At 35.6% G+C, this 72,089-nt stretch overlaps 4 protein-coding genes across 8 annotated transcripts; 1 reads left to right on the top strand and 3 right to left on the bottom strand.

The window, feature by feature from the left end:
- Nucleotides 1–15,224: 15,224 nt before the first annotated feature.
- On the bottom strand, nt 15,225–19,045 carry LOC120633846. The gene is made up of 4 exons (XM_039904215.1): nt 18,699–19,045; nt 17,792–17,908; nt 17,068–17,172; nt 15,225–15,531 (listed from the first exon to the last, which is right to left on the bottom strand). The coding sequence occupies exons 1-4, from the start codon at nt 18,933–18,935 to the stop codon at nt 15,319–15,321; spliced, it is 672 nt and encodes a 223-aa protein (XP_039760149.1). The 5' UTR covers nt 18,936–19,045; the 3' UTR covers nt 15,225–15,318.
- Nucleotides 19,046–21,422: 2,377 nt separating this feature from the next.
- LOC120633809 (dynein regulatory complex subunit 4) lies at nt 21,423–31,984 on the top strand. The gene is made up of 9 exons (XM_039904166.1): nt 21,423–21,554; nt 22,199–22,552; nt 24,249–24,375; nt 26,677–26,888; nt 27,209–27,396; nt 28,255–28,373; nt 29,461–29,572; nt 30,764–30,906; nt 31,900–31,984. The coding sequence occupies exons 2-9, from the start codon at nt 22,231–22,233 to the stop codon at nt 31,982–31,984; spliced, it is 1,308 nt and encodes a 435-aa protein (XP_039760100.1). The 5' UTR covers nt 21,423–21,554; nt 22,199–22,230.
- A 9,022-nt stretch (nt 31,985–41,006) lies between these two features.
- Nucleotides 41,007–55,258, bottom strand: LOC120633691 (protein tipE). 5 transcript variants are annotated; one of them, XM_039904005.1, is made up of 4 exons: nt 55,062–55,258; nt 45,538–46,669; nt 43,747–43,794; nt 41,007–41,276 (listed from the first exon to the last, which is right to left on the bottom strand). In XM_039904005.1, the coding sequence occupies exons 2-3, from the start codon at nt 46,497–46,499 to the stop codon at nt 43,767–43,769; spliced, it is 990 nt and encodes a 329-aa protein (XP_039759939.1). In that variant the 5' UTR covers nt 46,500–46,669; nt 55,062–55,258; the 3' UTR covers nt 41,007–41,276; nt 43,747–43,766. The 5 variants fall into 5 exon arrangements, with proteins under 5 accessions (XP_039759939.1, XP_039759941.1, XP_039759940.1 ...); XM_039904007.1 differs by having other exon boundaries at nt 55,117–55,258; XM_039904006.1 differs by having other exon boundaries at nt 55,132–55,258.
- A 10,143-nt stretch (nt 55,259–65,401) lies between these two features.
- On the bottom strand, nt 65,402–68,309 carry LOC120633772. The gene is made up of 2 exons (XM_039904114.1): nt 68,294–68,309; nt 65,402–67,938 (listed from the first exon to the last, which is right to left on the bottom strand). The coding sequence occupies exon 2, from the start codon at nt 67,930–67,932 to the stop codon at nt 65,572–65,574; it is 2,361 nt and encodes a 786-aa protein (XP_039760048.1). The 5' UTR covers nt 67,933–67,938; nt 68,294–68,309; the 3' UTR covers nt 65,402–65,571.
- Between the last annotated feature and the right edge of the window lie 3,780 nt (nt 68,310–72,089).

Below are 72,089 nucleotides of genomic sequence, written 5' to 3'. Positions count from 1 at the left end.
ATAGAAGGGCTATCCCGAGCAATGGACTTTAACAGGCTGCGGATGGTGATTAACAATGGATTACGAGGTCTCGGAATCGATTGATATTTATTTATTTCATTAGATATACCAACGATACACCGTATTATCATTAATCATTTATATTATAGTTTATTGTCAGAGTACAGTTATCACTTACAGGTATATACAACATTGAAGTAAGTCCGGTTAAAAATAATTAAATTAAGTCAAAAGAAAGAATAGTAAGAATAAAAGAATTAATGTTAAACAAATGAAAATAATGATTCAAATTAAAATAAAAAAAAATTTAAAACAATTAAAAATTTATTACTCTAAGTTTAATTTCGCCTTAAAGCTACTTAAAGTGTCATGAAAAATGTCAATTTCAGGATTTTTTAAGTTGTTAAAAAGATTAGTCATTCGGTTAATAGGTGAGAATTGTCCTAGGTTAGTATTGGAAAATTTAGGAGCGAAGGTTTTTGACTTATTGATATCCTGGGTTTAGTGGAAAAAGTTGATTGTCGTAACATAGGGCCTGTTATGAAAATTAAGCTTAATTTGCTATACTTACTCCGCGAAAAGCAGGAGAATCGTTAGGTCGAAGCAACTTAACGATTATTCATTGTAAAGTCAACATCTCCTGAGGATGCTCCGGTTTGGGAGCGAAACGTGCGGGTACATTGCCGAAGATCTGTTTGGTGTGGAGTATAAGGATTGAAGAAATTAAATAAATTAATAAATATACTACGACAATACACACATCGCCATCTAGTCTCAAAGTAAGCGTAGCTTGTGTTATGGGTACTAAGATAAATGATGAATATTTTTTATGAATAATATACATAAATACTTATAATATATAGATAAAAACCCAGATACTGAAAAACATTTATGGTCTTCACACAAATATTGTCCAGTTGTGGGAATCGAACCCACGGCCTTGGAATCAGAAAGCCAAATTAAGCTTTATTTACATAATTTATAATGGAATTCCGCAAAGTAACGCCTGCTTCTATCCAATGACATAACTATTAGAAAAAAAAAATTAAGAATTCGGTTTTCTGTCAATAAATTCATTGCATCAGAGAGCATTAAGCCAACGGTTCTGATCTTATCTAAAGTAAAATTTGCGATAACGTAGAATTTTATTGGCTGAAAAAAAACGGTTAAAGTTACGTTAACGCGAATTTGCCGTAAGTTATGATATTAATCAGTAATCTATGTACTAAAGCTACAATCTTAGCAACAAGAAGAGTAAAAATGGAAAAGTGCACATCCATGTAGAATTTTAGGTCGCGTTTTACTTGCAAATATTGCGAAATCAAATCCGGTGATGTCACGATCTTAAGAGTATACATCTTTAATCTCTCTTTCTCACAAAAGACCAGCCCATCGTTGGGCTCTCAATAGGATAAAAATGATAATGTTGAAAACATGTTCCAAAACTTTCGTAACTTAATAATGGAATCACTTATTTTTTTATCAACGTGGGATTTGAAAATAACTATTTTTACGAAAAGTTAATAACAAATTTAACTATTGTAAGTAACACCAGTTAGGAAATCCCCTAACAATTAAAATCTTTTTTGCTAGCAAAAAACTCAAATCCTATTAAAGACTTAAAAAAATGGCCACAAATTATTAATATTTATAATCTAATATTAATAAACCTTTTCACGTGAACGTCGGTTCAAGGTGCGCGCACGTTCGACCGGGCGATTTATCAAAAGGCTAATTATTTGACACGTGTCATGAGTACGGTGGGTTTTTTACCTCGTCATCGCTTGTGGGAATCTTTTAATGAGATTTAAGTTATAATATTCTTTGTACGGTAATATTAAGGAAAATTGTAGAAAAACAATCGTTTAATACTTTATAAAAATATAAACTTACTACTTATTAATAGAAAAATAATTCAAATATTCAATTTAGACGGCCAATTGGCGCAGTAGACAGCGGCCCCGCTTTCTGAGTACAAGGCCGTGGGCTCGATTCCTGCAACTGGAAAATGCTTGTGTGATGAACATTACTGTTTTTCATGGTGTTTATATGTATATTATAAGTATTTATGTATATTATTCATAAAAAATATTCATCTGACATCTTAGTACCCATAACACAAGCTATGCTTAATTTGGGGCTAGATGTCGCGGTGTGTATTGTCGTAGTATATTTATTTATTTATAAAATTATTATATACAATGTAAATGGCCGTGTCATTTCTAAGTAACCATTTGTTATTTGTATTCCTTACTTATGTTATGAATGTAAAAGAGTTTTTGGTTACTGTCCTACGATCAATCAGCGAAAGTGCAACGCATCGAGAAGTTTGTTAGAGTAACATTGGCTTCATATAATAAAAAAAAAAATTGGTTGCCTGTAAAGTCGGTATACGGGCGAAAGTTTTACGTGACAACGACTTTGAGTGGTAAAATAATTTTAATGTGAATATTCATTCGTATAGTAGGAAGAAGGATGCAATAATAGTAACAATTTAAAACATTTATTTATACAAAGAATTATATTTAAAACATTAATTTATACAAAGAATCTCGCACTGAATTTCATATTAACAAAATTCTATTTTTACCTTTACACATACATACGTATTTATATACAAATATACATACAATAACTTGCAATACATTTGCGTACAATGAAACAGCGTTTACTACAAAGGGACGCGTGCCTTTCACTTTTTATGTCTGTCTCTCTCGCTCTTAGGCGGGCTAACCATGCCCGAGTGGAAGGGACGCGTGCCTCTCACTCGCTCTCATTGTGAGCGCATAACGTGAGCGGAGCGTAACGCAGTTTCTTGAAGTGTCACCCGGCAAACCAATTTATAAGACGTTGTCACGTCAAAATGTGTTGTGAAACTAGAGATTATCGCAGTATTCACTAATATTGTATTTTGGTTGGGTAGAAGAAATTATTTATAGGAAAATAAATACCAGCTCATTATAAAAAAGCTTCCCTATCGTACCCCTATCTATTACAAATCCAATCGGAACAAATAATGCACAAAAACTATACGTAATCATATCCTAATGACCATATTTAAGAATTTATTCCGAACCAACGCTTTTGATTTTTCACTACCGACACGTGGCTCGCACGCGCCGACCACTGAATACGCCATCTTGGAAAAGCGAACCAGAATAAAATGAGACATGTCCTTCTAAGTTTTTATATACCAATGCGTGTTAACGCAAATTTGTCAAATTAAAGGTCATTATTACAAACGTTTGAATTTCGAATTCAGTTGTATGTGTACTACAGCTTTAATAATGCAATTATTTCGGTTTAAAATGACATCTATGGCTATAGAGATAAGATTGGCGGCGAAGGAAAAACCGGGTTTTAAATAATTTGATTGTAAGGAAGAAAACAAGGATAGGTTTGTACTAAACAATGGTAGAATTTGTTTTAGAATGTGGTTAGGAATGATCGTAATTTCTCGTATTGTTAATGTTTGAAGGCGTGTATTAGGTATTTAAGGGTGTTGATGACAAAAGCTTCTATACTTGAACAAATAGAGGGTGCTCATCGAAGCTGTTATAATCCATAAATACCCTGCACTTAAGTAAAACATCCAAAACAATATTAAATGCATAATAGGTTTCAGTTTATTCGATTTTATTTAAGCACCACTGCAATCTATCCTGATGGCAAGTCATGATGCAGTGTAATATTTAGCATTTTCAAACATTACAGCAGTTTACGATAGTAAAGATGTACCTACTTGAAATGAAATTATATCTCTCAAATGAAAATGAAATTACACTTTATTACCACATACATAGAACCAATAGTCTACCAATCCGCACTTGGCCAGTGTGGTTGACTACGGTCAGTGGCTTGCACAGGGTATTCGACTAGGGTATGCATATAAAATAATTTGGGTAGGCAGTGCTTTTGTGCATGTATGAAGTGCACGCAACTGCAGTACATTGAAGGCCCGTGAGCAAATTTCGTTATCACTCAGCGTGTACCATAGGCACACTGGACTGCTAAACGGAACTGCGCATTTTTAATATATATTTCTGCACCGTACTTGTACACCACACATACACAACATTACAGCAGTCACAAATACTCGCCCCTTGGAAAAAAAAACATCCTATACATCGGAGACCCGTCATCAAATTTCAATTCTACCCACATTAATTTCGGTTTGCAAAAATCATAATCAACGTAACAGCAACCAGACATGTCAAAAAAATAAAAAAATATATGACAAGATGGACAAAGACTTGGCCAACGTCGCTTGACCTCTGGCTATAGAGCAATGTACCAAGTAAGGGATAAGTCACATTATGCGAGTTCAACTGGTCAGTAATCATTTGGTAATGTGGTACTAAATTATCTAATAATAAAACCAGAGAGTTTGTTCATCTTTTTTGGTTTGAATACTTTAATCTCGCTAATACTTTTTTTAAAGTTAAATTACTTCATTTTAAGAATTTACTTCAGTGGTGATAGCCCGGTGGTTAGAGCTCATAGGGAACTAAGTTCGATGCCCGAACCTTCACCGCACTTGGCCAGCTTGGTGGAATACCCTTCTCATTGCGGAAGAAGATCCCAGCTCTGTAGTGGGCCGTTAATGGGTTAATATAATATTGATGATGACTGATAAATCATCTTATTAAATATATAAATATACTACGACAATACACACATCGCCATCTAGCCCCAAAGTAGCGTAGCTTGTGTTATGGGTACTAAGATGACTGATGAACATTTTTAGGAATAATGTACATTATACATAAATACTAAATATAAAGACAAACACCCAGACATTAAAAAGCACACATATTTATCACACAAACATTTTCCAGTTGTGGGAATCGAACCCACGGCGATGGACTCAGAAAGCAGGGTCGCTACTCGCTGCGCCAGTCGGCCGTCGAATAATATTGCTGCAATACGCCGCTTGACTTTGAGCATAGTTGCGTTGTTTACATTATACCACTCAGGTTACTCACTCCAGTCTAGTGTGCAGCCACCTCAAGGGTACCCAGTTATAATGGTGGCTGATTAATGATCCGGGGGCGAGCGCAAAATTTAATCTTTCACACAAAAAGTATTGAATGGAACGGGACAAAAAGAGTCAGAGTGATAAATGGACGGATCGGGTCATCTTGGGTGCCTAGGTTCTTAATTCTTAGCAGACGCTCTTAGTTTTTTCTCTTATTCCTCAACAAGCCCTTGACCGTAATCCTACTCGATGGTAAGTGATGCAGTCTTTGATGGTAAAAGACCAGACCAGACCTAACCTGCCCTACCTGATCGTAAGTGAAGATGCTAGATGTATTAAAGTCATATTACTAACAAAAAAATTGTCACTAACACTAAAAAGAGCGATGGAGAGAGAGCGGAGTATCTCTAAGTGATCAAATCAGAAATGTGGAGATCCGTAGGAGAACCAGATTTACCGACATAGCTCAACGAGTCGCGAAGCTGAAGTGGCGGGCGGGGCACATAGTTAGGAGAAAGGATGGACGTTGGGGTCCCAAGATGCTGCCAGCCCCGCACTCGTAAGCGCAGCGTTGGTCGACCCCCCACGAGGTGGACAGACGATATTAAGCGCTTCGCAGGTAGACGCTGGATTCGAGCGGCACAAAACCGTGGAATTTGGAACTCCCTACAAAAGACCTATGTCCAGCAGTGGACATCTATCGGTTGATATCATGGTGATATTCCTAAACTGTTTCTATGCAACATCGCAACACTAAGTCGGTGGGGTGGTAACTAGCGTCGGCCATAGCAAGACCAGACAATTCAGATTATTTCCCACACTGTCCTTGCCACTGATATATTAATGGTGCAGCCAGTGCGCCGGGGAAATCATCAATAAAAAATCCAAACATATACAGGCTTAAATAAAAATACCAGAAAGCTCTCGGCGTTGTAGTTCCTGACATTAAAAGTAAAAACATTTGTTGTAAGACTTTTCATAATTCAGCGTTAATTTATTTCATACAAAAAAAAATCATAAATCATGTTATTTCTGTAAACTGACATTACACTGTGCAACCAAATATATGTTCCCGTTGCCAAACCGTGGCGAGCACGCAAGGCAGAGTCGTAGTTTGCGCGCCGTCGTCGCCGATGTTACATCACAGAGTAGTAACAAGTAGAGTATCTATGTAAAATATTTAATATTGAATATTTCACAAACTATCGATTTAAAAAAAAAGACGTGGAATAAAAGTTGTTAGATTTAATGAGAACAACTACAGGCCGAGAGCTTTCTGGATTTTTTGATTTAACCCTGTATAATAGCTATAAATTGACCGCAACTTTGTCCGCAGTTTTGTCTATGTCTATGCAAAATTTCGCCAAGATCAAATTAGGTAGGACGCCGTGCACAGGTAAGACAATGCTTTAGCCTTAATCCCTCGGGAATGTTGTTTTTATCCAGTAGTCATAAAGCAGGAACATTTTAATTTCAACTCGTCGCATATAAGTTAAATAATAAAATTTTAGGACAGGCAGTGCTTTTGTGCACGTATGAAGTGCCTGTGTAGGTGGCAAATCCGCATGCACAGACATGTAACAACTCCAAACCTAGTATAATAGAATTGATGAGGGATGATCTGTGCTAGGTATTTACTGTTCATTTTACAAAAGGTACAAAACTCCATAATGATAAACGATGAAGTTGTCAGTACAGTCTGGATTAAACCTAATGAGGTCTGTGAAGTGGAAACTCTTTGATATCAGCCTTCATTGATTAATAGCCTTCTAGGAAGGTGTACAAAATGGTTTCTGACGTGGAAAGTTTAGATTTCGATACACGCTTATGTGAAAAATCGAAGTTGCGTGGGCAGTTTAAGTTTTTCTGTCGTCATTTTTTTACGGTTAAAAAGCCCAAATCGCCCCTACACTTCTTGCATAGGCAGGAGTTATAAATTACATCCCCGGATTATAATAATCTCAGGGGATAAGACAAACGAGTCCACCTGCCAAAGCACGTAAACAGGGCATAGAAGTTTATTATCACACGCATTTAGTCGGCTGATTGGCGCAGAGGGCAGCGACCCTGCTCTCTGAGTCCAAGGCTATAGGTTTGATTCCCACAACTGGAAAATGTTTGTATGATGAATATGAATAAATGTGTTTTCTACGTTTTTTCCTTTTACGCCATTGGTTGCCTGGAAGAAATCGCTATGTAGCGATAAGGCCACCAAATTGTACTCTCTTGATTGTATTTATATCTTTGTAACTACTTTTTGTTTCTTTGGTGTACAATAAAAGTGTATTCATTCATTCATAAATGTGTTTGTGTATATTATACACAGCCTCTACTGGCTACCCGCTTTAGAAACCTTTTCCAACGCACCAAAAAAAAAGGGAATGAGCGCTGTGGTTTCAGGTGGGAAATCCCGGGTTTGCTTCCGGCTAGGGCAATGTGTGCGATCTGGTCTGGTAGGGGGCTTTGATCGTGGCTAGTTAATACCCTACTGACAAGGCGTGCCGCTAAGCAGTTTAGCATTTAAGCCCTACCTTGTTAGCCCGTTACCACTTGACTGCATCATAAGTATCACCAGGAGATTGCAGTCAAGGATCTTGTAGTAGAATAAAAGCGATTGATATTTTAATTCCTTAAATAATATAAGTAATTCATTGGCAGCAATTTTCGCTTCGCTTCCATCAATTTTATACCATCCCATCCGCGTTCCAAGCTATAATTTGAGCGAGAGACCAAACAAAAGACACGTGGCCAAAAAACTTGCGGTAAATAACCCTATACTGGCTGTAATTACAGTATAATACACTGCTCATGATGGATGGACGCACGCCTATCCGTTTTGTAAGGTAATCGCAGTTTAGGGTTAGCCCACCCTTTGGGAACTTCTTTGGCGATTTGATTTTGTGATAAAATACAAATGTATAGGAAGATCACTCATGTGTGACGGCTGCATTCAAGATTAAGAATGAAATAGATTCAGTTTTCATCACCTAAACGTTTGTATTTAAATTAAGTTTGATTATTTTTCAAAGAAGAGTTCATGTGCGATCAAATGTTGGAATTAAAAAAAATGTATACTACGACAATACACACATCGCCATCTAGCCCCAAAGTAAGCGTAGCTTGTGTCATGGGTACTAAGATAACTGATGAATATTTTTTATGAATATAATACACATAAATACTTATTATATACAGATAAACACCCAGACACTGAAAAACATTCATGTTCATCACACAAACATTTTCCAGTTGTGGGAATCGAACCCACAACCTTGGACTCAGAAAGCAGAGGCGCTGCCCACTGCGCCACTCGGCCGTCAAAATTGATTTATTAGTAGTGGAGCAGTAGGAAGCGGTGATACCCCAGTCGGTAGCAGCTCGACTTTAGTCCCGGGGTTCGTACCTTTAACTTTTCTAAGTTATGTGCGTTTCAAGTTATTAAAATATCACTTGCTTCAACGGTGAAGGAAAACATCGTGAGGAAACCTGCATGCCTGAGAGTTCTACATAATATTTATTCTCAAAGGTGTGTGGAAAGGTGTCGCTATAAGACTGATTTGAAAGGCATATACTCATTTTCGGCAGCGACGGTAGAAGAGCCGTAGCTTAATTGGTGAAAGCGCTCACGCCGCGATTGCCCGACAGTCGCAGATTCAAATCCTGTCGGTTTTATATGCATTTTAAATTTATAAAAAAGGTGTGTGGAGTCCACCAATCCGCACTGGGCCAGCGTGGTGGACTACAGCCTTAACCCCTTCTCCTTGTGGAAGGAGACCGGTGCCTTGTAATGGGCCGATAATGGGATATGACGATTATGATGATGAGTAGAGCTTTTTGCTCTTTTTATCAGCATTTTGTCAAAAAGCTTATTTCTGCCGCACAGCAGCATTGCTGTATTGCTCAGAACGATAAGGGTTCAGGCCATAGTCCACCACGCTGGCACAGTGCGGAATGGTGGACTCCACACGCCTTTGAGCACATAACGGACAACTCTTAGACATGCAGGTTTCCTTCATCGTTTAAGCAATGATATTTCAATTTCTTAAAACGCACATAACTTGTGAGGTGAATGGGATTCGAACTCGGCCCCCCGAAAGTGAAGTCGTGGTCCTACCCAGTGTTTCCTACTGCTCTACAACTAGCAAATAAATTGCACCATTTAATCGCACACGAAGAATAATCAAACTTCCTTTTAAACACAAACCTTTATATGATGAAAACTCGGCCCCCTGAAGGTTAAACCAAAGTCCTGGCCACTATGCTATCAACGCTTACAATGCTCAATGAAAGTAATTATTTATTAACAATTTACTCTGCATTAATAAACAGTAATAATTCCACGAGCCTTATTAGACACCCCGCGGTGGTAGACATCAAAGAGTCCACGACACCCAATAACCAAATCTTTATCCCTAAAATAGGTCTCTATAACAACATTTATTGCATTGAAAATAAGGTTGTTATTTCCTTGACATTACTTGATAGCAGGACTACTTAAATCGGTAGCGACGTGTGGTATTAGGTATATTAATATCTGTCGGATTTTCCCTACTTATGAGCGTTTGACGCTGGGAGTGTGGCAACGCCTTTGAAGATTAACTGCTAACTGTACCTACTTCGTGTTACGTTTCCTATAATCTCTGCCGAGTTAGCCGTATTTAACGACGTACCCTTCATACAATCAGAGTAGTACAACGTGACCTGCTGGCCATCTAAATAATTCTTAATGAAACTCCATTGATAAGTTTGATTATATATATCGATTCCATCGCCTCGTTAAATCACGTCAATAATGCATGAGGCGCCATTTTTAATGTTATGTTTTACTGTTAAGATAACCTTCTTCAGACAATGAATCGAACACACGAGGGCGAAGTTATTAAATTAAAAAATAAATATATTTTTGTTACTACACCTGGACTTTATAAGCACATCGTACTAAGCAATCTGAAGTTGTCGACCAATGCGGTTCAAGATGGCGGACTTTCAATTTTGTTCTTAATTCAAACGCACAGTAATTATAACATTGACGACTTCTCGGGCGTTTAGCGCTGTGGTTTTAAGTAGGTGGTTTCCAAGTTCGAGTGTACTCCGACAATAGGTCTATCGTATGTTATAGTTTATATTAGTTTATTATTATAAGTATTTTATGTGCGTAATCTTGATAAGTATTAGTGTGTTATTGTTCGTAAGTATGTATATAATAATAATCCACCAACCGATTTCCCTTGGGTTTTCCTAATCCTAAGGTTGCCTGGAAGTAGTGTTGCCCAAATGCAAGAACAAGACGAGACTTAGCCAGTCTTGGTCTTGGTCTTGCGCCAATAATCGGATACTCTGTCTCATGCGTCCTCCACCAATCTAAAATGTCTTCCGAGCTGGCAGTTCTTGGTTTTCTCAGGTACTCCTCCAACTCGTCTATCACTAAGCCTTGAAGACAAGATCCAGATGACGTCGAGGGACATTCATAGAGTTTATCAAAGTCTATTACGTCTTCATCTTCATCACATACTTTATTGTCTTTTTCTGGTAATTCCAGAGATTTGTTCAGTGAGTGTAGACTTTTATATTCTTCATAAAGTTCATTGAACTTGCGCAGACTTTCTGTTTTAAGTTGCTTCCCCCACATTGTCAGGTCAAAAGTCTGAGCCTTATGCCTTGGGTCTAAAATTAAAGAAGTACAATAAATCCAGTTGCTCTTCTTGTAATGTTTAAGCATTTTGTCTCGAGCTGCTTGGAAAGCTAGAATGAGCCTTTCATCCACTTCAGATCGATTAGGTTTCTCATCTAACTGTTTTACCATGGATTCAATTTTATCTAGCAAGAGATTAAATGATACAATGACTAGCGGTAACGTAACATATTTGTCTCCACCAAGTTTTGTACTTAAAAGTTTAAAGTTTATTAGAAATTTATGTAATTTTTCGAGTACCTGCCATTCATTAGCTGTGATTTGAAAATCATTCAATTCGGTGACAGAACTGCACAATATGTCAATGCCCGCTCTCACTTTTAAACCAAATCCAATCATATCATGTGTGGAATTCCATCTCGTTGGACAGTCAAGAATGGCATTTAGATTTGATGGCACGCCAGCTGCTTCACAAGCAGACTGAAACTTCTTCTTCACTATCTCACTTCTTTTTATTTTACTGGAAATACTGCGTAACTTTGTTACAGATGTACGCGAGTCAGCAATATTTGGTGCAGATTCTTCATCTTCCTCATCCTCAGTTTCGTCTGCATAGTCTTCGTACTGCTGATCTTGCGCGTTAGTGTCAGACTCACAGTGTAATGCTAAGGTCTTTAATAAATCTTGTACACCAAGGTTTAAAATGTGAGCAAAGCACCGGAAATGTTGATTGTCTGAATCAAAGTGTGGCGGCAGCTGTTTGCCCAGTTCATACATAAATTTGGTATTTGCAGTTGCGTTGTCGACCGTGATACCTTGTATTTTATCAATTATGCCATATTCCAATAAACATTCATGGAAAATCGTTGCAATATCTTCCCCAGTATGTCGACCGCGTGATGGTATAAAATCAAGAACTACAGATCGATACTTCCATTCGTTGTCTATATAATGAATAGTAACCCCGTAGTAACTCCTACCAGCAATTGACGTCCACCCATCAATGGTAAACGACATTTTAGATGATAATGGTTGAAGTCGTTCCTTGAGATTCAATTGGAGCTCTTCAAATCGCTCTTTGACTTTCCTTCTAAGTGTAGACCTTTTAGGAAACACCATATTAGGGCAAATACGTCGAAAATATACTTGTGTAGCTTCGTCATCGAAAAATGAGAAGGGAAGATATTTTTTCACCACCCAATCAACTGTAGCTGTCGTGATGTTGTCACTGCTGTTTTCCGACTGAAACAAAACAATAAATCTTGTGTTATTATTTAAAACATACTAGGTTTGAGCGTATAAGAGGAGGAGGTTTGTTGTTGTTAAATCGAGAAAATCGTTAAATTGATATTTGTTATATTAAGGTTGCACTGTACTGTAATTTACCAAAATAAAGTACTTAGTTGTTACTGGCCGATTAAATGAAAATATGGGTGTTTATAAAAAATATTTAAGACGATAATTACATACTTAATATGTCGCACCCCTAGATGAAAACACCACTAACTCAAAAATACTTACGTAAGTTAATGGCGTTTTTGAAAGTATCGCATGAATAGCTACGCGGAGTTAAAACTCTTTTAACTGTTAAAAAAATATTCTTACCTGTCCACTTCTTCCAGCGGTTACTAAAAAGCTTGTGATATCTCCACTTAATTTTGGTTTAACAGGAAGAAATATTTCTGATTCCTTTTTGTGGAAAGACATTAGATGTTTCCTTAAGCCTGAAGTGTTTCTGTTTTTCATTTTTATTTCAATCTTTTTATGTTGGCACAATTTACACAAGGCAGTTTGGGATGCATGAATTATTTCGAAAAACTCCTCAAATTTGCTTTTGGGTCTTTTAGATCTGTGACTCAAACTCTCGTTACTCGGACTAGAATAATTTGAATCTTCGTCACTCGTACGTACATCATTAAATTGTACACGTGATACGTTTTTAGAAAACAACGAGAATTAGTAAAAACAATTATTAAGTTAGAATCGAAGCACAGCTCAATTGGAAATGACTGGAATTAAAATAATTCCTTCATTTATAGTACGTTTCCTTGCTTTTTACCGCGCCGCCTCGCCACGTGCCGGCTCTATGAAAAGGATGCCGCCGCAAATCGAACGATGCCGCGTGCGGCGTACAAACACACACTAAATATTACCTACTTGTACAGACGCGACCCGTGAATAAAATATATGTAAAGAATTAGTGCCAATCACTATTCTTTACATATAAGTGAATGTTTTGGCGTGCATCTATACTAATATTATAAAGCTGAAGAGTTCGTTTGTATTTTTGATGACAGAAGTTTTAAAATAAATAAATAAATCCTGAACGTCACTATACCTCCAAAGTTACTATTCCTCGTGGACGAAGTCGCGGGCACAGCTAGTAAATACTTACTCTCATCATCTCTCTCAGAGATATTCGAACACTTTTTTGCTATTTTTTCTTGTAAAAACTTAAGAAATATAATGACTAAATGTACAATAATAGTACCTAAGTAATTAGTTTAAAACCATATAAGTAATCAATATTATAATTACTTACTAGAATGAATTATTATGACATCTACTACCTATCCTCACCATTTTATCCTAATCATAATACTACTTGCGTGATCAGTATAATGTATTTATTTTCATTCTAAGCACTCTGAAACTTATTTATTCTTTGGAACACCTGTAGGTACTCTTAAAATTCGAAATTATTTTGCATGAATAGTGTCAAATGTTATGATTTCGGCGCGGCGGCAACGATTGTTTTAGATTTCAAAAGAAGCCGCCGGCGCGTGTATCATAACCATGTACTTCCGAAAAGCGGCAAATTTCTTTGAGAAGTAAGTACAAAACCTTTGATGCCGCATTATCAAAGTGCCGATGGTTAAAACATAACTATGCATGCACTCAGTTTGATTTTAATAGATATTTTTTTATTCGCTATGTTTATGGTATTAGTCGTAATGCGCATAGGTCCAGTTTTTCATATTCTTTGATATAGTTTTTTGCGTCTCATATAATTCCTAAGCGTACCTACCTACCTATACACCGAACTGTTACACCTAACTACTCCGTGAAATAGCGCTAAGTCCTAGCTGCAAGACGCAAGAGTCTTGCAGGCTATGTCTTGTTCTTGCTCAAGTCTTGCACGGTCAGTCTTGGTCTTGGTCTTGCTAAAAATACGCGGTCTTGTTCTTGGTCTTGGTCTTGCAAAAACGCAAGAACAAGACCAAGACTGCAAGACCAAGACTGAATTTGGGCAACACTACCTGGAAGAGCTCGCTTAGTATTATGTAAGTTTATAATAGCATAAATATATATATCATAATTATCTATAATAGTATATATAAATTTATATCGGTATTTGTGTATTTAATATGTAAATGTAGTATGTATGTTCATGTAAGTTTATTTTATTTTTTTATAACATACTTTATGCACTTTCCACTTTTTTGTTGGCTTCGTACGCTCAGGTTGCCTTTAAAAGATCAGTTTTAGTGATAAGGCCGCCCTACCACTAAGTACTATTACTGTTTTCCTTTTATTTTTCCTATTGTGTTGAGTTGCAATAAAGTTTTTCTATTCTATCGCTACTAAGCGATAAGGCCGCCCTTTGTTTCCTACTTTTTAAGTTTTTTTTTTTGTGTCCATTGTTTTTTTTTCTATTTGTGGTGAACAAATAAAGTGTAATAATAAATAAATAAATAAGGCTTAAGGGTAGGAAGAAGCTATAAAATATGTTTTATTTTTAATTCAATAAATAAATAAATAAAAGAACTCCCGGAAAGATCAATTTGGAAATTCATAGTTTCTGAATTATCTCTGGTCTGGTAAGAATCTCAAGCCATGGCCAGTTACCAACCTACCGAAAACGATGTTTCGCCAAGCGATTATAAAATGGCCCCAAGTAAGGGATAATTACGTATTTTAAAAATTAATTTATGTCCATAAAAATATAACAGAATTTAAAAAGAAAATGGACTGTAACAATATAAATATTAGAAGCAAAAATAAACTCGTCGCGCAATTTACAGGCTACATAAATTTGATAATTCGTTCATGGGCAATTGTATATTATTTTATAATAAATTACCGAATGAAATCTTAAAAGTAAGTTTAAAGTTTATATAAAATTGTTGTGGGCTCTTCTTGGACCAGGGCGCGCTTGGAACCCTCGTAGCTTTAGGTTTAAGTTGGCGAACGCAGTTATCACCAATGACAATTATGTAAGCATATATGTATGAACGTTTCATAAGTTCCTGTGATAGGCCTACATGAATAAAGAAATTTTGAATTTGAATTTGATTCGGCGTACCAGTGCTATGTTGCGTAGGAACCGATTAGGGATATGAGTTTTATAAAACTGGCATGCTCACAGGTTGCCCGTTACCATAATCTGCATCATTACTCACAGTGGCGTGCACTTCATTTATGCTTAAAAGCACTGCTTACCCTAAAATTTATATATAACTCGTATAGGAGGAGGATTTTTGCCATTTTATGCATTTTTCCTACCTTTCGCATACCCTGGTAGGAAACTCAGTGCACGCCACAAATTACTCACCACCACGTGAAATTAAAATAAATGTTTTTTTTTTAACAGATTTATATTTTGAAGTCGGATAACAAACGAAACGAACTGTAGAGAACTCCAATGTTACTCAATACTGATCAAAGACAAATAAATTTTTGACACAATCAACAGGTTAATGGTACTTCATTCATCCAAATTAGAGCCTTCCTCGGTTGCATCCCATAAGACCCGATTCCTGGTGGAATTTGTTTCTTCGAATCTCTCATCTGCGAGTTCATCGGTTGTCGATACGAAATCGTCGTCGAGCAGTGACGTCAGTGAGATGAGGGCGGAGTCTGTGCAACTTGTGACGTCACCTGTGTCGCCGCTTTCTGGCTGATTTCTCGTACCTAATGCCTGTTAGGAAAATCGTAACTAAATGTCTTAATAATGGAATTATACACAATCACCTTCATCATCATACGCTTAAAGGAGTCATCATCATTATCATCACATAAACCTATTACCGCACTCGTCTCCTCCCACAATGATAAGGGGTTAAGGCCGTAGTCCATCACGCTGGCCCTGTGCGGATTGGTGGACTCCACAACCCTTTGAGAACATTATGAAGGGCTTTCAGGCATGCAGGCTTGTTCACAATATTTTCCGTCACCGATGCAGCAAGTGATATTTTAATTAGTTAAAACGCACATAACTCAGAAAAGTTAGAGGTGCGTGCTGGGATTCGAACTCGGTCTCCCGAAAGTGAAGTCGAGTGCCTACCCAATGCGCTATTAGCTCTATGCCACAGAATTACGAGCATACAGAATCCTCATTCAGCCATTATTGTATGCAGTGTCTTGTGTCCAAAAACAGTAAAAACGCCCAGCGCACGTCTCACTTCACACCCGCGGAATGTTGCTAGCTCACAAACTTTTTCCCATTTTATGGTAAACGTTTCGAAAATTAGACGTAAAATAATTCCCGTCAACTGGTAAATGGAATGAAGTATCTAACCGCCTGTTCGAGAAACACTACTAAAGTGGAGTGGTTTATAATGCTTAAATATTAAATTTCAGTATATTCAGTATATTGCACGCCTCATAAGCGAAGCGTTGAGGTTGTGCTCTACTCTCGATATTTCAAAAAAAGCAGTTTTCTCGAAACTGAAATTGATTTTTTGTTATTTATATTGCACTGCACACACAGGTTAATTTGAGTACACTAATATCAAGTCAAATAATTTGTCAGGCACATAAAATACATTTCAATAACAATTTTTTTGTTTAACATAGTAAATAATAACATTAAACATAATCTTTTCTGGACGTCCATGTATGGACGGGTGTATGTGGCATCAAAATTGGTCGAAAAAATGATCGTATCGGAATATTTTTTTTTTAATTATCTAAAGTAACACACGACATAATTTTTTAGTTAATATGAGCGTTCAATTCACTGTCTGTGCACTTTTGGATGCCTTTGGATTCCAAATTTTCTTAATTCTGTGCTCTATGCCAAAAATCAAGTCTATTGGTCTAAGCAATAATCAGTCCAAAAGTCCATCAACACTCAGATTAACGTCGAAACGAGCCGAGGTCCGAGTCCTCGCAGGAGGCACCCTCGGGTCGACGTCTCCCACTTCCCCCCCCGATGTCATCGAGCCCTGGGGCTCTTCTCATGGCGAGCTTTCGCGCTCAACCCACTCCCCCGGCGACGCGGTAGCAACCCCTCAGGTGGTTATCGGCAAATGTCCATCCGTAAATTGGTGTCTATTGGTTGCTTAGTTAGGGCGTAAGGTGAAGACAAACAAACAAACATATACACAGTATGGAAGTATGGATTCTTTTTAATACCATCTACCATAATGCCTATATCAATTGAACACCATGAGCACGAAACATGTTGAGGATGAAGATGACATTGCCAAAGTAATCCCGTCTTTATGCTCACGTCTATAATGGCCATGTGTAATATCGGAACCTCCAACTTGTAAGGCATAATCTGCTGGGGCTCCTCATCAAGGTACGAGTACTCTTCAGGTGACTGCATATTCATCTGCAACAGTCATAATTTTTATTTAGCATCTTTGTTTAGCAGGATGCGCCGTAGAAGCAACAGATTCTTGCAAACAGTTGCTAGGAAGCTAAATAACCGGTTCTGGAAGAGCTTGGTGGGTTTGCATATACACACACGGACTTTTCAAGTAAAGGTCAATGATAAGTGTTTCATTGTCATCATCATAATTTGAACCAATTGACGTCCACTGCTGGACATAGGTCCTACACGGTCCCGAGCCGCTTGCCTCCAGCAGCTCCCAGCGACTCGCCTGATGTCATCTGTCCACCTCGGTTTGGGGATAATGTTGTTAAATTCTAAAAACCTATATAAACTGACCTGATAAAATAAAAACCCTCGTAACTAGGCAAGCCACACTAGTTGTAAAAACAATGTTATTCGCCATTTTTTTGCGGCTGCCAGCTTGGACCGATTTTCATCAAATACAGCTCAGAACACTTCCGACAAAAAAACCAAAATCCGGCTATCCGCTCGGGAGCTACGATGCCACACACACACACCCATACACTTACTCACACACACGCACACACACATACACGCACACACACCACGATTTTTTCGTCGGGGTGTTAAAAAGTGGTTCAATTAAAGTTTTCACCCGTCTCAGGCGCCATTTGTCAAGAAACTCGTTGGTCTGCCGTAACGCCTCCCGACTCTCCTGCAGAAGGTCATCAATTTTGTCCTTGCAACGAATTTTCTTGTATTTGTTTAAGAACTAAAAGAAATATCACACATTACAATAAAAGTTGGAAGTCTAACTTTTATTGTATCCTATATAAATCCTTGCTAATCTAACTAATATTATAAAGGCGACAGTTTTATGTATTTGTTCTGTGTGTATGTTTGTATACTCTGTTGCGCCACAACTACTGTACCGATTTGATTAAAATTTGGAATAGAGATAGATAGTACACTGAATTCAAACATAGGAGTTAAGTTAGAAATTCTTGCTAAATCGCGGTTATGCGAAAATAGAAAATGGATAGTCACAAATTGTATAATGTCCATTTTCTATATTCAATCTATGCGTAATCTAAAGATTTATTAGATAGCAACGTTGCTATTGACAGAAACATCCATAAATTTTTTAACAAATACAGATTACAGATAGATTGAATATTGAAAACGCTCGTTGGTCGCGCTGTCAAGTCAGTAAAGTATTTTGCGCGCTGACTTGGTGCTCTTTTTACGTTTGAGCACCAATAAATTGTGCTGTTTTTTAGGTTCACTGACCCAGTCTATACGCAGTTATATAGTCAGTCTATATAGTAATAATAAATAAATATACTACTTCAATACACACTTCGCTACCTAGCCCCAAATTTAGCAAGCTTGTGTTATGGGTACTAAGATAACTGATGAATACTTCTTTTTATGAATAATATACATTATTAAAAATATACAGATAAACATTCCTGTTCATAACACAAACATTTTCCATTTGTGGGAATTGAGCCTTGGACTCAGAAAGCCAGTTGGCCGTCGTTATAACAAAATAAACTTACAGTTATTGTAAAACCGAGTAACGCTATTTCACAGACCAAAACCTTCAAGCTAATTGTAGCACCCTCCCCCATCTGATATAGCTTCTCTTCCTCTCTTAAGGATTTTCGTATGAAACATAGCATTTTACACAATATCCTTTGGAATAGCTCTACAAAACCGTTCCCCAGGAGGTAATCGATGGTAAACAGCGTCACAAAGGTAAAACTATACATAATGGAGCCAAAGATGTTACGCATTTTGAAACTTTGATAAAAGCTAGTTTCTCAGATGATAGAGTTGTACATTTTGCTTCATATCTTTTGCATTACAAGTTTTTCGAAATTCACAACGGAAATTTTAAAGTTGTATTGTGTATTAAATAATGACAACTGATAAAAATACGTAGACTTTAGAAGCTTTATGGTATGCATTCTTTAGATTCTTCATCGCTGACGTTTATGATATTGCATGAATAATAATTTATTAGATATTTGTAATTTTGATATCAGTCTTAAATTTTATTCTTATTTTAATAATTTTATTTAGGATAGTATTATTATAGTAAGTAGGAATTAGTGTACGAACATATATATTTTTTGCATGCCATCTAAAGTGGTTTGTTTGTCCCTATATTTTGTGTACGAGTACCTACCAACAATGTTAAACCAATCTGCAAATAAACGATTTGAATTTGAATTTGAATTTGAATTTGTAGTAAGCATGGTCAGTGATTCTTTATTCTCTTCTATTATTTACCTATATTTTAAAAAGGGGTTGAAAGCTTAGTGGTTACGGCTTCGGCTTCCCTTACGGGGGCACCTTCGACCCCTGGCACTCACGTCTTACTTTTCGGGGCTATGTAATTTGAGCAATTTAAAATATGAATTGCTTTAACGGTGAAGGAAAACAACACGAAGAAACCGGCGTGCCTGAGAGTTCCGAGTGTGGTGGACTATGTCCTAAAACCTCATCATTTTGAGAGGACATCCATGCCCTGGGCTAGCAATGGGTTGATCATGATAATAGGCAAAGAGTAGACAGACACTACGTTTTAAAAACCAAAGAGGAATACAACTTCAAGGCTGCTTTTCGACGAGAAGTGTGATTAGCTGTGTAGCAAAGGATGTCAATGGTAACATAAGGACCTTTTTATTTTTAATTATAAACTGATTCGACGAGGCTATGGTTTTCATATAGAGAGATGCCGTGCTTTAAATGGGAGCTATATATTGAAGCTAAGTGTGTGAGCACATGTCCTCGATATTACTAATTACCTGGCTTGCTTAGCTGCCCGCAACATCTCTGGTGAAATAGCTGTCAAAGCTCCTTATAAATAAAGGCTGCATAACGTAGCAATCGTAGTGTTTTTCCATGCTCTGACATTTAAAAGGATGGTCAGATGAAGTGAGTCAGAACACTACATAACTCTGATGTCATGCCATCTTTATTAATCGGGCCCTGAGATATATACAACCTTGAAGCGTGCCTAAGTATATTTCATAAGGAGTAATCCTGTAAAAATATTAAATCAAAATAAGCATATCTATTTTCCGCATACAAACTAATTCAAAATATTCTAAGTATTTACTTATGACAACCCTTTTAAAGATAAAAGACCGACACGTGCATAGTACCTACGCTATGCGACGCGTTCCCAATAAAGTGGCAGGAGTCCTTGATTTTACTTTTGCATGTGATGTTGGGACTATCTCATTTCTTGCAGTAAAATCTATGGCAATGGTTTAGTCCAAAACTATTTGCGTTTCGGTTTCACAGATAACTCTCAGAGACAGTTAATAATGTACACGTTGTACTCGTATATACCTTAAACTCTAGGTTAATTTTATAACGCAAAATGTTTGTATATCCTTCGATTAAAAACTTCATTTAAAATAGACATTTGTATGCTTCTTATCTATTGATTTTTTGCTGACTTTAATAACTCTGTAGGAGTGTCAATGAAGTTAAGTAAACAACAACAAAACCTCATCGCCATGGTGACGAAAAGTGAAGTACTGTTTTCCCTAGTAACGCTCTTTTATTTTGATAAAAAGTGGTCGTTTGGGCTGCAAGTGTATATTTTTTGTTTTAGAGATTTTTTTTATTGGTTTCCAAGCAAGAATCCAGGCAGTAGCGTAAGATGGTAAGATGCTGAACTTATAAAACGTATAATCATAATTTACGTTTAAGTTACCTTAGTTTACCTACACATTTATTATTTCCTTCGATTTATCTTTGTATACGAGATCATGTGTAAATTATTTCGTTATAATGTAGGTGTCTATCCATGGGTGATCTGGAATTACAGCCTTTATTATTACTACAAGCTGATAACCGCGAATTCATCCGTGTTTGTCAGATTAAAAAAAATCTGAAACTTTTAGTTTTCCCGGCATAAAAAGCATCCATCTTCTGGTTGCAAGCTGTACATTATGTCATAAAATCAAGATAAAATTATCTTAAACCTTTGTATATATAATATATATCATACAAAGGTTGAGCTAAACTAACAACAAAACTCTACCCCCAAAGTAGCGTAGCTTGTGTTATGGGTACTAAGATGACTGATGAATATTTTAATAAATATTGTGCAGATAAACACCCAGAAAACATTCATGTTCATCACACAAATGTGGTAATCAAACCCACGGCCTTGGACTCGGAAAGCAAGATGCACTGCGTCAATTATATAGATTTGCAGATATAGTATAAATTCCAAATGAAAACTATATTGTATGTAATACAAACAATAATATATGAAACACAGAATACAGTTAGAGAATATTGTAGTGTTAATGAAATTAATATAAAATAATAATGCTTGTTAACATTTCAGCCACCAAAGGGAGGAAAAGGTGGGGGAAAAAAAGCCGTTGGTAAGTTTTATGATTTTAATACATAACTCAGACAGAACTACAATAAAAAAAATTGAAAATTAAACTGACCTCAATCAGTGGCATGCACTTCATACATGCACAAAAGCACTGGCTACCCTAAAATTGTTTTTTTTTTGGAGGATTATTGCCATTTTATGCAATTTTACTGCTGTATGCATACCCTGGTAAGAAATGCAGGACATGCCACGCAATGACGCTATTTCATTCACCAGGATAGTGATTATCATTTTTATTTTTGAATCAGATGGCAAACCACACATAAAAAAAAACAATGTCTACTGTACATTAAGATCCTCAGCAAAAACAAATAAATAATTGTATTTGTATTGTGCGATATTCTGACTCACAATAAAAATCTGATTAAAATTATGGCACACAGAATCGCTATATTATAATTGTAACCCTAAATGTATTCTATGATCGCTAAACTATACTGACAAAAATACTACGACATATTATAAAACAAAATGCACAGAGGCGTCTAACGAAACATGGAAACTGTTAAAACGATTATCATACGCAGCAATGTGTTATAGACGTCATGTATGATAACAATTTAATTCATGTTTATGTAACTGATCATCTTTGGAAACAATTATTACAATACTATATCATCATTTTAGCGATCATCATAGATGGGGTGGATACATCAGAAATGACCCGCGAGAAACTAGAACAATTCACATTGAAAGTTAAAGAAGAATTGGACAAAGAGAGAGAAGAGAGAAACTACTTTCAGTTGGAAAGAGACAAAATACGTACATTCTGGGAAATTACTCGTCAACAATTAGAAGAAGCGAAAGCGGAATTGAGGAATAAAGAACGGGCTACCGAAGAAGCTCAGGAAGAGAATGAGGCGCTTCTGGAAACGGAGAAGCAAAAAATCAAGCATTTGAAGTATGAACAACAGGCTGCTTGCGCTGCCCTCAGAGCAGAAAACTTAGTTGCGTTAAAAGCAGCCAAGGAAGAACATACAGGTAATTAAAACAACATTGCACGCTTTTTAACAGACCTATGATAAACGACTAAGTCACCGGGAGGTATCTTTACATCGTTCGAGTCCATGTAGGACTGAAGTGTATCGCTTTTTGCTTTTTCGGAAGGACACTTGCCGATAACCACCTAAGGGGTTGCTACGGCGTCACCGGGGGAGTGGGGCGAGCGCGAAAGCTCGCCATGAGAAGAGCCCCAGGGCTCGACGACATCGGGGGGAGTATGGGAGACGTCGACCCGAGGGTGCCTCCTGCGAGGACTCGGACCTCGGCTCGGTTCGACGTTAATCTGACTGTTGGTGGACTTTTGGACTAATCATTGTTTAGTCCGAACGCCCCCGTGACCGTGGTAAGGATCCACGTCCGGATGACGTCAGAAATCGGGGCCTTCGTCTTCGCCGGCGAAGACGCTGTGTATGTTGCGTGTGTGTGTGTTGTTGGGACACATTGTCGGTAGTTATTTTGTCGTCAGGGTCGTCAAGGACATGCTTCGGACGTCGCCGCTTTGGTTCGACGTCGGGGACGGGGGTATAAGTGGACGCCTCGACCACTAGGGGGTTGGGGTCGGACTGCATTTTAAAATCAAAATCAAAATCAAAGTAGGATAGTGAAGTGTATCGAAAATGCAACCGTATTTATAACAAAATATCTACCCACCTACTCAACGTCATGAAGATTGGTTGTTAATCAAATTAATATTAATTGTTTCTTGGAAACTATTTATTAATTAAACAATAATTACTAGCGTAGTTGTAAGTTCAAATTCTAAATTCAAAAATGTTTTATTCATGTAGGCCTTATCACAGGCACTAATGAAGCGTTCATATATTTAAATGTTACATCAATGTTAGTGATGGTGATAACTGCATTCGTTAACTTAAAACTAAAGCTAGGAGGTTTCTAAACGCGCCCTGGTCCTGTTATCACCATCTTACAGTCAAGTTAATGTTGAGCTAAGAAGTTAGAGCAATTCATACCTAAGCTTTTTTATCATACATGTTATCCTTAATATTATAATAGGATTTCTCTATAAGCTTACGTTTTACATAAACTTTGAACTTATTGAGAGACATCTCTATAAGTTCAACATCTCAATAAGTTTAATACAAATGGGGTTTAACTAATTATCTTTTAATTAATGTGTCTGATAAATAAAGAGTCCTATTTACTTAAACTTATAACGTAAAACATTGTTTCACATTTAAAATTAATAATAATGTGTGCTGTGGAGCAGAATTTTAACTAGTATAAGAAAGTTATAAGAACAAACAATAAACATTTCGTTGTTTGTACCTACATCTTACTGAGTTTTTGAACATGCCGAGTTGTTTGTACACTTCGTCTCGAACTAGTTTTAGCTAGACTGTGAGATGGTGATAACAAAAAAAACCTGGCTAAGTTTGTTGTGGGGTCTTCTTAGATCAGGGCGCGTTTGGAACCCTAATAGCTTTTGTTTTAAGTTGACGAATGCAGTTATCACTATCATTAACATTAGTGTAACATGTCAAATGTATGAACGCTTCATAAGTGCCTGTAATTAGGTCTAAATGAATAAAATATTTTTGAATTTGAATTTGAATTTGGAGAAGTAAAATTATGACAATGACAATAATAGAATAATTTTAAAAAGAGGTTGCTTAAATTTAAAAATGATGTCTTTGAAGCTTATCTCATTTCACAGAACAAGAACTGGAACTTCTGAATGACAAAAGAGCTCTACGTCAGGACATGAGAGAGAAGATGTTGGCAGCTCAAGACGAGCTCAGGAGAGCCAAGTTAATTCATGCGGAGGAACTTTCCAAAACTAGGTCTATCATCTATTGTACTTTGAACCCTCGCAGTTCATTTTACTCTATCTTGTTTTTTACTTATGATGATCATTTATTTTACTTATTTATTTATTTATTAAGAGCACTAACAACATATGTATTACACTTTTTAAAATATAGTACACACAATAACATGCACTGATATGTACATCAATTCAAATTCAAATTCAAAACTGTTTCATTCATGTAGACCTTACAGGCACTTATGAAGCGTTCATACATATAACATGTTACCAATGTTAGGTAATAACTGCATTCGTTAACGTAAACTAAAGCTAGGAGTGTTCCAAACGCGCCCTGGTCTAAGAAGTGCCCACTACAAACTTAGCCAGGTGTTTTTTTTTGTTATCACCATCTCACAGTCTAGTTAATGTTCAGCTTTTCAGTTAGAGCAATTCAATTCATACCCAAGCTTTTTTATCATACAAGTGCATATAGCATTGAACAAAGCGTCATTCTTAATTTGACAAAAAAAATGTTTGAAATAACATAATATAATTCATTACAAGATGGTAGGTATAATATTATATGAGTGTATTTTGTCCGATAAGTGTCCAGTGAGTTTTTTTCCTAAAAGCTGTGGGTGAATCATGGAAGATATCGATGCCAGGTATATTTGGATAACTGGTTGTATTTGTCCCATATACGTACAATAGGCGCTTGTTTTCCTAGGTGGGTTTTTGTAAATGGGTTATAAAAGATTTAAGTGGAAGTGCAACTAATTGTGTATCGATGCGGGACAGTCAAAAAAATATATGTTTGAGAATGTTAGTACATTATCGTTGGCATTGCCTGGCTTTGCTCCTGATACGTTTATGATATTAGACGGCCGATCGGCGCAGTGGGCAGCGACCCTGCTTTCTGAGTCCAAGGCCGTGGGTTCGATTCCCACAATTGGAAAATGTTTGTGTGAAGAACATGAATGTTGTTCAGTGTCTGGGTGGAATATGTTATATTATAAGTATTTATGTATATTATTCATAAAAATATTCAACAGTTATCTTAGTTCCCATAACACAAGCTACGCTTACTTTGGGACTAGATGGCGGTGTGTGTATTGTCGTAGTATATTCATTTATTATTTATTTATTTAAACATTCGGTGGCTAAGTGCTAAGCATTTGCGAACACTGATCATACAGTCCTGGTTTAGCAGTAGTAGATTTTTATTACGACTGAGCTCGTCCGGGGTATTACTATCGCCATGCGCACATGCATTGTTGCAATGCTGTGTTCCGGTCTGAAGGGCGTGGTTGCCGGTGTAATTACATTCTCACGAGGCTTTACACCTACGCCTCAAATTGATGGACACAGGGCGGCATGTTCCAGGACATTATTTAGAATGACAAAATCATATAACAAGAACTTTAATAATATAGACATTTTTTTCTACGCCAATAGGCGCCTTTAAGAAGTTGGTCATAGATCGTTTAAAATAGTCTTAAAAATTAAATTTATATACTAGTATTCCGGGTGATAATCAATTACTGTTACAGACAAAGTTTTGCGATCACAAGACATTCATAAATAATTACAGATTTCCTTATCATTTATTCATAATCATTTATTTGCAAAAAAACATGTGAAATTATAGATGTGAAAAATATTATAAGGAACAATGTTTTAGCCCATTTAGAGGCATACAAATCTTAACCTAAAAATAATTAAAAACATTCATAATTAGATTACGTCAATTATAATATAAATTAATTGTTAGTTATAATATAAATAATTAAAACAATGTCAATTTTATGTCCGATGCTATATGATGACAATGAATTTAATTTAGGCCTTAAGTACCAGCAAAGTACTCATCTACTCCTTCTTATATATTTTTTTTTTTGTTTGTATTTTTGTAGAAATTGTTGCAACAATAATGTTTTATTAGCTTTTGAGTAAAACCCTAATAATAATTAACAAATATTTCTTGTAATATGTGGTTTACGCAGTTGACGCCGCAGTGAGTAATTATTTGTACTATGTATACCATTGTGTAATGTGATACTGTGCTGTTGTTTGGAACCCAAATAAATAAATAAATAAAAAGATATGCTACTTGCATGTCCTGTGAAGTGTTGCCCTATTTATGGGCAGTGGCGTGCATAGAGAGTATACACAGGGTATGCAGATGATATAAAATGAAGAAAATCTCCAGTACGAGTTATATGGTTATCGCCATCATCTCACTACCGTGTAATTCTCGTGTACGCATCAAAAGTGCCACCTATGGTCCTACTTGAATAAAGATATTTTTTTTTGACTATTGTTTAAACTATTACAGGTCTGTATTTGAGGAGAAAACACGACAGATCGAAGAGAAAGCTGATAAGAAACTACAAGAAACCAAAGTGGAGTTAACGGTTAAGCACAGGACAGAGATAGGTGAAGTTGAAGAAAGAAAGAACAAACAGTTATCTGAGTTGATCGCTCATCACGAAAGGGCTTTCTCGGATCTAAAAAATTATTATAACGACATCACCTTGAATAACTTGGGTATGTGTATTGAATTATATAAATAAAGTAATTCGCAGCGCAGCGGATGCTTTCTGAGTCCAAGGCCTTGCGTTCGATTCCCATAAATGGAAAATGTTGGTGCTGTTTATCAGTATATTATAAATTTTTATTTATATTATTCATAAAAATATTCAACAGTCATCTTAGCACCAATAACACAAGCTACGCTTAATGTCGTAGTATTTTTATGTTTATTTATTTATATTCCTTGTCCTATTTAATAATTTATGTTTATAGTCCTCAGCAGGATAACGTAAGTAAATGCCGCTTATTTAAACTTCATTTATATTATCGTTAAGGTCTTATAAGCAGCTTGAAACAGCAGATGGAAGATATGCAGAAAGTAAAAGAACGAGCCGAGAAGATAGCGCGAGATGCTGTGGCCGAGTCGAAGAGCTTAAGAGAACCTCTGGAGGCGGCGATTGTGGACAATAAGGAGTTGAAGAGGCAGATGTCAAACTATGATAGAGATAAGGCTGCGTTGGCTGTAAGTGAAAACTAATTGCGCAATCGGGTTCCATCCCCAATTTCTTTGATATATTAGTCTGATAGAAGGCATCAGTCGTGGCCCAAACCAAACGATTTATCGTTGTCACCTAGAAACTGTTTTTTTAATTTTTTTTATATTAATACCGGGCAAACGAGCAAGTGGGTCACCTGATGATACGCGATCACCGCTGTCCTTAAACATCTGCAGCACCAGAGGAGCCACCGATGCGTTGCCGGCTTTTAAGGAATTTATTTATCCGCCACTTGAATAACCCTAGCTTGTTTTTTGAGGAAACACATCAGATGGGAGATTGTTCCATAATTTGCAAGTGCGCGGTAGAAATGATCTGGTATTTCGAAAAGTGGAAGAATACCAGGCATCCAGATGATGATGGTGGAATTTATTTCTACGGCGTGAGGTGCGGTCAGAGAACAGGGAAGGAGGTATCAACGCAAACAACTCTTCAGATTACTCTCCATTATAGAGTCTTACTGTTTAGTGTCTTCCAAAAACCCGGGCTGGTAATGATCAGAAATTCGGAAACCTCACTATCTAGCAACATTGGACCCAATCTGGTAAATCGAATCCTAAAGTACTATGTGGTCTGATCCTATGGTAGGTTTAGACCGTGACTATTGCCATACCGATAAAGACGTGCTGCTAAGCTATTTAGCATACCGCGATGTCGCGTGGAAACCGATTAGGGGTAGTTTTTAATATAACTGTAATACCCCTAACAGGCTAGCCTGTAGCTTTCTTAGCAGCTGGTAAGATTCGATTGCACTTCGATGGGCTAACTTATATATATAAAAATACTGGGGTAAGACCATTGATACTGACCATGTTTTTTTTTAGGCGAAAACAAAGCAGCTGTCGCTCTTGGAACAGCAATTCGAAGTGCTCAAGTGGGAATATGAAGTGCTACAAGTGAGGTTCGATCGCGTGTTTAAAGAAAGGGACGAATTGAAATCAAGGTTACTATATCCTTTATTAATAAACCAACGAAAAATATATTTTTCTAGGGAAATAATAATTACAAACTAAATTTAATATTTACAATACCCTATTTGTCCACATGCATTTTTTTTTTGTAAGACATACTTTTGTATACAATTGTAAGCAATTTTGTGGGCAAATATCACTGGTCTATTTTATTTCATATAGAATTTCATTTCATTTAAATAAATAAAAGCCTGTAGATATAAATGTTCACTTATGGGCATGGTACCCAAAATGTGGCCCTATTGGCCCTTGAATTGCTAGACTTAGCCGTTCCAGCTTGGTCACCAGCGTTTGGTCACCAGACGTAAGGGCCAATTTTTAGGACACTATGTTAATAAAATTTTTCGTGTCCGAAGACAATGGGCCCAGAGTCTCAAACGCAAGCGCCGCAAAAACGTATTTATAACTCCGTCATTACAAATAACGGAGTATTTACGGCGCTTAGGCATTTAAGGTTACTGTGATATTTACAAACTAACTAGTATTGAATTGTGTTTATTTCAGACTACAAATGTCCATGTGTTAGTACAATCACAATAAACTTAATAACGTTACTAAATACCAAAGCTGACATCCAGTGTTCTTTGAAAACACTATCCTGCATGTCAGATAAAACAGCACGGCTAGCATGGCAATTACCTATGTCCCCGGGAAAACGATAAAAAAATATCATTTCCCATAGTTTTATCAACTCTCAGAGCACTGGCAAACAAGTAGAAATAATATTCAAATAAAATTATGAGTAACAATAATCATTTATTTTTTAACAATAATTCATTATACAAGTAATAAGAATCGCTATAATATTGTATGTATCTAAAGTATTGTAAAAACGTATTTTTATTTATTTTAGAAGTGAGATTGCTATTTATTTTCAATAAAGAAAACTGCAAAATCAAGCGATCCACCATGACAGGTAAAACGCTGAATTCAAAAAAACGACGTCACTTCTTTATAAACGTATTTTTGTATCGCTTTAGATACGAAAATATCAGCGTTTATTAAGTATTTTGTGATTTCAAACTACCAGTTGCTATTATATATTACATAATTTGGCAGGTTCTCAAGAGCTGTTCTTGAAGTGCAACAAAGAGCTTCCTTGAAAACTGCCCTTCTAGAAGCCAAGTTGAAAAACTTAGAAGGTCGCGACTTGAATCCAAGGGAAATACATGTAAGGCAAAAATTTACTTATACCATAACATCTCTCTTCTACTTAATTAAATAAAAACTTTTTATTTTTAAGATTATGTCATGATCGTGATATATTTTTAAGATGATATACGCTGACCTTGTACATGCCATTTCATATAACATAGTTTTACAAGCATTCGTTAACTGTTAAAGCTATTGAATTGTGGAAAGCACTCCCAATGAACGTAAGATAGGCTAAGTCGCTAGGCATTGTCATTAAGGCTCATTATCTCGCGAAATAAAGACTGACTGAAGAATGTTATAATTTTTTTACCCTTCCTTATATTTCAGTATATATGCTTATGCAGTATACAAAGTGTAAATGAATACCGAAATAATACTTCACAGGAGAAGTACATTATGTAGTGTCTCTAAGATTTATCTGTGAACTCGAAACGCTCATATTTTTAAGTAAACTACTGCCATAGTTTTTACTGAAATAAATAAAATAAAGCCCTAACTAACATCATATCCAAAATTAAAATCGATTTACTAGTTGTTATTAGGTACGTGTCGCGTAGCGTAGGTTCTATGCGCGTGTCGGCACTTTGTCATCAATAGTGTTGTCATAAGTGAACACTTAGAATGTTAAAAATTTGTTTTTATGGAAAATTAAATATAATTCATTTGATAAAATATTTTTACAGATTGATTCCTTATAGTATTTCGGAATTCGGTTACACGTTGTATATTAGTTTATTTATTTTTATATTTACTAGTAGTATTGTTTTATGTCTGTAGTCTGGTTTATGTATGTATGTTTTAATAGGGAGCGCCCACCTTTTTTTTTCTTTTTAGTTTTCCTGATCCTAAGGTTGCCTAACAGTTATCTCTACTGAGCGATAGTCTGATTTTTTTATTTTCTTAATACATATAATGTAGAGTACATAAAAAAAGTATAAATAAATAAATATAAGGTAGGTAACTAGAAGCAGTGGCGTGCACAGGGTCTTCGGCCAGGGTATGCATTAAGCAGATATATAGCACAAAATAGAAATATTCCCCTCCAATACGAGCTATATAAAATAAATAAATAAATAAATTTGGGTATGCAGTGCTTTTGTGCATGTGTGAAGTGCACGCCACTGCCTAGCAGGCACTACAGTCTGTACCTTACATCTAATGAATTCATTTTAAATATTAATTCATACAACTTTCTATCGTTCGTCAGGAATTATTAAAAATGAAAGACAACCAAGTGGAGGATCTACGTTACGAAGCTGCACGTCTGAGAAAAGCTCATGATGATCTCCTTGCCACTTACGAAGCCAAGTTGACAAAATTGGGAGTTCCGCTTGAAGAATTGGGGTTCAAGTAAGAACTCTTTATAACAGCGCCACCTATTAGCCATACCTCAAAGCTCTTTATACTTGTTTAAAACAACGCCATCTATTTGTTACGTTCTGGACTACGACGCGTTATTGTGTTGAGCGACATCTATGAGCAAAGCGTTAAGTATGACATTATGAATAACGTGGTAGTTCATAAGAAGTACATCAGAGGTCGTTATATGAAAAGCTAGTCAAGAACGGAAGATTTTCTTGTCATCACTCTACGAAGTATAACTCTATGGTGTGGTTAAACTATTTTTATTCAAATTTGTACGAAATTGACAGTCTAGTTAATAGACAAAGAATCGCCACCAAGCGGATAAAAAAAATAGTGCTAACCATTTCTACGGGAAACATTGTGAATGGGACAGAATTACTTTCAGACATAGGTACCGATTTTGTAAAGAGATTTTTGTAACTACAGCAGAATTGGCACTAATCAAATAAATAGCCCCAAAGTAAACGTAGCTTGTGTTATGGGTACTTAGATAACTGATGAATATTTTTATGAATAATATAGATAAATAATTTAATTAGAATAAACATAAAAACACCCAGACATTGAAAAACATTCATGCTCATCATCCAAACATATTCCAGTTGTGGGAATCGAACCCACGGCCTTGGACTGTTGCTGTTGCAGGGTCGCAGCAAACTGCGCCAATCCACCGTCAAACTAATTATGTCGAGGCTGTTTATATTTTGGTAATTACCTACCTAAACGGATGTACGGGAGCTATGGTGATACGCTTGACCCTATCAATTGGAAGATCTTCCTCCGAGCGTGTGATCGTGCTCGAGGATCGAGGTCCTAATATTCATTTTTGGAAGTTTTATTTATAGGCACTCTTCGTGAACACTTCGCTAGCGCGATGCAGGATTTTTGTAGCGCCATCTAGTTTTGGAATGTGGAGACCGCTACACGGACATAGCTTCAGCTACAACATTAAGCTAAATCTTACCATACTTTTTCCAGGCCACTGAAAGCCGTAGCGGTGGCAGGAGTCTCCCCTGTGATTGGTCAGTGCCCGGCAGGGTTGGTGGCGAAGGAGCAGATTTAGAAAAAATGAACAGGTGCTTTTACGCGAAGGAAACTATGTCCATCTCTAGGATGCACGCTGTATATGTGATAAATGTCGTCCAAATCGTTGCAGCAGTTGCGCTGGACATGAGTAACAAATAACATACTTTCACATTTATCAAATTGTATTTGTGTGGTTTTAAAAATAAACCGATAATATTATACAGTGGTGCATTTGTTACATTGATAATGTTTATTATGTAGGTTAGTAAAATATAGTTATTATGTATGTTGATAGGTGCATCAGTATCTACGCTAGTGCATTAGGAAATTTCCTGTAATACGCGTCGTAAGTTGAAAAGTAAATAAATAAAATTAGTTGACGATTGTATAGCTGTGACAAAATTGAAAAAAACTGTTGCCGTCGCGCTAAACCTGAACTCCTCATGTATTACCGTAGAGTGCGATAGGGACAGCTTCTTCTTCCTCTTCTTCTGTTCCTGGACCGTTTCGGCACTTGATCTACGTAAGAGGGAGACCTTTTTTCCCACTACAATTTAGCCCTTAACTGCAACCTCACCCAAGGTGGAATAGACTAGTATAGAATGTAATTTTATTGCTCACTGTTTATGCAAAGAGGCAGTTGATAAGGCCTAGAAATTCAGTTAAATAGTTGGCTTGGACTTGGTTGACTGGTCTGGAACCGTCCATTTTACGTATGGCCACTGATGCGGCCCCCCGCTGGGTCACTCTAGCCAGCCGAGCTCACTCCAGAAGCTTAGCAGGCCGTCCAGGTCGCCGAGTGCTTCTGCAGTGCCCTGTTATCATACCAACAATAAGTGGCGTGCACTTCATACAGGCACAAAAGGACTGCCGTAAAATTTATCTTATTTTAATATTTTGCTGTTTTATGCTATTTTCCTGCTGTATGCATACCCTGTTCAAAAACCCTGTGCACGCCACTGTGGCAGAGGCAATTTTGAGACTTTATAGTTACTGAATTTTCTCTGGTCTAGTCAGCTTTGGCCGTGGCTAGTTATTACAGTGTTCCGGTTCGATGTCGCGTAGAAACTGATTAGAGGCTACCGTACCATACCCTACTATGACTACCATAATCCCTAACAGGTTAACCTGCTACTATCTTAGACTGCATCATCACTTACCACCAGGTGAGATTGCGGTTAAAGGCTAACTCAACTCGCTAGTGAAATAAAGAAAGAATTACCATGGAAACTTCAAAAAGGTTATGGGACCAAGATAATATTAAAACAATAATTATTCACACACGTTCATATGCGCACACACACATTATTTTGACCTAAATGTGATTCCAGCTCATGATATTAAGGGTTGTAATTTTGTATAACTTTTTGTTTATTTTATTTGAAAATTAAATACAAGGAATTGTTCCCACTGAAGTATTTTTAAAGCGGTTATAGCGCAGTGGGTAGGAGCTCGACTTCACTTTCGAGGAGCTCAGTTCGATGCCCCCCACTTCTAACTTTTCCAAGTTATGTTTGTTTTAAGTAATTAAAATATCACTTGCTTTGACGGTAAAGGAAAACATCGTGAGGAAACCTGCATGCCAGAGAGTTCTGCATAATGTTCTCAAAGGTGTGTGGCGTCCACCAATCCGCACTGGGCCAGCGTGGTGGACTACGGCGTTAACCCCTTCACATTGTGGGAGGAGACCCGTGCCCTGTAGTGGGCCGGTAATGGGTCGATATGATGAAAGCCTTTTTTTGTGTTTATTATTTTTTACCAATTAATAGAAAGCAAAATTAGACATATTAACTGGGTGACTGTAGTTAGCCGAAAAAAAATTATTATGTAAACTTAATATTTCTAAACTTGTGTTGTAAATAATCTTTTCGCGACCTTTTAGTCTATAGTAAGTTTGAAAAATGAAAAAAAAAAACAAGTGCGATAAAATTAATAAAAACTAACAAAATAAAAAAGGGATTGTCTTTCAGTACTTACATTTGTTTAATTTTTTTTTAATCATTTGAAAATAAACATTTCAATAAAAAGCAACAAAATGATTGTTTACCTACATTATAAGGTATACAGGTAAGTAAAAATCGACTTTAGGCGTATTTAGCTTCGTCGATTTTATTTGGATGGTAAGTAATAAAGATTTCGAACCAAATCGGCCTTCATTCCAGATTTAGGCGGCAAGCGCATGAAAAGGTCATCCATTAATAAATGAAACACATTTTCGAAGCCAATAAATGTAATGTTTACTACTAACTTTCATTTATACTTTTATATACAAAACGGTCATAAGGCAACAGTTAGTACCAAATGAATGAAAATGTAACATTACGATGAATAATAATTATAATATATAAAAGACGCGTAACAGCGAAAAAATGTACATAACACACGTGCGTAGTTCTTTTTTTTATTGATGAATACAATAAATTTTCGCAAAATTACAATAATATTAATTTAAATATGAAATAGTTATGGCATCCTCCGCAAGATTTATTCGGGTCAGTCAACGAAAGATCTATTGGGCCTTGGTCTGTCAATTATTACTTTTACTTAAAAGTACTATAAAATAATAATTGTTAGTACTTAAAAAAAAAAAAAAGGCACGCAGTGATGCCGATTTTTGTTGAGCACGAATCTCTAAGCTAAACTAATTCAAGAAATCTAAAATGAGTGCTGTTCTTTTCAAAGTGTGTGAATAGAATGTAATGACCATTTTTATATCCATAAAAATATAACAAAATTTAAAAAGAAAATGGACTGTAACAATATTCAGGTTAGAAGCAAAAATAAACTCGTCGTGCAGTTTACTAGGCTACACAAAATAGCAAATTAATTTATGGGCAATAGTATATTATTTTTAAATAACAAATTACCAAATGAAATCTTTGAGATGTCTCTCGATAAGTTTAAAGTTTGTATATAACTTAAGCTTACAGAAAAATCCGTGTTAATTGCTACTCTAGCTTCATAACTTAATATAAATTTACTGTGAGATGGTGATAACAAAAAAACTTTACCCGGCTTAGTTTGTTGGGGGCTCTTCTTAGACCAGGGCGCGTATGAAACCCTCGTAGCTTTAGGTCTAAGTTGGCGAACGAAGTTAGCACCATCCCCTTAACATTATGTTAACATATATAAATAAATAAATAAATATACTACGACAATACACACATCGCCACCTAGCCCCAAAGTAAGCGTAGCTTGTGTTATGGGTACTAAGATGACTGATGAATATTTTTATGAATTATATATACATAAATACTTAGAAAATACATATAAACACAAACATTTTACAGTTGTGGGAATCGAACCCACGGCCTTGGACTCAGAAAGCAGGGTCGCTGTCCACTGCGCCAATCGGCCGTCAACTGAAGCGTTCATACATATAATATGTATGAACTCTTCAGAAGTGCATGTGATAGGCCTACATGAATAAAGAAATTTTGAATTTGAATTTGAATTAATTTCTTGATTTTTTATATAGATTAGAGATTTGTGTTCAACAGAATTGGCAAAAATATCGACTCAATTTATGTGACCGGTCAAATGGTCGTGTGCCTGCCACTAGGAAGTAAACTCTCCGTAAGAATTGTGAACAGTTTACTTTTTGTCACTAGGTATATAATGATTGAAGACAATTTTAAGCTATAATGTGTGTGGTGAAAGACGCGTGGCCAGTGGCGTGCACTTCATACATGCACAAAAGCACTGCCTTACCTAAAATTGAAATATAACTCGTACAGGAGGAGAATTTTTGCCGTTTAATGCAATTTTCCTGCTGTATGCATATCCTGGTAAGAAACCCAGTGCACGCCACTGCGAATGCTCGATGTATTGTTAACGCGCTTACACGTATAGTAGTAACTGGCACAAACATTTAAATGCTTTAACTTGAGTCGAATCGGTGTCGAGTTAGTCTTGTGTGCCAATGCTTTTTTTCATATATTTAAGTCGGGTGTTTTATCTTTCTCGCTATTAATATAATTCACTCACAAAACCTTACAAAGTATAATGTAGTGAATAATTAAACAACAAAATATCATATTAGTTATAAAATGTTAAATAAAATAAATTCTAAAACGTTGTAAATTAGAAATTATCCATTATTTTATAATTATAAATAAAACTTTATTTTACTTTCGACAGGTACATTTCTATTTGTATTAAAAAGCATCTGTTTTTGCATCAAATTTAGTAACGCCAATATTTTTTATTATTTGTCAATTCTATTGTATGATCAAATTAAAAAAAACCCCGCACGTGTGTAAGCGTAATGTTGTTTTATTTATTTTTAATTAGATACATATTATGTTTTAAACACAATATCATATTTATAATAGCTATTTATAAATATCTCATTAGCAAAAAATAACAATATTTAATTTTAAAGAGACCTTAGATAATTAAACAACTTATTATATTTAATAAATAATTGAATAAAAATTATTTTTGACAAAATATGCATTCAATGGAATTAATTTAGAAGACACACATTAATTTAATGCATTAATGTTCATTTGACGTCAAATCAAAATGACATGCTTCTTTAAAAATCAAATTGTTTTAGTGGAAAATAAATAAAAATTGTTAAAAACAACAATATGCTGAATTAAAAATTGACTGTTTCTGCTTACTAAATAAGTGGTTCACGGACACATAGTAAACATTGGAACATAGAAATTAAAGTACCTCGGAATCATGTAATTCCCAAAATATTTTGTGCCCTTTACCTTTTATTTACAATACTTTAATTTATCCGCCGAATTGTTGTTATAATAAGCTTTAAAAACAATAATATAAAAACTTAACAATAATAACTTTAAAAAAGCTTTAAAAATAGAAAGTATCATAAGGAAACCAGGTTACGATTCTCATATCTTAATAATTAAAAGTCAAATATTTTTTGAAATAATATACATTTATGTATTATATAATTATTAGAAAATATTATATATTCTTCTATTAATTTGACTGCATGAAAATAAAATACCTATGAAATAATAATGTTATAGAAATAATTGATAATGAATTATATAAATCTTATGTCGACCTCAATAAGTCTAACTCATAGTCTTGCAATAAGCGTATTTTTGTAGATGCAGGTGTAAAGCGGACAGGTTACATTTATAAGAAATATGGATGTTTAGCTTATGGTTAATAAAGTAAGAGATGTGATTATAGACAATCACTGGACAGGTTTTTGAGAAAAAAATGTGTAAAGAGTGAATAGTGACCACAATTTTTGGCAGTGATGTGTCTCTAATATAAAATTTCAAATGAACATGGTTTGTATACAAAGATGAAGCAGCTTTACATACGAGTAAATATAAATATAATAAATACTGTCTTATATTGTTTCTGTAAATTGTATTTTTTGCTTCCACAATTAAACAAATATGCACTCACATAAACTGCAACAAAAAATTATTATCTCAGAAAAAATATAAGTAAAATATGAAAATGTAAATAGAAGTTTTTTAAATTATAAATAAATAGAAAAATTAAAATTAATTAATTAAAACAGTTCTTTTGTTGTTCAATTAAATATTTACTTAATAATTATAAAGTCAGACAATGTAGTCGTATTTGTAAGTTAAGCATCTTAGAGTGTGTGATTTTAAAGCCGCCTATTTACTCTTTCACTCTATACATTTTATCACATCCCAGCAGCAGTTACGCAAATATTAAAAACATATAAAATAGAAAATAATTTAAAGTATTATAATAATTTTATATACATTTTTACTGACAACATGTATATGATATAAATATGTTTTTTAATTAAGAAACCCATTTTAGTTTTATATTTTTTTCAATTCAATTTATTGAAAATATAAACGTTTTATACAGAAAACATTTTACATCATTTTTAAAATCAATGCTCACGCTTACAAGCAAAAACTGAAACACCCAAAGTATTTAAGTTTAAGATATTAATTTGACTTAATTTCAATGAATGATATACATAAATTGCTTTTCGATTACTAATTCTATTTGAAGCAATAACCCAATTTACAGTTACAACGTTTCAAAGTATTTCTGAGCCATTTTTACTAAATGTGCAAACTTGAGACTGCTCGAAAATTAAGGCCTTTACTCAGATTCTCTGGGTAGAATTCTCATATACGTAATTACCCCTTTTGATAAATGGTTGCCGAACAATATCACTATATGTTTGTCTTAAGAAAATAAAAGTTTAGGTAGCCATTATTTTTATTATCAGCAGGCAATGTCAGCCAGTTTCAATATTATATATACCAATAATCTATATAAAAAGACAATGATGGCTACACTGCATTTTAAAGTTTATTTTCTTTATGGATTAATATTTTTTGGGTGCCAATAAATCGTCGGTAGCATCAGTCCAGAGAATCTTCGCGAAGTCGAGAATGACTGAGTCAGTATTACAGACACTTAGTACTTGGCTTGTAACATATCAACAGGTATGATTATGAATTAAATTGTATAAAAAGTTTTATTACAATATTTTGCACGTTCCTTTCTTCAGTATATTTTCTCTGTTAGGTACTTTGTTGAAATAAGCTTTTCATTGTGTAAATGATATAAAATAAGTGTAGGGTGTGTAAAAATACTTTGTTAATTCTTTAGCTATAACACTTGAAGGTGAATGAAGATAGTTATTTACAGATTTTATTTACGTTTGTGACCTGATGCTCATTTTAAATAAATTATATAAAGAAATTGTAAAAATAATATTCTTATAGTAAAATAACTATCTATATTTTATGGAATCTAATGTTTCAATTAATGTTTTGCTACATGAAATTTACGCTCTTATAATATTTTTTTTACTACTTTAATGTGTGCGTGGGTATTTTTGCAATTATCTAACTAATCTTAATATTTTTCCACAGTCTAAGCTTCTTTTTTATTATTAATTATAATTTACTTTACTCTCAAAAACATCCGAACTTTTATGTAAAGATTTGAAGCTAAAAAAACCCCAAATTGTCTAACATAATTCTTAAATCAAATTTGTTTTATACAATGACAGCATTCACGTAGGTAGGTTTAATCTTAAAATTAATAATATTAGGTTTGTTAAGTAAATAGGAATATTAATAAAAACTTTCCTTTAAAAATAACAACATATTACTTAAAAGCATAGTAGCAAAGCTTTAGAAGTGTCACAAGAAAATAAAATGTATATCGCAATACCCTTAACTCTATTATATGCAATATTCACAAGCCTTTTTAATTTACATAACACATTCATATAATATAACAGAAATATATTTCTGTGTTCAAATACAATCAATTTATTTAGCGATTGTGAACATTTAAAACGCATTGTCAGAAGCTAAGCTTTTTTTTATCTTCCTCGTTATTTGATAAAATCTGAAAGAAAAAATACTAATGTGATGATCTAAACCAATCTATAAGTGAATTAAAACAGGTATTGACATCTTGGAAACAATTATTATAAAAAACATATATATGTACTTTATAAATAATCGGTATGTCTTTTTAAAACACGTTTACATGTTTTTTTTATAAGGTTGAGCTGTTATCGATTTATCTTTAATATTTCCTATAAAATCGATTCACAACAATGAAACAATCGTGATTGGTATAACTATAAAATAATTACCAAGGTAATTTTGAAAATTCATTTCTCTATTTTGGTCTTCAATAAAGGTGACGGTCGGATGGCTATGGACATCGTGTATCGATGAATTTTTAAAAAGTTTAGGCACGGGACGGAAGAATCGATACTGTCTACTGTATTACGGCAGGGACGATAATTGTTCGAATTCCAATTTTAACCTTAACATTTCTATTTTAATTAACATCTGGAGGCAGTCGATACTAAATAATACTCATCAATCCAATAATATAATCCATTTTATATTTATTATATTCTATCAATATGTTAAATGTTTGTAAAAAAAAAATAAGATTGAAATCATTAGATTATTTTTCAGAAATTAAATTGGACTAATGACCCATTATTGTACCAAACTGTTCTTGTAAAATAATTTTTGGATTTTTTTTCTTGTGTTCTGTTGGGTTACGTTACAGTAACGTGTTTTCTAACTTGAAAATACTATCATATAATACGTATTTTAATAATAAAATATTGTTATTAATTCATACCATATTGAAAAAAAAATGCCTACCTGAATAATATAAAGTAAAGCATTATGAATGTGGAATTAACTTCTAATCTTATATTTTTCCTTTAACTAAAATGATATTATATTGACTTGTGCCGATGACAAAACTAAAACTAACCTAATCGTTTTTTTTTAATTAAATATTTAGTAGTTATTTTTTTCCTCCAATATAAGATTCAACACATTTTTTGAATTTAAAATCATAACTACAGCAGCTCGCCTTAATGCTTAAAAATATATTTTAACAGATTTAAAAATAAATATTTCACTTTAGAGACGCGTGCATATACAATAATCGGCATGCGAGCGTTAAGAGTCTTATGTTTACAATTATAGGAGATAAAAATCTTTATTTTTTATATCTAATAATAATATAAGGAGATTTTCGTGACAACTTTATTTTTTATGCAAATATTTTAATGTTTGAGCAATAGGTACTTTACCAAAGGAATAATAACAGCTCCATTGAAACATATGAATAACATTAATTATATTAGAATCTTATTTCAATCCCAATAAATGCAATTTTGCATAATAAATATCAGTTACAAGAATGGACGAATTCAATTTAGAATTTTCAAGGTAACAATTTTTCACACTTCTCATAAATATTTATTCATAATTTTAATGAATAAATAAATGAAGAATACATTTTCACTTAAAGATCTTTTATTATTGAATAATATTATAATAAAAAAGAGGATCAAGAGGAATAAAAAGATAAGAGACACAAAGAGTTATCCAAATTATATTTAAATTTTATAAACGTCGTCATCAAATTTATTGCATGTTTTATTAACAGGTATACGCACAAATCAAGGCGAAATGTGTTTTATATATTAATAAACAGTACATATGCAATATAAGTAATTAATAAGCATAATATTAGAAAAGTTAAGACACATATTTTATAGCAATAAATTTCATTCATCACCCAAAACATTAATACAATAATAAATATTCGAATGCTTGTTGTCACGAAAATTCGTTTAATATCATTTTTTTCACAACGCTTTATAAAAATCTTTCATTTTCGCAATTATCAATTCTAAGTTTTATTTTTTCACGACCATTTTTAAAGCAAAAAGCTTCTGTGACATAGCGAAAACTTCTCAGAGTGAAAGTTCATTCGTACATTTCGTTCACCTCATTTCGTGGTGCACTTTGTAACCAAAGCCTCTCCAGGAGCCCTGTCATCTGAAATTAAATTTTAAATTATTAATCACCAATTCAACTGATGTTGTCTTTTGATTATTCTCACTTGTTATATATAATGTACCTAAACAGTATTTTTGTTGCTTTTAGTGCAAATGTTATTTTCAAATTCTGAAGAAAATAAGTAAAACATACATACATAAAGAAAAACTTGTTTTTTTTTTCAGCAAGCCCCCTTATGTATTAAAGCGAAGCCTTGCGTTACGGGCGCCGGAATAAATCTCAAGCAAAAGAGGGATTTTAGAGTAACTCGCGAGCGTAGCGAGGCACCTAGAATCATAAGTGCAGCGAGGGTTTTAGGGGTGCCCGAAACGAAGGCAGCTTTAAGCCTGAGTTGGACCTACTTTTCACACCACGCGAGGCAATTAAATCGAGTTTTGAAAGGATTTTTTTTTACAATCAATACTCTGTGGCTCGCGCTTCAGAGTCTGATAAGCCAAAGGGAAGCCATCAGACGTCAGAGCGTGGTTAATAATATAAGAATGAACAGATTTTACTCAGGTGAGCGATGTTCCTTATTGAAATCATTAAAGGACTCCAGTACAATAGCCCCTAGGATGTATTGACGTATTTGACCTTTAATTACTAGCGAGTGGTGTGAAAAGATTATAAGAAGAGTAAAAAAAAATAGTGTACACTAATTATTGCTTATGAAAAATAATTAAAATCACTACTAATTTGCTTAACACTTTGCTTAACAAAAAACCCTTATTTACGTTGTGCAGTCATGTAGATTTATAATTGGAATTAAAATTCAATGTTTTATAAGAATTTGAAGTAAATGACAATGTAGTGTAAGACGTTTCCGATGCCTTATAAACAAATAAATAGAATTTAAACGTTTACAACATTTTTTTAAATAAATCGTTATTGATTTTTCTCCTAATTTATTACATAAAAATGAAATAAGTAATGATCATTGGATTTTATTTCAACATAAAATGTATACCAACTATGGACGGCATAATATAAACACGGCAACTTTTTTATCGTCTTAAATCGGTAAAAAGGACGCCCGTAAAAAGTAACCGATCTTATTCGATAACTTCGGCAGATTGAATTTAGTCATTTTATTTTTTTTTCTATTCTACCCTGTAGTGTGTATGGATATGTATGGATTAGCGTATAATGTATATGGATTAGCACTACTCAATTCAATCTGACATCTGAAGATTTGGATTGAATTTCATATTCATCATAAATCATTTACATATATTTTCTAAGTTGTGGAAACTTGATATAAAAAATACGGCATTACTTTAATGTGGAATACTGGTGTATGTTTCCCTTGAAAAGATAATAAATAAATAAATTTTAAATCCATACAATAACTTTAAACTGGCAGAATTTGAACCCGCAAGTGTGGTCAGCCTGCCGTCTCTCTATGCCGCCGCATTTAATACCATTAAAATAGTTAATTTATGTTCACTTGACATATTGTGTAGTAGTTACCTTTTATTTCCAAAAAATTGTGAAATAAAATGTGTTTTTAATATTTTTTAAATTTGTTTTATGATTATTAAAAAGATACATTTGCTAGGTCATTTTTCCTGGAAAGTACTGCTTGGAAACTTTTACTTTATACTACTGCTTCGTTGGTGTAGTAGTCAGCTTGTTTTAGTACGGACTACGAGTTCCTGGGTTCGAATCACGGGTCGAGTCTACAATTGCAAGGTTAATAAGCTGAGGGACTTTATACAAAAAAGGTACGATAAGATAGCTTACATTAACATTTCCTAATTTTACTAGTGGCGTATGTATTTTTACTAGAACAAGCAGCTAGAATGTTAAAATTATTCATTGTAATAATTGTAGTTTAACAATAATTATTCATTGTAAAGTCAACATCTCCAGAGGATGCTCCGGTTTCGGAGCGTAACATGCGTAGAAGGTACATTGCCGAAGATCTGTTTGGTGTGGAGTACATGGATTGAAGAAATTATAAATAACACCATACAGATTCTCCTTCTTTTCGCGGAGTATAGAAAATTAAGCGTAATTTTCATAAAAGGTACTACGTATTTTATCACTTATGAATATTGGTTGCCTTTGTAAAACTTAAAAAAGTTATCGTGTATAAAAATGTGCATTTAACTCTTTATAAAGAGCATTCAAAAATGTATTTCTATTTAATATTTAGAAATCAAAATCACAATAATTATTTTTATACAAAAGAAAGCATGCCACTAACTACTAAAATAAAATAATTAACAAAGCTACCAATATATATCTAAACTATATTAATATTATAAAAATATTTTATATTTTCTTTTTAATATTTTATATAATATATAATAATATTATAATACATTTTAGGAAGCTTGTTGCAGTTATTTTGTATTGTATTTACAATGAGGATTTTAGGGTGCATAGTTATTGAGCGTGTAAAATCCTTGCTTTGGAATAATGAACTCTATGTTCATGTATATAAAGCCACATATGACACACGTACCTCTGTGTGTGACTGTTTCATTAGGCGTTCACGAAAGATGACTTGGTCCTGTAGAGTGGGAAAATTCTTAATTTAAAATCTACTAATATTGTTATAATTATGTTTTATTAAATCTATGGTCGTGCGTACTTTTCTTAAATAAAATGACTGAAAAAATGAATAGTAGATCTAGGTACCGTAGAACCATGTTATACTGAGTATCTACGTAGCAAATGATCGAAAAACTCTTCTGCACTTTGAAGGTTGGTTTGGGAATAATATTTTGTCTTATTTTATGAAATATCTTATCATTTCAAAACCTCTTTGATGACATATTTTTGAAATTCTTGATAGGTTACGTTAGGTTAAATACTTGTAGCCTATACGAAGTTTGACAGACAAGAGCGGAATTTCAATTTCGTTAAAGTTCCAGTGAGTGACCTTGTGATAAATACGCACTCGACATGCAAAGTCACACTAATGGACCTATATGTATGAAAATACATTACTAAGATTAGAAATCGAGATTGACAACAAAGTAAATTAAATAACATTAAGGTACTAGAAGTAAAATTACCAATCAGAATAATAATTATTTAACTGAAAATACCATTCAAACTTTGATATCTAAATAGTTTTATAACACTTATTAAATATAAGATTTTAAGACTTTATCTATCGTATGCCCGTTTTTACTAACGACGAGCAAGTCTGCCAGTAAGTAACGCCTAATCAAAGAAGATTCCTAGGCATTTACCTTTCACCAATCGATTTTCCTATGGGCCTCATAAAAAGGCACACAGTCACTCAGCGCGCGATGGAAAGAGCTATGTCAGGAGTCTCTACGTGATCAAATCAGAAATGAGGAAATCCGTGGAAGAACTAGGGTTGCCGACATAGCTCAACGAGTCGCGAAGATGAAGGGGCAATGGGCGGGGCACATAGCTCGGAGAACCGATAGACGTTGGGGTTCCAAGGTGGTTCCAAAGCGTTGATAGACCCCCAACCAGGTGGACAGACGACATCAAACGAATCGCGGGGAGCCGCTGGATATACAAGCGGCAAAGAATCGTGGAGTTTGGAACGCCCTTCAAAAGACCTATGTCCAGCAGTGGACGTCAATCGGTTGATTTCATGAATCGATTTTCACTAGGCAACTCATATGACCTAACTTGTCTATGATTCTCGCGACAATGAGGTATTTTGTGTTTGTATTCTCATGTTTTTAATTTTTCGTACGGATTTAAGGTTATTAAATAATGAAAAACCGAATTTGTATTATTTTTATTTGTCGAGTTCTCTAAACATTGCGCACCGCCGAATTGGTATCGTAACTTTAGAGGGCGCCTAACGTCGTTAGTCATTAGCGCTTTTTTTTTTAAATATTAAATAAATAAATATACTACCATAATACACACATCGTCATCTAGCCCCTAGTTTGCGTTTTGGTACTAAGATGCCTGATGAATATTTTTATGAATAATATTGTATAAATACTTATACTATGCATATAAACACCCAGACACTGAAAAACATTCATGTTCATCACATAAACATTTTCCAGATGTGGGAATCGAACCCACGGCCTTGGACTCGGAAAGCATGGTCGCTGCCGACTGCGCCAATCGACCGTCTAGCTAAGAGTAATTGGTGAAAGGTTTCTTTTTCGCTACGCAACACTCAAATTATTAGGTATCAGATTTAAGCGTTTCCTGAAAACGGTTTAGTGAAAACGGGCATAAGAGTTTAGGTGTCTAATTGAAAAACTATCAAACCACGCAAGAGTATGATGTAGAAAGAAAAAAGCCTTACCCAGATAATGAGGCAGAATTTGAAATTGCAGGGCTATTTGATTCGAAGCCTTCTTTAGGCTTCTCGTTGGCCAGTTGCATTTTCAGCTGATGACCAAAACAAGCCAGGTCTTCCCTGAAGGTGTCCGACCCAGGCGTTGTCGGTTTCCCATCGTCCCCGGTCGCCATGGCTTCAGCGTCGCTTTGCAGCGGAGCCTGTTCAGACTCTTCCTCTGTATTGTAAATCTTAAAATATGCAAACGTCAAATATATTACCGAAATTATAAACGATGGTATCGGAATCGCCATCGCGTAAACCAAATTCAAGGTGTTCTGCCACATGTCTAATTCTGTTATAACTAAGCCTGGGTCCACTCGGCTGTAATAGCAGCTGTAATTGGTGCCGAGTGGCCTGTACTTGCCGTAGAAAATTGTACAGTTAAGTATCGGTGGATACCCACAGCCTTTAACGTTGGGAAATAATCTAGCACCTGTGAAGTACCACTCGGAATCATTCCCCTGCAGCCCTGTGGGAATAGGCTCAGGCAGTTCTTGTTCCTCCATTTCTGGATAGTTCTTTTCTATTGGAGATTCGTAGTTCTCGTAATCGTAGTTCCTCAACGACCTCTCTGCTCGGATGAGAGCTTCGTATTCCGTAGCTGTTATGTTCGCAGCGTATCCTAGTTTGTAGTTGACTCTTATTTGGGTGCATTCGAACAGGTCCTTGGTGCAGCCTTCCCTGCAGGAAGCCCAAGAGCAGTTACTGGCGCCGACGAGATGTTTGACTTGCGCGGTGACACATAACGCTGGTACAGGATCAAATTGCATGAATATTGTGGTAAACGCGGGCTCTATGACGAAGGGTACTAAAAAGAGAAATGCGAACAAGCTGAAGATCGCGAGAAGAACGAAGGTAGCTGTAGTGTAGAAGAGTACTTTCTCGAGAAATGTTGGGGGTATCGGCAGTTTTTCCTCGTCGGCCATGTTGGCGTGAGCTCGTTATAAGCGACCATAGCGCTTGTTTCAACTCGGCTGGGTCATTTCAAGCAGCGTCAGTCTTTTGCACTAAACGTTTTGTATTAGCATCGATTTTTTTTATTGTAGCTACTTATTTACATTTCTGAATGGCTGCGGTTGCTTCGTAGAGGCTGGCTCTGCGAGTGTGTATCGATTTTAATGGACATTGCATTAGTCGAATACCTATGAAATTAAGCGCTATTTATAAATAACATCGGGTTCGTAAGCAACGTAACTAAAGCTTCAAAATTCCGTGAGCAATTTTACCTTGGGAATGAACATACTATGGTTTATAAAAAACGAATTCCGTTTTTTATCAAAACTGTCTCTTATCAAACATATATTATTATGTTAATAAATCTATGTATGATACTTCACACAGCGATCTGAAACGCACGTATCTCTCTTCTGAAGGTCATCCTCCACTACGCCGTATACCATGTTGTGACGTCAGTAAAAATTCATTGATATTGAATTGCTTAAACAGTAATGATTTGCTTTGTATAATTCGTTATAAATTTAGTTATAATTGCGACACTTTGGCGCAGTTGGCAGCAACCCTGCTTTCTGAGTCCAAAGTCGAAGTCAAATATTTCTTTATTCAAACAGGCACATAGATGGTACTTTTGATGCGTACATTACATGTTAAATATGACATAGAAGTGTGTTGATGGCGATAACTAAATTTGTCAACTTAAAACTAAAGCTTCGAGGGTTCCAAACGCGCCCTGGTATAAGAAGGAGGCTTTGGGCTCGACAGCGACAGCTGGAAAATGTTTGTTTGATGAACATGAATTCAGTGCACGTTTTTGTGTACTTTTTTCAGTGTACGTAATAAACCAATTAATAAATAAGCAACTTTTAATCTCGAGAAAAACAAACAAACGGTTCCCACGGAATTTGTATAAAGACGTAGTAAACTTGTAGACAGCTTGTTTATAGTAGTATTGTTACAGAGTCAGATTAGTTATAATTTAAAATAAATGTTGCAGTTTGGCACCTGTCAAAATGACTTCCGGTAAGAACACATAGCCCATAAACGAATTGTTGTACCCATTACGTAAAGATTCACGATTCAGTAGCAGCAACTCGCCAGAATACCTTGCCAGAACTCTGACGCCGTTTTGTCTGCGAGAAAGTTTACCGAAGTATATCATAAATTTTAGAACATTTCAAGTGGTTTTCAATTAATGCCGCTGTATTAAATCACTGATTTTAAAGTTATAGGTACGTCATATAAATCTGCGAGCTAATAATGACAGCTTGTTACACGTTCCTGCTAATCGCTCAATGGCGTATGGCAATTCTTTTACGATAAAGGTGGTTAACCTATGGAATGAGCTGCCGAGGGAAATAAACAGTCCAAATCATTAAATATCTTTAAATCGCGGTTAAAAGACTATTTCCTGTCTAGTATGTAGTAAAAGATCTATGTAATTTTACGTGTGTGCTTAAATCGAAATATGTATTTGAGTTTATATATTGATATTTATATTATTGGATGTTTATACACATTTCTATAAATATATATAAAAAATTAATATACTAGGAAAATACACACATCGCCATCTAGCCCCAAAGTAAACGTAGTGTACTAAGATGACTGATAATATTATACATAAATACAATACAATATACAGATAAACACCCAGACACTGAAAAACATTCATGCTCATCACAAAAACATTTTCCAGTAGTAGGAATCGAACCCACGGCCTAGGACTCAGAAAGCAGGGTCGCTACACCCTGCGCCAATTGGCCGTCTATATATGTCTTAACTATACATATATGTGTAGTATGAGTATGTATTGTATTAATGTATATAATTAGCAAATTTGGATATTGCACTATCCCGTTTAATGTAATATGTTTCTTAAACCAATGGTTGTCTGGAGGAGATCGCTTCAAGCGATAAGGCCGCCTTTGTGCATATGTTTTGTATTATCGTTTATTTTGTTAACCTGGCTTTCTATTTGTACGTGCAATAAACACTTCTTCTTCTTCTACAAAATAGTTCATATGTTATATTTATTTATAAAGCTGAGGAGTTTATTTGATTATTTGTTTGTTTACATCGTGAGGAATCCTACACGCCTGAGAGTTCTACATAATGTTTTCAAAGATGTGTGGAGTCCACCAATCCACACTGGGCCAGCGTGGTGGACTACGGCCTTAACCCCTTTCTCATTGTAGCAGGAGACCCGTGCTCTGTAGTGGGCGGGTTAATGGGTTGATGTGATGATTCGTAAATTATTCATCAGTTATCTTAATACCCATAACACAAGCTATGCTTACTTTGGGACTAGATGGCAAATAATTTTAACTGTTTCTTGAAAACTATCTATTAATTATGAATTTTTAGGGTATTTGTAAAATCCTAATCAATTTAATAAAATAACTGGCAATTATGAAATTATAGTTACCAAAACGTTGGATATTTACACACTTTATAAAATTACTGTAACAACAGTTTCGCATTCATAATTTGGAAGCGATTCAGCATAACAGCTACCGCAATACCTTGCCAGAATTCCGACGCCGGTCTGTCTGGAGAGGAATTCAAGCTATCGATTCTCTAGCATCGCTCGGTATGTGATGGACCTACAGTGTCATAGACTCGCTTGTTGCCCGTCTTACAGCAGACTGTTGTTCTCTATGCCATTAATAATAATAATAAATATACTACGACAATACACACATCGCCACCTAGCCCCAAAGTAAGCGTAGCTTGTGTTATGGGTACTAAGATACCTGATGAATATTTTTATGAATTATAAAATAAACACCCAGACACTGAAAAACATTCATGCTCACTACACAAACATTTTCCAGTAGTGGGAATCAAACCCACGGCCTCGGGTTCAGAAAGCAGGGTCGCTGCAAACTGCGCCAATCGGCCGTCAATATTGTGTGTGTGCTATATTTAAATAGGTTTAATATGCATGTTGTTAGTGCTCTTAATACATAAATAAATAAATAATATCCAAAGGAATCCCTGCAACTGAGGCCCACTATCAACTATTAGAGTACTGTTTGATTTTTTTCTTTACGTAAACCTACAGTGTTATATACTACGTTCGGAATTATTTGTTGCCCATAAATACAAATATATAAATATACTGGCTTCTGCCCGACGTCAGCGTTGACTTCAGAATTGGTCCTAAAGCTTCGCTCCTTAACAATTTCTAATTCCACGAGAACTATTTGAGAAATCGGTATATAAAGTACATGTACTTTTCCATAGCATAGGTGACAGGCATTCCAAATTTCAGAGCTCTCTGCCCGCGGCTTAGCTCGTAAATTCCATTTTCCCTCGGGAACTGCTTAAGGAATCGGGATAAAAGGTAGTTTATGTTCTTTTCTATGTCAAAGGCTACATGCATGATAAATTTCATCCAAATCCGTTTCGCCGTTTTTGCCTGATTGAATAACAAACATCCACACTTTCACATTTATAATAGTAAGTAGGATTATCACAATATACACTTCGCCATCTAGCCCTAACGTAAGCGTAGCTTGTGTTATGGGTACTAAGATAGCTGTTGAATATTTTATGAACATAATACAAATACTTATAATATACACATAAACCTTCACATACTTTAAAACATTCACATTCATCACACAAACATTTTCCAGTTGTGGGAATCGAGCCCACAGCCTTGGACTCAGAAAGCCCATTTTACTATACCAACTTTAAAATAAAAAATAAATATACTACGACAATAGACACATCACCATCTAGCCCCAAAGTAAGCGTAGCTTGTGTTATGGATACTCAAAGACTGATAAATATTTTTTATGAATAATACACATAAATACTAACAGTAGGTACTCGTATATAGTTAAACACCTAAACACTGTTAAACATTATCCAGGTGTAGAAATCGAACCCAAAGCGTTGGACTCAGAAAGCAGGGTCGCTGTCAACACCGCCAATTGGATGTGCCTAATCAGACTATTATAATTCCCTAAGGAAACCCTGTCTGTGTAGTGTTCTACTAAACAAGCCTTTTCATTTGTCATCTTTGACCGATTTTAACACACACACAAACACACACACACACCCACACTCACACATACACACACAAACACACACACACAAATATACAAGCGTCAAACTTGTAACACCTCGTCGTTTTTGCGTCGGAGGTTAATAACTAGCATCAACAAAATAATTATTGCACAGAACGCTATTCCAAAATTCCGGGAAGTATCCGTTTACGAACACAATGGGCAGCCGCGGTAAAAATTAGACGATTCGTAATACCCACCAGTTCTCCGGATAAGCCGGTAATTTACTTATTAGCCTAATGAGCGTCAAGTGGTATGAACACAGAACAGTAACCATGAAAACGTACAATGCCCGATACTTTATCGGCTTAGATAATTATTAACAAAGCGTACACAATCTTGACATATATTTTGAACTTTTGTTCTTCTACGACTCTTCTAAGGGCTCTTCTATGACCAGGTCGCGTTGGAACCCAGGTCTAGCTTTTATGAATGAATTAATGAATTATTGGTAGGTAGTGTAATAGGTTTTACTGTAAAATGGTGAAACCAAAAAAAAAATTACCCGGCTAAGTTTGTTGTGGACTCTTCTTAGACCAGGGCGGACAAAAATTACCCGGCTATAGGTTTAAGTTGACGAACAAAGTTATCACCATCCCCTTCCAATTATGTAAACATATATGTATGAACGCTTCATAAGTGCCTGTGGTAGGCCTACATGAATAAAGAAAATTTTGAATTTGATTTTGGTAACCTTTTGTTGTATATCACACACAGAAAATTTACAAAGTACATAATATATAATATAATGAGCGTTAAGGTAGGAGGTACAATTTGGCGGCCTATACAGCGATCTCTTTCTCGCAACCAAAGGCGTAGAAGACAATACTATGGAAGCTTGGTAGGTTGTATAACATATATATATATATTTACTAGCTGACCCCAGCGCCATCTGTCGGGCTGATTTGTGAATCTAAACCATCCAGGGTGTCACCCAAACGCAAACCGAAAAAATCATTTAAATCGGTCCAGCCGCCTAGAAGGAGTTCAGTACCCAAGAAATATATACGAGTATATAAAGATGTATGAAACGTTGTCGCTTACTATGGGCCACATAAGAAGACTCTGAGTTACTTAGCGGGCGATGGAGAGAGCTATGTTAGCAGTATCTCTCGGTGATCAAATGAAATGGGGAGATCCGATGGATGTTGGGGTCCCAAAGTGTTGGAATGCCGATCACGCATTTATATACCCAGCGTAGGTCGGCCACCAAACGAGATCGACAGATGACGTCAAAAGAGTCGCTGGGAGCCGCTGGAAGCAAGATTGACCGTGGATTTTGGACCTACAAGACCTATGTCCAGCAGTGGACCTCAACCGCTTGAAGCGATGATAATAATGATATTATACAATTGATGAATTTCATAATGACAAGGTTGCTTGGAAGCATCCGGCTCCGCTTTCATCTCTCACAAGATAGAAAAATGAATGTTAAAATGTAAATTTTTGATGTTGGAAAAGAGCAACTGTTGAGTTTCTTCCCGGCTTCTTCTCGGTAGAATCTGCCTTCCAAACCGGTGGTAGAGTCACTACAAACAGACAGACTTGACGTTTCAAAAGTGCTAATGTTAGGCCTACTTGAAATAAATGAATTTTGAATTTGAATTTGAATATATTATATACCTACTTATCTACTTCTATTTATACTTCTTTGCTATTTTTTGCACTACGAGTTGGAGATGTACTGTCTAAGATAACAGCGGACTAACCAGTTATATCAATTAACCTATATATACCCCTTATCGGTTTCTGCACCGCATATAGTAACCCTAATCAATAATTGAAGTTTGTTACACCAGTGATAAAAAAATACAACCATAATTTTTGCATTTCGGAATTGAGAAGCGGTTGATCAAACAACCACAATGATACTGCAGCCGCACCGCGCCGCTTACACTCGATATAGGATGCTTCGTACACACCAAAGTATAAATGTAATTTTCTTATTTTTTTCAAGGTTACTACTTTTTATCAATACCAGTGGAACATTGTAAAGATTAACTGGGTCACTGTTGTACGACAAATCACCAACAATGTAACGTATAAAACGTATAAATAAAAAAAACTAAAAACATCCCGCTAGGAGCGCTGGCTGGAAAGTGTAAAGGAATTTGAACTTTAATGACTATTATTATGTGTTCCATTTTACTCTGAGGTTACAGTCTTCTGATAGGTATAAGAAAACTTCTCCAAGACTGCGAGCACTTAAGACAAAAGTTATATCCCCCGATTATATCCCCTTTTTTTTTTTTTTTTTTTTTAATACAGAGAAAATGCCTGACGCATACCACTCCGTTGGGGGAAACGGAGTAGTTATGTGGGACTTGCACCCACTAAAAACTCTGTGTGTCCCTAGATAGACCTATAAGTGAGAGCACGGGGTTCACTTGCGTATTCACCGCACTCACCGGGTTTTCACCCCCCAGTGCATGGCGGGTCCTATCATCAATGGCCTGATCGCTGCCAAATCCTCCAGAGAGGCGTGCGCTACACGGCACGCCATAGTCTTAGGCCTGTCATTAGTTGGTTTTCAAACTTCCGATTTTTCAGGGGATATAATGAATATGAAATACGAGAAGTTTTCCTCCGTTTATTTTTACACATATAGGTATTATTTGGATATTATTTCCACTTGTGCGCCAATGCTCTGAGAGTTGATAAAGCTGTGTAGGAAATTAAATTATTATACTTTCTCCGAGGAGATAATTATCTGGCCATGCTAGCCGTGCTGCAGGGCTAGCACAGGCGGGAGACAAAAATTATATCCCCCGATTATATCCCTTGACAGGGGATATAATTAACGCGTCCACTTTCTAAAGCACGGGAATATGGAATAAGAGACGTTTACCCCCGTTTATTATTACACATTATTTTATTTGGATATCATTTCCACTTGTCCGCCGCGCCAGTGCTCTGAGAGTTGATAAAGCTGTGGGAGAAGTTAAATTTCATCTTTTTCCCAGGGAGACAATTGTCCCCTATGCTGATGAAAGCCTCTTGCCCTGTGTCCAACAACCTGAGGCGTAGGTTTTAAGCCTCATATGCCACAACGGCAACCACTCGCTTTAGATTGGAACACCGCATTACAAAAGCATCGCGGTAGTGCTTTCCAGGATGAGCTCTGTCCCAAAAAGCACTACTACTACTTAAGAGCTAACACTGTTTTACAGCGTAAACCCACCAAGCTGCTCCAATGCTTTTGGGTTTAAATGTAATAATCACGTCATGTAACGGAACCGACAACTTAACGGGCTCTGCCGGCCACGGGAGCCGCCAAATGCCAAACTATAGACCGAGTTCTAAGAGAAAACCCAAATATACTCTAATAATATATAGTGATTTTTTGGAACAAACCGAGAACTAAACAAACCTGAACCGAGCAGCGCTCTCTGTGCTACTACTACGATCTACTGCGACCACCCACCCATGTGCCCAGCTTGGTGACTATGGGAAACTCTACCACCATCCTATTAGAGGCCTGTGCTGATGATGATGATGATGAGGAAGGCTTAGACGCAACATCACACTGAAATGCTAAATAGAATGATAATACGCTTAGAAGAATAGTTACTACCTGGCTGATGAACTATCAACAATAACAGTTACAAAGGAAAGTCCTCTAAAAACAATGTCCAAGTTGTCATAAATCTCTCATAAGCATGCACCATATTAATGTCTTATCTGTCATATTATATTGACAGTGACACCTAAACGTCATCGTTTGACAACCCCGTATTCAAACGGTGCAACGTAGAAACTTGAAATATTTTCCTAAAATGTTAAAAGTTACATTTTGAACTGAAAATGTTCACTCCATTCATATTATAAAAGAAAGTAATTAAAGAAGGTAGTTTAAGAAACATTCCGTAACTCATTAATAAAAGTCATTAGCTTTCACACGGCTCGCTCGAATTTAAAACTTAAACAACCCTTTGAAATATTATTTCTATGTAAAAAGCCTTTGCGACAGAAACCTTAGGTTGTTTGGCGTGCAACTTAGAAGCTCACATATTAAAACATTACATAACCTAACCTTACCGTGACAGAAACTAAATCTACTGACGTCACGGAAACCTGACACTCTTATCCTTGTGTTATATCAAGTTTATGTCCAAAGCTTTGAAAAGAATAATTCCATATAGTTACCGAAAATATCATGTACACAGTTTATTTCATTATAACTATTGTAGGTATGTTATAATTATTTGGTAACTATACTATACGTAATAATATGGTGTAATTCTTCAGTATTAAATAATAGAATACAAGCAAAAGCGACGCAAAAACAATATAATCGACGCCTCACGCAATTCGACATAATGCAGTCATGACTTAACAGTATTTCCCGATCTTGTCCAATTATTTACTATGCAGAAGTGTAGTGTACGTAAAACAAAGATTTGAAGTGACATAAGTTGAGTAAAAATGGAACATAGGCACAAATGTGTTGTAGACCTAAAATAGCTCGCTGAAACCAGCCTTTACAAAGCAATCCACGTTAAAACAATACTTTCTACAAACGAACACGCTGTAAGAAAATAGAATTCTTTGTTTGAACACTATATTTTAAACACTAGACCATTGTGTCCTTTGAAAATCGTATCAATTGTCCCCGTTACGGACGTCTATTTTTGATCAGACGTCAGCGCGTAACCGCTGCACGGTAACAACTGGGCGCAGGCTGTATGGCCCTAGTATTGGCACTTTAAATTTTTTATTGAAAATAACATCAGCTCATAAGCTGTTAATCATTAATTAATTCAAATGCATAAATAATTAATATTTAAAAATATTATTGAATGGAATTTGAAATTAAAAATGTAATTGTAAACTCGTGTTCGAATTTTAAATTGGGCATCGCTTCATGTGTTATAGGAACGCTTGGCTTGAGATTCGGAATTCTAATTTTGAAATTCTTAGAATTTTTCTACATGATACTTTCTTTTAATGTTATTTATTGGGAAATTCTTATAAAAACATTCTCGGATTTGAATGCGCGCGTCGCCTCGCCGGGTCGATAGAGCCATGTCATGTACACCGCTATGTGGCGGCAGACAGTCTTTCTTGTTTTACAATTCTAAGACTAAAGTTTTGTTGGATTAGTTATCTACGCATGTTTTACTTAATTATTGCACGAGACGTAAAATTTCTCATATAAAAATATCAAGTTCCAATAGAAAACAAACGACAAAAATACAATTCCAATTTCGAATTTAAAATGATTGATCATCGGCATGCCATTAAAACGAGTATTTATGTCAACAAGGACATTTAGAATTATCGTAGTAGTAGTTAAATGTTTCATTTTCACACATCTAAAACTGTAAGCTTAATTAAAAAGCAAAAAAATATATTTCTTCAAGTAGGCCCATAGGTGGCACTTTTGATGCGTAAGTACATTACATGTGAATTACACGGTAGTAAGATGATGGCGATAACCATATTCGTAAACTTGAAACTAAAGCTACGAGGGTTCCAAACGCGTCCTGGTCTAAGAAGAAGCCCACAACAAACTCAGCCAGGGTTTTTTTTGCTATCACCATCTCATATTGTAATTTAAAATGATTAGAAGAGCAATCTGGTTAGAGCAATCATTCACACCCCAGCTTTTTTATCAATTACGTAAATAAAAACTCGTGTAAGTTCATCTTATTAAAAAAAAAAAAATATTTTTTCATTAAGCCTAATATCGAAATTTCAAGTTTCAATTAAAGAGTTATTTTAACGATAACTTACATAAATCGATAATATTGGATTAATGTATAATCAGTTTTAAATGTTTTTTTTATTACAATGGATTACATAATATTATGTTCTCTACTTTCGTCTACAGTATTTTGTATTTTCCGTGCTTATTGATTATTTAATAGTTCTACTTTACCTGTAATGTTACGTAACGTTAATTTCAAAGTCCAATGGCCGTCCCATAAACGTACTTAGAGTTGCTACGTTTTTGTGTCCTAGTTTCGTAGTACAATGCACTTTTCACTAACACGGATTATACTGTTTAGTTAATTTAAATCTCGATTTATGGAAGGCGGTTCTAAGCCACGAGATTAGCAAGTTCTTAGATCTTGAACTTCTGCGTCCTCAACCTATTAATATCCCACAGTAAAAGAGGTTTTTAGAGCATTGACCAACCATGCTGCTCCAATGCGGGCTGGCGGGCTTCAGCGTTTTTCATCACGTGTTAGTAATAATAATCGGGAACAACGACTTATTGTGCTCTACCCTGGTATCGAACCGGGAACCTGGTGATCCGTATTCTATATATACTACGACAATACTCACACCGCCATCTAGCCCCAAAGTAAGCGTAGCTTGTGTTATGGGTACTAAGATGACTGATGAATATTTTAATAAATACTTATAAAATACATATAAACACCCAGACACTGAAAAAATTTCATGTTCATCACACCAAAATTTTTCAGTTGTTTAAATCGAACCCACGGCCTTGGACTCAGAAAGCAGGGTCGCTGCCCACTGCGCCAATCGGCCGTCAAATAGAATATAGGCCGTCTATAGAATATAATTGAATAAATACATAGTTCTAATATATAACTAAGTTTCGTAAAATTCTTCTGAACCTGAAACCTTTAGTTACTTTATAATTTAAGAATTCAATAATTATTACCTATAACCGACGCAATCAAAATATTATCGTGAATAATTTATATTGTCTGATTCGTTCAGAAATAATTTTTCCATTTTTATTGCTTTCATTTAAAAAAAATACATCATCAATTCAGCCAGTTGACATCCAATGCTGGACATAAGTCTTTTGTAGGGAGTTCCACAATGCACGGTCCTGGGCCGCTTGCCTCCAGCGGCTCCCAGCGACTCGCCTGATGTCATCTGTCCACCTCAGTGAGGGGGCGACCTACGCTGCGTTTACCGGTACGAGGTCGCCACTCCAGCACCTTGGGATCCCTACGCCCATAGGTCCAAGCTATGTGCCCAGCCCATTGCCACTTCAGCTTCGCGACTCGCTGAGCTGTGTCTGTAACTCTTCTACGGAATTTCTGATTGGATCACGTAGAAATACTCCAAGCATAGCTCTCTCCATCGCTCGCTAAAAAAATACATATTTGAACAGAAAGATTTTAATTTAAACATTGCGTTATTATTTTATAGCAAAATGATATTTCATCGATCATATTTTAATTATTGCAAAATCCGTTTGCAATTTTCTGAGTGGAAAACTGCTGCCATAGACCCAGATTTATTAACTTAAAAGCGGTAGCGGGAATATTGATTGTAAAGATCAAAATTTAATTTAATTCACAGCTTTAATTAAAAAGTATTTTTTTCTTCGATATCGGAATGTTTAAATATGAATTTATAGCAGTACCGTAGTCAGAGAAACATTTAAGTGGGTGCAGCTGAGTGGCATGCGTCAGACGTTATCTGTGTTTAAAAAAGGAACGGGAACGGCAAAGGTTGATACTCATACAGCCTATGTATTTTTTCCATATTTCCAAAACCATAGTCTGAAACTCGTGCCACCCGAAGCAATAAAAGAGAATACATTTTTAGTATTATGGAAGTCTTGGCTTTGTGGGCTTATAGAAATTTTAAAACCCATCCTATTATTTAAATTTAGATATTTTGTTAATCGAAGGATTTCTATAGCAATTTTTATTTGTGATTATAGATGTCGAGATAGTCATCAGACAGCAAATTGGCAAATTTTGCTAATAAATGCTTAAAACACTTTATAAAAACTTGAAATGAAAGATAAACTTATTTGCTGTCATCCGCGTTTATTTTTGGTTTTAAAAATCCCACACACTCACTCTCTCTTCATAGTTACAAGCTAAATTTCATGGAGGTCGAATCAACGGTTGAACTAACAATGGAACAGACAAACTTTTTTTATTTTTAATATCATTATCTTTTATACCACAGAATTCGGGTTCTGTGTTTTTACAAACCTTGTCCTGACAATAACAAATACAAATAGAGCGGGCAGTTACCTTGGCTAACGAATTAGTATGGCCATCCAAAGGGGCAATGCTGCCAGCATCTTAGGAACTGTGCCTCGCTGCGGTGGTTTCGAGGACGTTTGAGATTTTATTTAGTTTTAAATAGTTTATTTTAGGTTATATTTATAAAACAATTATTTTAAAGAATAAACATTAACATGACGTATTAAAGATATGTACAAAAATATAATAGTGATCCAATTTTTTGCGTTTTTTTTTTTTAAATATTTATTGCACTATTCCACTACAAGTAAGCCCTTGACTGCAATCTCACCTGATGGTAAGTGATGATGCAGTCTAACATGGTAAAGGGCTACCCTGCTAGGCAGTGGCGTCCATATAGTTTATGACCAGGGTAGGCATAAAGCAGGATGGATAAAATGGACATCCTACTGCAAGAGTTACATCAAGAAATTAGGGAAGGCAGTGCTTTTGCGAATCTATAAAGTGCACGCCACTGCTGTTAGGGCTATGGCAGTTATAAACCGTTCTTCTAATCCGTTTATACGTGAAATCGTACCGAAGCGCTAAATGGCTAAGCGGCACGTCTTTGTCGTTAGGGTGATGACTAGCCACGGCCCAGGCCTCCCAGCAGAGTCCAGATAAAAGGTCAAAAGATAACTTATTTTTATCACCCAATCATTAACTGATAATTTCTTTGAAACAAAATATTTGAACAAATCAATCATTCAAATATATTTTAGAATCAATTAAGTAAATGCGCCAAATGAAGAAGGTCAATATGTTAAAATGGATAAAGTGGGGTTACAATTTCAATAAATCAATGTTTTGCTTTTTTCACTTTGAAGCCAAAAAGCGCATTTGGCGCGAAGCCAGTGAATATGCATGCAACCCAAAGTTTATGTAATCTTACTTGTTTCTATATCTTTTATGGGAAATATTATTTATCATTGTATTCCATATCTGGGTTAATACTTTTTCATATCTCATGTTCGGAAAATTTGCGTTCCTTAACTAAACTGCGGGTGGAAAACACAACATTCCTGCCCGCGGATAGAAAAAGCTATAAAAGCAGCACGACACCCATTCATAATTCGCCTTTTTCACAGAAAATTTACAATGGATATAATTAAAGCAGGGTGCGTAAACTAAGTTTTAGAACATTAAATAAATATACTACGACACTACACACATCGCCATCTAGCCCTGCGACCTAGCCCTGGTTACTAAGATGACTGATGAATATTTTTATGAATAATATACATAAATACGTATACTATAGAGTTCTTCACACAAACATTTTCCAGTTGCGGGAATCGAACCCGCGACCTTGGACTCAGAAAGCAGGGTCATGCCCAATGCGCCAATCGGCCGTTAAATTCATACTAAGGACATTTTTCTAGTAGCTTCCAGAGCATTCTTTCAAAACTTCTTAATCTTACAGTGAGCAGAAATTTTACTTAGAATTATACAAAATGGCGGCCATGCACTAGATTTTATTTACAAAAATGAAACGGCTAATAAACTTGGTAACGAAAGTTTAGGCGTGCCTTTGTAATGTATTATGTATTATTTGACTCTGGGGATCAAAAACTCGTATATTCAGGTCGTTGGCCTTTTAACGATGATTTTATGACTTCTAGGCACTTCTAGTGCCTATTATGCTTTTACAATATACTCAGATACAATAAACCTATGTAAGTATTTCAAGTACATAGGAGTATAAGTTATATTTTTCGCCAGAGCTTGTCTTACGGGAGTCTCCGTCGGTAGCCGTTTTTTTTTGAAGTAAAACTTCTTTAGGTGCTACTAGGAACTCTATTCTTTCTGACGAAAGTAACGCTTACGACAGATGACTGTATAGTTTCCGCTATGTAAAATATCCGCTAATTAATAACATGGATTGCATAAATAATTTGGAGCACGGGTCTCCACCACGCTGATCCATTGCTGATTGGTGGACTCTGCACACCTTTGAGAACATTATGTTGAACTCTCACGATGTTATCGTTCATCGTTGAAGCAAGTGATATTTTAATAGAAAAGTTAGAGGTGTGTGCAGGGATTCGAACTCGGCCCCCCGAAAGTGGAGTTGAGCTCTTACTCAAAGCGCTATCAACGCTTCCGCTAAAAATTACCTCTAAATATGGCGCGTAAAGAAAAATGTGACTCAGAAATGAAGATGGCGCGGAATAGAAAATGATGGCGCATTACCGACAAATTTTACGGTAATTTATTTCCAACGCTAATAAAGAAGTTTTACTACAAAATAAAATTACTATTTTGACCCATTTCATACCCAAATAAGAGCTGCATACTTACTTTTAAATAAAGACCAAAAGTACCACTCAGAAGGCTACATGTACCAGTTTATTGTGTGAAAACACTTTAAACCCATATCTCTATGCACAATAACACAAAGGCTTTTTACTCGCTACTCCTACAATAAGCTATGTTTGTATTGTCAAAGTGAGCCCATAAGTAAAAGCTACAAAGTAACGCTCTGTTACTTTCTTCTATTTTTGCATGACCGTCCCAAAAATTAGCTATATGTTTAAAGGGTAGATACATATTATATTATGTAAGTATGTAAGTTTTTTTTTATTTTTCTTTTTATAATAATAATTGACGGACTAGACTGATGGCCCATCTGATGGTTTTGGTGAAGGACCACCCCCTCAAATTAAAATTTAGAAAACCCCCGACATTCAATATAGTGTACATTATTCAACAAGTCAAGCCCTTTCATTTGATAGTCATGCCGAGGGAGTTGTGAAAAAAATATAATCCGCCATTTTTTGGCGGTGGCCATCTTGGCCTATTTACATCAAACGTAACTTGGAGTCAAACGCAACATAAGTTATTAATAGTATCTACCAATAATTAATAACTGGGCAAATATCTACAAATAATAAATAACTTAAGGTTTTAATTTTCGAGCATATTATTTGATAATATAGGATTTTAGTTTCAAAATATATCTTGAACGTTCTAAAGTTAATAGTTCTGCGACGCTCCATTCTTGACAGCGGGTGTCTATGAAAGGCCTTTATGGAGCGAAACTATGTTTTTTTTTATTCCACTACATGTTAGCCCTTGATTTCAATCTCACATAGTGATAAGTGATGATGCAGTCTAAGATAGTAGCGGGCTAACCTGTTAGGGAATTTGGTAGTCATACCCCTGATCGGTTTCTACGCACCGGAACAGTGTATCGCTTAGCGGTACGTAAATTACGGTAAATACTTTATCAGTAAATTACGACAGGCCTATGTTAATTGAATTCTCTCCATTGTCAGATAAATAAAGAGACTACACTTTGGATTTACACATTTACAAGCGGGGGGTATTATTTCTGAAGTTTTAAAAAAGTAGGGTTTATAATCATAATATTATCATATATGTAAATATCGCGGTAATATTTTACTTTAAAAAAATAAAACAAGATACGAGACCTTTTTTGGCGTTGCATAACTGATCATCTAAAATATATTACTATGATTAGAGAGAGAGAGAGAGATTTTAGAGTAGGTCTAAAAGTTAAAAGAAAAGCTTCGTTGCGTCGCAAAGCAAATATCTTATGACAAAAAATAACCTACTTTGTAAAATAACTTAAAAGTTTTAAGTCGATGCCAAGTACAATGTAGATAATTACTAGATACCTTCCTTTCACTTGGCAATGACTTAAAAATGTTGTAGAATATATTTATTTCTTGCTTTTTAGTTGTTTTAAGTCGGTTTTTATTTCCCAAAACGCGTTTTTTTCACGCTTTTAGTGGGTAGGTTGCAATTATATCTAAGTTATAAAAGTCATATGTCTACTGCTCTTTTCGAAACAAAATGCTCAAATAACATACATACAACTGAAATCACTATCATGTTTCTATTAGCTTATAGAAAAGTCCTATTATAGTATAAAGGACTACGTAATCGATAAAAAAGCTTGAGTGTAAATTATTGCCCTAACCAGGTTGCTCTTCGTATAATTTTAAATGACATTGTGAGGTGGTGACAACAAAAAAAAAACACCCGGCTAAGTTTATTGTGGGCTTCTTCTTAGACCAGGACGCGTTTGGAACCCTCGTAGCTTTAGTTTTAAGTTTACGAATGTGGTTATCGCCATCATCTCACTACCGTGTAATTCTTATGTACGCATCAAAAGTGCCACCTATGGGCCTACTTGAATAAAGATATTTTTGACTTTGACTTTTGACTTTTTTGACATTAAGAAGAGTTCCCTAGATTTTTCCAGAATCCCTCCAATAGATCTTCACCAAATTAAAATGGGAATACATCTGAGTTATTACATACGAAACAAAAAAATAATCATCAAAATCAGCACCTAATTAGCGGAGTAACAGAAATACGAAAAAAAGAAATGCAGTCGAATTGAGAACTTTTTTTAAGTCGGTTTATAATAAACTACCAAAAACTAATAACTTAAAACTCACACAATAGGAAGCATATTTTCGAGCGCATTCGAATTGTTTGAAAAAAGTGGCTTTTAGTTTTAAAATATCTCTTGAACGTTTTAAAGTAAAAAGTTCTGTGTCGCTCCATCCGTGACAGCGGGTGTCTATGAAAGGCCTTTATGGAGCGATGCAATGGTAAATTGGGACAGGCCTACTTTCATTGTGTTCTCTCCACTGTCGGCTATATAAAGAAGCTGTAGCCTTGAATCTTTTACACACACTGGAAACTATTATTTTTAAAACAAACTAGCTAGTGATTTTTTTTACATGTTCTAAAATGTTTCTTTTGTCAGCGATGTTTTTACAGGCAGTTCGCGCAATGGACAGCGACCCTGCTTTCTGCGTCCAAGGCCATGGGTTCGATTCCCACAACTGGAAAAATGTGATGAATATGAATGCATTATAAGTATTTATGTGTAGGTTTTATATTCATAAAAATATACATCAGCTATCTTAGTTCCCATAACACAAGCTACGCTCACTTTGGGGCTCGATGGCGATGTGTGTATTGTCGTAGTTCATCTATATTTCTTCTATGTTCCGACGTTGCGTAACGGACCAAAAACAAGTTCTACGGTTTTTAATATCCTTGGCGATAATTTTTCATCTTCATTATTTTAACTGATTGACGTCCAAACTTCACGATTCTGGGCAGCTGGTTTCCAGCGGCTACCCACGACTCATTTGATGTCGTTTGGGCACCTGCTTGGGGGTCAACTCATTTGATGTCGTTTGGTCACCTTGGGACCCCAACGTCCATCGGTTGTCCGACCTATGTGCCCCGCCTATCGCCACTTCAAATATCCATAACTCTAGTTCTTAGATCTCCTCATTTCTGATTTGATCACGTAGAGACACTCCTAACATAGCTCTTCCCATCGCTCGCTGAGTGACTGAGCTTTCACGTTACATAGATTCCGACCACGTTACAGATAAATTTTATGTGTTGTTAAATTGAAATTCTATTATATTCGGCTGAATAATTAAAGAATTTCTTAGTTCTTTTTTGCGTGAAAGAGTAACATCCATACATCCATCCTCACAAACATTCTCGTTTATACTTACCGCTGCTCATGGCTTAGTCCGCGTTATTAGGTTTTTCATAAACGAACCGCAGGAGCTGCACATTTTCCGGGATATAAAGTTTAACTTAAGTTTAAGACAAGCTTAATAATAATAATAAATATTTGATAACATAAGTAGTCAAGTGTATAATTTATTTCGAAATGTCACATAGTACAATTAAAAATGTCAATAGTTTTATTTGTAGGTTTATCACTTCCAAAGCCACATTACATACAATCAAATCAATTGTACCTATTTGTAATATTAGATTAGATAATAAAGGAAGGCTCGATGTAAATTAGCTTTCAGAAATAGCTAAAACAGTAAGTGCTATAGATTAGAACTTTGGTAACCACAACAAAAGTTTGGTTCAGCTTTCGTGTTAAGTTCTGCACTGGGGTGATAATTGCAACGGATTCATTAACCTAGTGAAGAAATAAAAAGTTATATAAGCTTTAATGTTTCTAAGCGGAGTTCTAACGAAATGTTATTATTTATTTATTTACTTATTTGGGTTCACAAACAACAACACAGTATCACATTACACAATGGTATACATAGTACAAATAATTACTCACTGCGGCGTCAACTGCGTAAACCACATATTACAAGAAATATTTGTTAATGGGGCTTATTCAAAACCTGATAAAACATTATTGTTGCAACAGTTTCTACTAAAATACAAACAAAAAAAAAATGTAAGAAGGAAATCTATAATTTATCAATATATTGATTGTGATCGCAAAACTTTGTCCGGAGCAGTAATTGATTATCACCCGGAAAACTAGTATAAGGTACAGGCGCCAATGAAGGCCCACTTAATTTCAAAACCTCGTTAAATCTTGCAGATAAGTAAAATAAAGAAAAAACATATTGTAAGTTGTAACATATTTACTTGAGAAACAAGATATCTAAAAAAGGAGTACAGCTTTTGGCATTTTAATACAAATGTAAACACATTTTAGAAATTTGGTATTGGGCTATCTTGGGACGCTGGTCGCTGAAGATGGCCCGAAAAATATTAATTAAAATATAAGCATTATAAACATTTAAACACTTTTAACATAAAACATCAAAATAAAAACACATCCTTCTCATAACATTATTCATAAAAAGTAAAAAATCAACCAAAAATTAAAATGTGGGCTATCTTAAATCTATCAAAATGAAAATCAACTATAAAATAAAAACAAACTACTAAATAAAATAAAATTTAACTTTGAGATCAACTTTAGAAATAACTTATCAAAAATAAGAATAAATCAAATTTTTATCATATTTTTTTTTTAACGTCATTCATAGGTGGGCTATCTAAGGAATACTGAAAAATAACTTTGAGATCAATCACAATAGACTTAAGTAATTAAAACAAATAAGACTCCTATAGTCTTTAATTGAGTGAGACTCCTAAAAAAACTGAAGAGAATTAAGATTCTTTTCAGTTTTTTAGTGAATTTACTTAATAGCTTCATCAGAAGTTTAATTGCACTCTGGACATATGAATTGCTCCTCATCGTCTTTGGTTAAACCCACACAGACTTCATGATACCATTTTTGGCATTTTTGACATTGACGCATATCATCAAGTCTATCAACCTTGCATCCATTACAATACCAACCATGTTTTTCGAGTGTTTTAGAGTCCTTCTTCTTATTTTCTTTCTTATTAATATCTTCATTTAGTCGTCTTCCTCTGGGTACTTTTTTAAGTTTGTTACCTTTTTTTTTGTTTATTTGTTTTTTACCTTTATTAGAGTTACTCGGTTGTTTTCCTTTCTGTCTCTGGATTATTGTAAGCTGCAAATTTTTAGCTGTATCAGCGTCACTCGGTTGTCTGCTTAGTTTAGTTTTTTTGGTTGTTCTTTTAGTGTTCTTCGCCGTTTTTTCTTTAACAGTATCAAACAAATCTTTTGTTATTTTTTGGCCTATATAATTCATTGCTTTTCTTCTCGGTTTGTATTTAATGGTAGCGAAGTTAGGAGTGGGGATTTGTTTGTGAAATGGTGATTTCTCAGCATATTTTTTCAGTTCTGATAAAGGTAAATTATCTTCCGGATGTTGAAATTTACTGGGCTCAGGGTGCGATGGAAGTTTTCGGTCCGCATTTAAATTTTCTTCGTCTGATTCAGAAGATGAAGTATAAATATTAAAACGCTTTGTAGAAAGTCCTTCATGAAAATCCTCATTTTCAGATGAATCAGGCGTACTTGAACCTAAACGCGGTATGCTACGCGGCTGCTTATTAAAGCCAGAGGTAGTAGGAATGGGTGAACAAAACTCTGTACTTCTATTATATTTCTCTAAAACAGGTAGCTTTTGAGTCGGATCTTGATTCTCCAAGTTATCCATGTCAAAATCTTCAAAAGAGGAGCTATAATTAACTAATTTTTTGACAAAAGATGGAGTATGCGGATAAGATTCAACGATTTTGACGTAATTTGCATGATTTGGGGATAAATCTTCGTGAATTAAAATTGATGGTGACAAATTCCTGTCCTCTTCTTCATGATTTGAAAATGTTTCATCCGAATGACTGTTGCATTTTTGGTACATAACAGGACTTACGGGAATAGAATGTCTTGAAGGTGATGAATTAGAAACTAAAGGGGGCATTCTTGAGGAACTTGCCAGCTGTGGATCGGGAATTAGTGTAAGTACTGAAGGTGCATACGCTTCTTCAGGAATTGCGCTGGGATCGTACGGGAAGATGCCGGTAGCTCTAAATCCACTGATTATATTGTCCTTGGTCATGCACTTAGACCAAACTTTTGAAAAATTTTTCGTAAAACGAGCTTTAGTCAGTTTACGTTCTGGATGCTGATATGCATACAACAAAACCTCCTCGTCCCAAAAATGTTCGAAAGACTTATTAACAGATTTGTCTAGTGGTTGAAGTTCATGGGTCGTATTTGAAGGCAAGCAATAGAGTACAATATTATGGACATCAGCAGCGTCAACGATTCTTGCGTCTAAATGTGAAGAGGCCCCATCAAAAATTAAAAGGCATTTTCCTGAAGTTTTATTCTGCCCTAAGTGATGTATGAAATTAACAAAAAGTTCGGTCGTCATACTGCCCTTTGGAGCCATTTTGACTAAACTACCAGGTGGTAAATTGTCACAAAATTCAGGTCTCAACCTTTTGCCCTTAAAAAGAATCATAGGTGGCACAGTGTTGCCCGTTGCACTTACACACATAGCGACTGTGACATTTTCTGCATGTTCTTGACTCACAAAGTGCACTCTCTTGGTCCCTTTTGCTGCGAAAACCTTCTGCTGGTGGTGTAGTGTTAGCCGACATCCCTTTTCGTCCATGTTATATAGACGTTCCGGGTGGATGGAAATATTTAACTCATCGTAAATGTCTTTTAGGGCTTCAAAATGTTTTGAAACTATTGCCTTGTTGAGTTTTTGTGCTCTGGCGGGATTTAACATTTGAGCCCTTCGAAGTGATAATTCTGGATTGCGTTTCAAAAACTTTGTGAGCCATTTTTTTCCAGCAATATTCTTTTTATCACTAAAAACATTCGGTACATTATTCGCTTTACAAAATTCGTAAGCCTGCTTCCGAACAATTTTTGGAGTTAATGGCATTCCTATCTGAGACAGTCTAATTATCCTTTTGCATAAATCCTTTTCTTGTGATTTATTAAGAACAGGGACACGACCAGTTATCTTCTCCATCGAACCAGATTCTATGTGGTTTCTTAATGTTCGCCTTGGTATGCCATATGTTTCAGCAGCTTTTCGCTGTGACATTTGGCGGCTTTTTACTGCTTGAAAGGCGGATCTCAACTGTGTTTCTGTCCATTCTCCACGCCGCTTTTTAGAAGAATGCTCCATTTTAATCTGCGATAAAAAATAGTATAAAAAAAAGAAAAATTCACTACCTCAAGATATCAATAGAAAGTACTGACTTTAAATTTAATGCATTCTTATTAAAACTCAACAACAAGTCGCACTTAAAAAAAACTTGTGTGTACCTACTTATGTACACGCGTGTGTTTCGCTAACGCGCCAAAAGAAGTATAACTTCAAAAACAAGCATACAAACACAAAAATATACTAACACTAAATTTCAATAATCCTAGAAAGGCCCGGGCTATGTTTGGGCATTACACTATGGGCCATGATAGGAAATTACACTTGGGTTGAGTATAATCTCCTAAAAATACGAAAAAGGAAATAAAATAATAACACTCACCTGTAATTCGCTGATAAATATATTAAATATGAATTTTCACAGTTTGGAGCAACGAAATTTGTTTTAAATTTGTTAGTTTTCAAAAGGATTTAGATAATGGAGGTTATAAAACGTGCATCGTCTTGACATGCCTAAGCAAACTGTCATCTGTCTTCAAAATGGCGTCGCTCCGGTAATAAAAGACACTTGCACTATTGTCTATGGTACTAGTAGCATAAGCCCGCGAAATTTCTAATGTTTCGAATAGTCGTAAATGTATTTTTTTTAAAGTGGGCTATCCTAGGAGCCGGGCCATCTTCGGCGACACTACCTTATAAATTTAATTTTAAGGCTATTTTAAACGATCTATGACCAACTTCTTAAAGAAGCCCACTCGCACACGCTAATTTTGCATCAGAGTATATTTACTTGGCCATGAATTACCATCCCTTGTGTATATTGTCGTGCACAGGGTTTTTAAACAGGATTGACATAAACAGTTACTGTTATATAAATTTTTAGGATAGGCAGTGCTTTTGGGCATGTATACATTGCATGGCAATGAGAGAAGACGTATGTACCTACTAGTAAGTAAATAATTGGCTGTTGGTGATAAAAAAATTAATAAATATACTATGACAATATACACAGCGCCATCTAGCGCCAAAGTAAGCGTAGCTTGTGTTATGGGTACTAAGATAGCTGATGAATATTTTTATGAATATAATACACATAATATACAGATAAACAGCCAGACACTGGGAAACATTCATGTTCAACACACAAACATTTTTCCACTTTTGTGGGAATCGAACCCACCGCCTTGGACGTAGGAAGCAGGGTCGCTGCCCACTGCGCCAACCGGCTGTCTGTGATGATAAAAAATTACAATCTTTTATTGAATTAAAGTTTCAAAAACCACTTAATTTTACATAAAGTCATCGTGGTAATTATCAACCTATTACCGACCCACTACAGGCCATGGGTATCCCCTTAGAATAAGAAGGGTTAAGTCCACCATGCTGGCCAGTCGCGAATTGGTGGAATTCACTTTGCGTTGAACTTTCAGGCATGCATATTTCCTGACGATGTTTTCCATCCACGTTAAATCAAATGACATTTAATAGCTTAACGCATTTTGAAAAGATAAAGTGATAAAGATAAAGTACATGCCCGGGGTCGAACTCGGCCCCCTAGAGGGAGGCTGAAGTAGTAAATAAATAATAAATAAATATACTACGACGATACACACATCGCCATCTAGCCCCAAAGTAAGCGTAGCTTGTGTTATGGGTACTAAGATGTCTGATGAATATTTTTGTGAATAATACGTATAAACACCGAGACAATGAAAAACATTCATGTTCATCGCACAGACATTTTTCCAGTTGTGAAAATGGATCCCACAGCCTTGGGCTCAGAAAGCAGGGTCTCTGCCCACTGCGCCAATCCGTCAAATATCAATGGTAACCACTAGTATACTCCACACCAAACAGATCTTTTGCAATTTACCGTCTATGTATGTGTTTTGAGGGTAGGTACACTACCGAAGATCTGTTTGGTGTGGAGTATAAACCACCATACAGATTCTCCTGCTTCTCGCGGAGTAAAGCAAATTAAGCTTAACTCTCATAATATATCAAGTTATCGCCCTTTTTAGTATACCATGGTTTATTTTTGGTCGTTTATAAATATTTATATCGATTTGCGTAATTATAGAGCTATTATCGTGACGTTGGAGAGATAACAGTTATTTCATATATAATACAAAGAGCGTCCAAATAGCTTACCGAATAGAACAACGGTTGCGAACAATAGAGAGGCTTTTTGAAGTTATACTTCTTTTGGCATGTTTGGGAAAAATGATGAGAGTAAATTTCTTCGATGCCCGCCCACACCGTCACTAAAATCCGTCACCCTGTAGATATCCATAAGGTTTGACACACCTTTTGAGAAACCTCCATAGGGTCCTCCATAAGGCTTAACAATAACGCCTCAGGTTTAAGGTCACAGGCGGAAATTTGTAGGAGCTATTTCTCGCTTAACTTGATGCTCTGTTTATAGGCTACAGTTTTGCACTTACATTATGTGAGACTTTTGCTTGTCCCGTCAATTATTAGGTACTATAAAAAACCTTGTACAAAGATTTGTCCTATCTCACACACATTAACGATCTACGTATAAATATCCCCGAGCTTAACACAATAGAGGTCATTTGAAAGCACTGTATCGCTTCCACGGAGTAGGGCATTCCAATTATAGTAGAAAATAACCTACGTCCTAGGATCAATACCTGGCAATAATTTAGAGTGAAACCTCGGAGGAGTTCACGTTTACTAGCGTAGCGTGTAAGGTAGCGGTTTTAAACGAGTTACGTGGTACGTGCTCAGTGGCGTGCATTGGGTTACTCATCAGGGTATGCGTACAGCGGAAAAATTGCATAAAATGGCTAAAATATATCAATTTTTAGAGGTATATATCAATTTTAGGGTAAGCAGTGCTTTTGTGCATGTATGAAGTGCACGCCGCTGGCCAAGAGCCACCGGCAACATTACGAGCGGCAGAACGTCTAAACGAGCAGCGTAGTGTGGTAAGCACTAAGACCTCTCTTCTATGAGACACTGGGTTTAGCAGTATGTATATATATGATATATAAATATATCATACGACAATACACACATAGCCATCTAGCCCCAAAGTAAGCGTAGCTTGTGTTATAGGTACTAAGATAACTCATGAATATTTTAATGAATAATATAAGTAAATAAATACTTATAATACACAGATGAACATCCAGACACTGAAAAACATTCATGTTCATCACACAAAAATTTCCAGTTGTGGGAATCGATCCCACTGCCTTGGACTCAGAAAGCTGGGTCGCTGCCCCGTGGGCCATTCGGGCGTCTAACCGACCGGCAGTGGACCGTTAAAATGCTGGGGATGGTGAATAAGCAAACTACCATGGAACTAACAAGAAATAGTTAAAATTCATATCGTCCATAATTTACATCAATATACCAACCCGTTACCGGCCCACTACAGGGCACGGGTCTCCCCCCACAACGAGAAGGGTGTAGTCATAGTCCACCAAGCTGGCTCAGTGCGGATTGGTGGACAATTTACATAGCGAGTTTGATTCACGTTTTAAATTTATCAATTCTGTTTTAACAAAAGGAAGCGATGATAGCCGGGTGGTTAGGAACTCGGCCACACATTAGGGGCGCCGAGTTCGAAACCCACCACGCAACAGTAACTTTTTTATTTTTCATTAAAATATAACTTGCTTCAACGGTGAAGGACAACGTCGTGGGGAAACCTGCATGCCTGCCTCTAGAATGTTCTAAAAAGGGGTGTGGAGGCCACCAATCTGCACTGGGCCAGCGTTGTGGACTACTGCCTATAACCTACTCATTTGTGGGAGACTGTGGGCCGATAGTACCTGGCGTGCATAGAGGGTATGCACAGGGTATGTAGATGATACTAAGAGTTCTAAAAACTTAAGGGCACGCTTTTTATAACTCTTACAAAGCCTATCCTTAGGTTTTTTACAACTCGTACTGAAGATATTGGACACAACTGGAAAATGTTTGTGTAATGAACATGGATGTATTTAGTGTCTGGGTGTGTATACTTATATTATTATAATAATCTTCTATCTATCTTCTATCTATCTTCTATCTCTATATCTATAAAAGAAAAAGTGTGTGGGTATGTTCCGTATAGGCTCCGAAACGGCTGGACCGATTTCAATGAAACTTTCAGGGAATCTCCGGATTGACCTGACGAGTAATCCTGTAAAATATGGTGACGATCG

Source organism: Pararge aegeria, chromosome 22 (assembly GCF_905163445.1).
Source record: "Pararge aegeria chromosome 22, ilParAegt1.1, whole genome shotgun sequence".
Classification (NCBI taxonomy): domain Eukaryota; kingdom Metazoa; phylum Arthropoda; class Insecta; order Lepidoptera; family Nymphalidae; genus Pararge; species Pararge aegeria.
This window is presented reverse-complemented; position numbering and strand designations above follow the sequence as displayed.

Excerpts from the sequence above, each read along its gene's own strand:
- LOC120633846 (XM_039904215.1), bottom strand. The coding sequence starts at position 18,935 with ATGCGTAACATCTTTGGCTCCATTATGTATAGTTTTACCTTTGTGACG. Across the intron at positions 17,909-18,698 it reads TACTCGGTTTTACAATAACT|TTCTTAAACAAATACAAGAA; the intron begins GTAAGTTTATTT and ends TATTTCTTTTAG. Across the intron at positions 17,173-17,791 it reads ACAAATGGCGCCTGAGACGG|ATGAATATGCAGTCACCTGA; the intron begins GTGAAAACTTTA and ends TGACTGTTGCAG.
- LOC120633809 (XM_039904166.1), top strand. The coding sequence starts at position 22,231 with ATGACCCGCGAGAAACTAGAACAATTCACATTGAAAGTTAAAGAAGAA. Across the intron at positions 24,376-26,676 it reads GAGGAACTTTCCAAAACTAG|GTCTGTATTTGAGGAGAAAA; the intron begins GTCTATCATCTA and ends AAACTATTACAG. Across the intron at positions 28,374-29,460 it reads AGGGACGAATTGAAATCAAG|GTTCTCAAGAGCTGTTCTTG; the intron begins GTTACTATATCC and ends ATAATTTGGCAG.
- LOC120633691 (XM_039904005.1), bottom strand. The coding sequence starts at position 46,499 with ATGGCCGACGAGGAAAAACTGCCGATACCCCCAACATTTCTCGAGAAA. Across the intron at positions 43,795-45,537 it reads AATTCTGCCTCATTATCTGG|GACCAAGTCATCTTTCGTGA; the intron begins GTAAGGCTTTTT and ends CCCACTCTACAG.
- LOC120633772 (XM_039904114.1), bottom strand. The coding sequence starts at position 67,932 with ATGGAGCATTCTTCTAAAAAGCGGCGTGGAGAATGGACAGAAACACAG.